This window comes from Periophthalmus magnuspinnatus, chromosome 6 (assembly GCF_009829125.3).
Source record: "Periophthalmus magnuspinnatus isolate fPerMag1 chromosome 6, fPerMag1.2.pri, whole genome shotgun sequence".
NCBI lineage: Eukaryota > Metazoa > Chordata > Actinopteri > Gobiiformes > Gobiidae > Periophthalmus > Periophthalmus magnuspinnatus.
In genome coordinates this window covers 9,429,361-9,501,449 of record NC_047131.1, presented here as the reverse complement: position 1 = coordinate 9,501,449, position 72,089 = coordinate 9,429,361, and the positions used below count along the sequence as shown (strand labels likewise).

The following is a 72,089-nucleotide window of genomic DNA, read 5'->3' as shown; positions in this document are numbered from 1 at the left end:
CACCAGGCGCTCTGTTAAAATACAGAACAAAACAAACAAAAACAAACCAATAGGTCAATTTAAAAGGTCTGATTATAAATGTTTATCACCAGCTTATTAAAGGGCCCATATTAACACACAAACCCTGCATATTTAGGCTGAGTTCTTTTCTCAAACAGAAAACACTCAGTTCCACCTTGTGATGTCATCATGTGGTAATACAGGAAGTGCTCCACTGTGTTTTTAAACTCCATACACCTTCACTAGAATCATTTAGGTAATTTCAGCCCTGGAATTGCCAATCTTTACTGAAATTAAAGTAAAATGAAGCTTTTTAACTTGAACACTAAAACTTCATGACATCACAAGGTGGAACAGAGCATTTTGAGCTTTGGAGATGTTACAGACTAATAATAAAGTGTTACTCAAACATGTGTGAATGAAACAAAACACAACTCCAGGTCTGTTTTTGAGGAGGTAACAACATTATAACATGACTTAAAGCTCAGAAAAGATCATGTTGTGTAATACAGAACTTTTAAAGTGTAATAGTGGCACCAATGTATACAGTTTTGCATGTGTTTGAAATTTATTCCATTTTTCGGAAACAAAATAACCAAAAGTTAATTTTCCTCCCCATTTCAGACATAGAGAAACACTATCCATGCTCTAACCCATAGATTGGCGGTTTGATTCCATCTTCCTCAGAAAAATAATGCTGCTGTGTCCTTGGGCAAGACACTTAACCCTCTTGCCCCCATTGTTTTCAAACCCTGGAGTGTGAATATGCGAGTGGTTTCTTGATTGATTGAAGTGCTTCGAGTGCTTAGAAAAAAAAATATAGAAATTACTCAGATCAGGATAATAGTTTAAATGAACAAAATTAAAGACCAGCCCTGCATAATCACACTATATTTGACTTATAACACAGAGCGAAACAAAACTCATAGACATACATGGGTTTCAGAATGGTGAGAACTTTGGACAGTTGCCATAGCGATTACAAAAGCAACATATATATCTTTTGAATGGGAAAAAGCTCTTAAACCGAGTATCATGAAGCATCCTCAGGTTTCACGGACTTCTTCTCTTTGTTATTCAGTGATTTATGGCCAGACGCTCTGAGCATTTAACCCACAAACATAAAAGTGTCCATCTGATCCGTCTTACACCTGTGCATGTGCCATTGTTTCTTTGGGCAACGCACTTACCCTCCTCACCTTCTCCTGTCTGTGTACACGCCGCATTGATGTATGGGTTTGTCAAGAACTTTTTAGGTCATCATTTAAAGGTGTACTGTGAAATATTTTCTGTCACTGGTCTGTCATCTGCCTGCCCGTCTCCATGGAGATGTTATTGGTTTGTCTAGTGTTCCATGGCAGGCCAAGTTACAGCTCAGATTTGTGGAAAGGCGAGTCCGCTTACAATTAGAATGTGTGTTTTTGAGCACGGGAAAACCCCTGTAGTGACTTGTGTGTATGTGTGTGAGTATGTCTGTGTGTGTGTGTGTGCACGCGTGTGTGCATCTGCGTGTATGTGTGCATGTGCCTGTGTGTGTGCATTTATATGTGTGTGCATGTGCCTGTGCATTTATATGTGTGTGTGCGTGTGTGTGCCTGTGTGTGCATATGTGCCTGTGTGTGTGTGCGTATGTGCCTGTGTGCGTATGTGCCTGTGTATGTGCGTGTGTGTGCGTGAGTGTGTGTGCGTGCCTGTATGTGTGTATGCGTGTGTCCGTGTGATTATTTAAATATGTGCTAAATCAGATTAGTTTTTGCATTTTCAGTTCATCACCATGGTTACATTGGAACATGTGACTGACGACAGGATGTGATGTCACTGGATCATTTCATATTGTCAGTGTGTGTGTGAAAACTCCTCTCATAAGTACAGTGTCATTTCAGTACTACCCACCTCTGTTAAAAGCTCAACACATCTCCATTAAAGGAACAGTATGTAGCTTTTTAGCCCGCAAAAGGTTGTTTCTTTCTTCTTCTTTTTTTTTTTTTTATCACAATGAAATACATGCGTTCTTACTCTGAGCGAGCTTGCATCTCCACAAACATGACTCTCGTTTGGCCTGGAGGATGGTTAATTCCTGCTTGTTTCCATGAAAATGTCGTTCCTTTGGCCATAATCACAGTACGGCATGAAACACATCTCTCTCCATACAGAATGTTCCAGAATGGCTTTAACTTTCTGTTTCCATGGAATCATGCAGGACCTGATTTTTACTGTAAAAGGTAAAAAAACAGAACCAGTTCATTTTAAACAGTTTGCAGTGGAGTTATTCCTCATTTACCTTATGGATTCAGAACATCCTAATTATTCACCCTGATGAGTTTATAAGCACTTTTCACAATTCACAGAGACCAGAGCCGAGTTATTGGGACAGTAATGCTAACAACAACAACTAGCATGCTAACAGTGCACTCCTGATTCTGTGATAAAAAACAGTTTATACTGAGATGCAGACAGTTATACAATAGATCTGTACAGGGGTGAGACACATTTTGCTCAAATACATGGGGAAAAATGAGCTACCGGCTCTTTAAATAAGTAACAAAATGTTGAGTTGTTTAAAAAAAGAAAACAATTTGTAGTTGCAGCTGGTCGTTCACAGTCGCCTCGTTGCTGTAGTTGGTCTGATGTAAATACATTGTTAAAAAAACTGTTTTTATGAGCTTTTCCAGGCGTTTCCTTTGGCATTTTTCACTAGAACAATGAACAAACTTTACCTTGGACTTAAACCTCTGGACACACAGAAACAAAGAGCCCACGAGGGGAATCGGGTTCAGAAAGCAGCCCTAAATCAAAACACATGAGCTTAATGACAATGTTATCAGTCGGGCCAATGTCCAGGGGTCAGAGGTACAGGGGGAGGACACAAAGAATACAGAGAGAACTTTTAAATACAACAAATTAAAACTAAAGAATTATGATCAGAGGAGTTCACATGTTTCAGATATTTATGTTTAAAATGTTTTATTCTCAAAAAAATGTATTTAGAAAAGTGAGTCCTGGGTTAGTCCTGGTTTAGTCCTAGTTTATTCCTGGTCTAGTCCTGGTCTAGTCCTGGTCTAGTCCTGGTTTAGTCCTGGTGTAGTTCTGGTCTAGTCCTGGTCTAGTCCTGGTCTAGTCCTGGTTTAGTCCTGGTCTAGTCCTGGTCTAGTCCTGGTTTAGTCCTGGTCTAGTCCTGGTCTAGTCATGGTTTAGTCCTGGTCTAGTCCTGGTTTAGTCCTGGTCTAGTCCTGGTTTAGTCCTGGTCTAGTCCTGGTCTAGTCGTGGTTTAGTCCTGGTCTAGTCCTGGTCTAGTCCTGGTTTAGTCGTGGTTTAGTCCTGGTCTAGTCCTAGTTTATTCCTGGTCTAGTCCTGGTCTAGTCCTGGTTTATTCCTGGTCTAGTCCTGGTCTAGTCCTGGTTTAGTCCTGGTCTAGTCCTGGTTTAGTCCTGGTCTAGTCCTGGTTTAGTCCTGGTTTAGTCCTGGTCTAGTCCTGGTTTAGTCCTGGTCTAGTCCTGGTTTAGTCCTGGTTTAGTCCTGGTCTAGTCCTGGTCTAGTCCTGGTTTAGTCCTGGTTTAGTCCTGGTTTAGACCTGGTTTAGTCCTGGTTTAATCCTGGTTTAGTCCTGGTTTAGTCCTGGTTCCATGGCGACAAGCTTTTCTACCCACTTGAAGGAAAGTTACATAGCGTGCCTTTATGTACAAAACTAAACTACTAAAGTTACAAGTCATTTTTTCAGCTGAAACTAAAAACAATAAGAAATGTTTGAATAAATATACTAAAACTGAAGAATTTGTCACGAAAGACACTTGAATTTTCGTCTCCATGACAATTTGATTTGTTGAGAATTTGAGCCATGTCTCCTGCAAAAGACACGGACCAAACACATCACCCTGTATCATCACAATCACTCCATCATACAAACTTTTAAAATCAAACACGTCTGTATTGTTCATTGAAGGACAAACACTTTTAAGTATTTTCATAATGACGCCCCTCGGTGGTCATTTCAGTCCCTGCGCCTGACATGTGCTCGCTCTCTTTTGTTTCCCCTCTTTTTAAACGCCCCATTAGCGTTGTTGTGTTATCGCCACGGTAACAGTGTGGCGTGGTAAACATGCGTCAGTGCGTTTTGTTTTGATTCGCGCGTAAATATTTCAGATTTGGGGGTCGACGGGGGGATGAGAGTGAGGCTTTGACTTTTATAATTACAGAGTGCAGAGAGTAAACAGCCATTAGAGCAGACCACAGCACACTAATGCAACCTCCAAGTGTTTATCAAGTTTATCAGACGACTCGGAGGTATTTGAACACACCACGGGGCCACGATTACAAGTTCTAAGAAATAAGTTCTTAAAATGGTTCCAGATAAAATTAAATTAAAGGTCCTAGATTACACAAAACTGACTCTTGTGAGCTTTAAACCATGTGATAATGCTGTTACCTCCTCAAAAACAGACCTGGAGTTGTGTTTTGTTTCATTCACATGTTTGAGTAACACTTTATTATTAGTCTGTTACATCTCCAAAGCTCAAAATGCTCTGTTCCACCTTGTGATGTCATGAAGTGGTAGTTTTCATGTTAACAGCTCCTTTTACCTTTGGTTCAGTAGAGATTGACAATTTTAGGGCTGAAATCATCCAAATGATTCTAGCGAATGTGTATAGAGTTTAAAAACACAGTGGAGTATTACCACTTGATGACATCACAAGGTGGAACAGAGTGTTTTCTGTTTGAGAGCAAAACTCTAAATATACAGGGTGTGTTAAACATGTGTGAGTGAAACAAAACACAACTCCAGGTAGGTTTCTAATGGGGAAACTACATTATAACATTCAATTCAATTAATTTTATTTTTGTAACGCCCAAAATCACAACAACAGTTGTCTCGAAGGGCGTTCATGTTTTGGTTGATGGGGGAAACCGGAGTACCCGGAGGAAACCCATCCAGACACGGGGAGAAACATGAAAAACTCCACACAGAAAGGCCTGGTGACCCGGGGATCGAACCAAACCTTCTGCTGTGAGGCATGAGCCACTCAGCCACCGTGCTGCCTACACACAAAAACAAACAGGAAAATCAAACAACAGGAAAAATCAGACAAAACAAGAAAAATCGGACAAGCGAGGAGGAGGGAGGGGGGCGGAGGAGGGCCAGGCGAGGAGCAGGAGAGCCGGGCAAGGAGGATGAGAGCCAGGTGAGGAGGAGAGGGAGGCAGGTGAGGAGGAGAGGGAGGCGGGTGGAGGAGGGCCAGGCGGGGAGGAGGAGAGGGTCCAGTTGTCATCGGGGCATCTGAAAGAGTTACACTCCACAGGGGGAGTGGGACAGGGGACAACATGTGAATAGCATTGCTGATGAGAAAATAGGAGGAAGCAGAGGATAGTGCTCAGGTTGCCATACTTCCCCCAGCTAGTTATCTCCTACTGCAGCCTGTCTTATCCCGGGTTTTAATGTCACTCCCTAACTCCCTCACTAAGTAACCTGGTCATAAGCTATACCGAAGAGGAAGGTTTTAAGCCTGATTAAAAACAGTGTACGGGCCCTTTAAAGAACACATGTGATTCATTCTTGTGGCTTTAATTCCATTTTAAACATGCTCTGTTGCTGTGGTGATAATATGACTTTGAGAAAGTATTTCACACTTTCTGAGGACAATTTGACCGTAGAATGATTCAGGTGATGGTTAAAACTGCACAGGAAAAGTCCGGAGATTTACCTGTGACGCAACGATCCAGGCAAAACACAAACAGAGCATTTAAGAGGCTCAGAGAAGACGGCTTTGGATTAGTGAATTAATGAAACAAGCGTGAATGAGACAAAACACAACTCTAGGGATGTTTTTGACTTCTGGTGGGTCTGAAAGGTCTGCTACCTGCTTGTCTCCATGGAGAAGTTATTGGAATGTTCCACAGTATGGCATTTAAACATATCTTACATGTATTCAATTACAAGCGTTTTATTGCTTTAAAAAAAACATTGAAAAACATGCATTCTTATTGTGAGAACGCTCGGCTCTCCTGCTTATTTCCATAGAGATAGATAGTTAAATGAAGAGTCTGTGGAGCATTCCTGGCAAAGCAATAACATCTCCATAGAAACATGTGACAGATCTTCCGGTGGAAAAGTTACTCAGTGCATCTTTAATGTCTCTGCTCCACTCTGGTCTCCTGAAGTCACTGGTCCATCTCCTTTGTTTACGCTCTAATGCCACTGGTCCTGTTATAGTTTCACTTTGGTCTGATTTGAGGTAAACGGTTCAGTGTAAACCCGACTCTGTTAATCCTGTGATCAAACTGGTTTATGACACAAACCTCGCTTTAAAAACAGATGTAGAGGGAGCTGTTCATGTGGGTTTGTGTGAGCGTCTCCTGGACTCCGAAAACGCCTGCATAGTGCTTCAGGAAATGAAACTCAATCCTGTTCCTCACTAGCACTTTGTCGTAGACCTGGTTTAGACCTGTTTTTCCTTGGCTTTTTCTAGGTTTAGTCCAAGTCTAGTCCTGGTTCAGTCCTGGTTTAGTCCTGGTCTAGTCTCTGCATGTATATTTATGGTAGAATGTTCAGAGTTTCAACAAAAAGGTGAGAGTGACTGATTAACTGTTGGCTAACGCTTGCTAGCTTGTGACTGTCATGTTATCTGAGAGGGACTTTTTAACAGCAGAAATCAGCCGTTGTAGTTCAGCTAAATCAGTTCTTTCTGGTCAGACTGTGTTAAAACAAAGCTCAGATTACAGTCTAACTTGAGGAATAGAGCTTCAGACAGAGCAGTGCCTCCAGCTAACAGAAAAAAACAGAAAAAAAACCCAAAACTTTTTTCCTTGTTAAATAGATTTACACCAGTCAAAAGTTTAGTGTTTTTTAATTTATTTTTTTATTTATATTTTTATTTTTACTACTTTCTACATTTTACATACAAACACAAGACATTAAATATATAGAGTAAGATTTATGGAAGTATGTAGTAAATAAAATACAAATGTTAAATATTGATCGTATTTTATATTCAAACCCTTTTTTTACCCTCTACTTTGTCAAAAAATATTAGTTATTTCACTTTTTTCTTTACTACATAATTCCGTATATCTTGTTTGATGTTATTTGATGTCTTCCGTGTGTATATAAAGTGTAGAAAGTAGTAAAAATAAAGATAATAAAAACACGAGGGGGCGTGTCCAAACTTTTGACAGGTGGTGTTTAGTAAATGGATCATGTTACTGTTTGCATTGGTTAAACATTCAATAGAAACGATAAACTTAATATATTTATTTAAGGTGTATATTGTGAGTGTGAGGGATTGTCGCTCTGATGGGCCCTCAGAGTCAGGGGCCGTCAGAATCAGGGGCCCTTGTTAGACCCGGGGCCTCTCACACACAGATATAACCATATATAACAGTCATGTTCAGTGTCTCAGGAAACAGAGGAAACTCAACCAGGAGCCACAGGAAACGACTCCATTGTTTTATACACAGCCCCACCCACTCAGCAGACTATATACACACATATACACTGTACTGTACTACTAATGATACTACTGCGACTACTGCACTGATGTATACACAGCCCCACCCACAACACACACCTATACAGTACTGCTGCTACTACTGCAGTTACTTTTACTTTACTACCAACTTATTACAACCAATGTCTTACTCGAGTATTTCCACCACTGAACCACAGAGAGTGAGGAAGAGCCACAGAGAGCGAGGAAGAGCCACAGAGAGCGAGGAAGAGCCACGGAGAGCGAGGAAGAGCCACAGAGAGCGAGGAAGAGCCACAGAGAGCGAGGAAGAGCCACGGAGAGCGAGGAAGAGCCACGGAGAGCGAGGAAGAGCCACAGAGAGCGAGGAAGAGACACAGCGAGTGAGGATGAGCCACAGAGAGTGAGGAAGACCCATAGAGAGTGAGGAAGAGCCACAGAGAGTGAGGAAGAGCCACAGAGAGCGAGGAAGAGCCACAGAGAGCGAGGAAGAGCCACAGGGAGAGAGGAAGAGCCACAGAGAGTGAAGAAGAGCCACAGAGAGTGAGGAAGAACCACAGAGAGCCAGGAAGAGCCACAGAGAGTGAGGAAGAGACATAGAGACATCACTCATAGCATTTGGCTCCATTCAAATGAAGCTCATCGAGGCTGCACTTATAGGGTGAATTTGGAGCCAAGTTCCATATTTGGAATTCTGACTGTGAGTATCATAGCAACCAAAGAGCCAATGAGGAGTGAGGCTGTTGAAAGTAACGTCTATTAGCAACACTGTCAATCAAACCTGTTCTTAACACTAGTTGGAGCCTGATTTGTTTGTTATTAATGCTCATATCTTGAATTACAGACACAATAGTGAAATAAAAAGCAGGATCATTTAGAGCGAGTTAATACAAACATTTAAGACCAAAATGACTTTTTTTTAAAGTCATTTTGGTCTTAAAGACCAAAACTTTTTTCAATGAAAAGTGAATAAATGTGATTTAGCCTCTAAGGTTATATTTGGAGTGATTCATGTTTGAGTATCTTTAATCGCTTATTTTCAAGATGCCATTTTGCTGATCAACCCACGTTTTCCCCTCCGCTGGTACACCCCCACTGTGACGAACTCCCTTCCTTCTCAATTATATTTTCTTAATCGGTGATACTTGGAGGATTCGGCAGCGTTGCGTAATCATTTTGCTACAAATGACTTGCTTTGTTGTGATGGCGTTTACGCTGACGTCAGCTCCCATAGGACGCCGCAGTTTTCAAAAGAGGAAGTCAGCGGATTTGCTTCTTTTATTGTGAATTAAAATGTGCAAATTATACCGTAATGATCCACGGGTATTATAGATTATAACTATAGAGCGCACACAAGCACAACAGGGCTAATTTAATACCTCAGGAAGGAAACTGATTCTCTCCACTTGATTCATTCTTCAGGAGCTGTGGGACCATCTCCAGATCTTGACTTAACTTGGTCAGGACTAACTTAGCTGGAGGATTTGACCTATTAAAACCATAGAAAGGCCCATTATATTAACCTGAATAAAACAGCACTGCGGCACTTTAGGCCAGTGTCTGTTCTTTCTTTGTAAAGTCTCCCACTGCGTCATGAGTGATATGTTGCCAGATGAGTCGTTTTGCTGCGTTCTGCCTTCAACAAACACATTGACTTAAACAGGGTCTCACTGACTCACTCTGGCACTTTAAAGAGATTCTTCTGTTTGTGTCAGTTGAATGGAATGATACTGTTTCTGACGTCTTTACCTCTCCTCCTCCTCCTTTTCTCTTCTTTCCCTCCTGCTTCTGCACCATTTTTCCACTGTACCTCGCTGTCCTCTCTCCTTCTCTACTTTGTCTCGCATCCTCCTCCTCTCTCCCTCCTCTCTCCCTCTTCTCTCCCTCCTCTCCCCTTCCTTCTCTTCTCCTCTCCATCCTCGCTACCTCCTCTATCCCTCTCCTCCTCCTCCTCCTCTCTCCCTTCTCTCTTCCTCCTCTCCCCTTCCTTCTCTTCTCCTCTGTATCCTCGCTACCTCCTCCTCCTCTCTCCCTCCTCTCCCCCTCCTCTCCCCCTCCTCTCCCCTTCCTTCTCTCCATCCTTGCTACCTCCTCTATCCCTCTCCTCCCCCTCCATTCTCCCTCCTCTCTCCCTCTTCTCTCCCTCCTCTCCCCTTCCTTCTCTTGTCCTCTTCATCCTGGGTACCTCCTCTATCCCTTTCCTCCTCCTCCTCTCTACCTCCTTGTCCCTTCCTTTTCTCCTTCTCTTCACCCTCCTCTCCTCACCAGCCTCCCTCCTTTCTTTCCTCCTTTCGCTCATCTCTTCTCTCCACTTTCTGCTACGCTCCCCTGCTCTCTTCTTCCTCCTCGTCTCTCCTCCTTCCATTTTTCTAATCCTTTTGTTCTGTTTGTGTTTTTACACCTCTCCATAAGTCTCTCTCCCGCTGTGTGAGACGTGAATGAACGTGATTTAAACCTTCTACAGTTTGAGCCAAAGCCTAAGTTTTTATGTAACTAACACTGAGCTGATTTCTGCTCATTTACATTTCAATCCTCTGTAGCAATCTCTCCCAGGCCCTGTTTGAACCCTTCTTACGGTTAGCTGTAAGATTCTGTACGAAGCTCCGCCCACAAACCTACGTCACTCATGCTCCCCCACGACAATTCCCCACAAATATACAAAAACATGATACAAAACTGTACACATCAGATCTCTTTTGCTAAGCAGGGCTGGTGATCTAAATATGCTATGTGTTACAGTTAATACCCTATAGAAGTAAAATACCCCCTCTAAACCTCAGATATTAGTGTAAATAGTCCTGTTAAAATGTCTGTAAAACATACTGCCCAAACATTACACTGCTGCCATGGAGATGTGGAGGTCTGCTGAAAATTGAGATTTCTTCTGGACATTTATTGGATTTTCCCAGGAGCACTGCAGCACTTTGCACCAAACAAACCGTAAACGTGTGTGTTTCGTGAGTGTGCTCAGTGTGTGTGACGAGGCCTGAAGGAGTCCTGTTATCTGTGTGTCGCATTCCTGAGCCCAGCGCTGACCTTTGAACTCCGCCTCTGACAGGAAGTGAACAGGAAGTGCCACCCATCTTGCATCAGGAGCAGAGGGGCTTGTCATTGCCCAGTTTTAGTCAGTTGCAGAATTTGCATCAGTCATGCTAGTTGTTAGCCTGACTGTATTTTCATTATTTTACTCAACAGAAATAGTTAAAAATCGGTTGAAACTTTTGTTCACCTTTCACTGAAATGAAATGGAATTCACAAAGAAAGTTTCATAATGTTTATTTATAGAAAAGCACATACAATCTTGAATCATATTCACAAAACACATTAAATAGCTTAAAACAATCAAATCAGTTAGCCTTGAGTTTTCTCTGGTTTATTTAATCAAATATTGTGTTTTTAAGAACTTTTGGCTCATATTTAACTGAAACATATTTCAAGAGTAAATCTAACTGACAGCATATTAGCTGTAGCAGCCAACCTTTGTGCATAGATCATAGACTGTATATATAAATGGATATAGCTAACCCACTAGCCGCCAAATAGGAAGTGATCATGGGTGCGCTTCTGGCGCCATCAATTCTGGCTCCAATTCACTTTCTATTAAAAAACTGTGGCCCCTCTCTCTGAAACGGCTGCTGTCAGACTCATTATTTTGGTCTTAAAATGTTCATATTAACTCCCTCTACACAATCCAGGTGTTTTCATTTCACTTTTGTGTCCATAAATCAAGATATGAACATTAATAACACAAATCAGGTGCCTTCTATCCCCGAGGTTGCTCCCGTGAATGTTAGCAACAGGTTTGATTGACAGCGTTGCAAAATGCCTGTTCCCTGCTAAACCAGTGATGTCAGCAGGAAGAGCCGTTGCCTTCAACAACCTCACTCTGGATTGGCTCTTTAGTTGCTATGACAGTCGGAATTCCAAATATGGAACTTGACTTCAAATTGGCCCCTATAACTGCTGGCCTCGATGATTTTCATTTGACAGGAGCTGAATACTATGGGTGATGTCACACTCTACTTCTTTAAACAGTTTGTGCCAGCTCCAGTCAAATTAAGCTCATCGGTTTGGAGCCAACATCCATGTTTGGCGAATATCATAGCAACCAAAGAGCCAATCAGGAGCAAGGGTGTTGAGGCTGTCGCCCCCTATGTACTCCTCCAATAGAGCGGGTTAAAAAGACTACTTTCGTCCTCTCCCACCCTCTCCCTCCTCCTCTGTATACCCCCTCCCTCTCTCTCTCTCTCTCTTTCTCATATGGGCACTTAACTTTTACTGCTTCTGCCAAAAAGTGCACTCCCCGTTCCCCATGACAACCTGAGGAAACATTAGGATGTAGCTTGAAGACATTAGGAACGTTCCCCTAATGGTAGCATAAAAGGTTTCAGAGGTTGCCATCTCAAAAATGCATAGTGGTAATAGTAGCAGTAGTAGTAGTAGTTGTTGTTGTAGCAGTGATGGTAGTAGTAATAGTAGCAGTAGTAGTAGTGGTAGTAGTACACATAAAAATAGTCTTATTTGAACAGCTGTCACTAATGAGGGGTCTCAGAGGAAATGGACCCACTCGCACTAATCTGTCTCACCACAGGGGGCTCCACAGGCCCTTCACTACTTCAGAGTATACAAGTGAAGTATAAATACACAGGAAACTACTGCAGTCATCAAAGTACTAGGATCTGAGGGAGGATTACCCCCCTCCTCCTCTATACTATATGCCCTCCCATCCTCCTGTATCCATGTGTGTCAGATGCCCTTCCGGAAGTAAATTTCCTATTAATTTTTCCCATAGAATTTTAGTCCAAATATGTTTCTGAACAGCAAACACACAGCTCAAAAAGTCATAGAACCTTCAGACAACCTGTTCATCTTCAAAATGTATTAAAAATCAGTACAAAGCAGTCTGTGTTTTTGAAGTTATAATTTACTAAACGAATGCTTCTTCTCTTGACACTCAAATCAGAACTTTCATTTGTGCTCGTGCTAATGTGGCTAATGCTAATCCTCTGCTTCATTTGTGTCTGCGTTAAAGTGGCTAATGCTAATCCTAAAAGCTAACTTGTCTCTTCTGTCATGGTTCTGTTTAAACAGAGTTGTAATCCTGGTTTTGTTGCTTGGTTTTGTTCAAGATTTAATTATGAGGATTAATCTGGTTTAGGACAGGTCCCAAATGAATCCCGTCTTTTGATGAGAAAAGTAGGTCTTTTATTGGAGGGTTCCAGAAGTCAATTTCTCATTCACTTTCACTATCAACTACTAAAGGGCCAATATTACACTATTCTACTGTTGTTTCCTCATCACAAACAGACCAGGAGTTGTGTTTTGTTTCATTCACACATGTTTAACACAAACTCTGCATATTTAGGCTGAGTTCTTCTCTCAAACAGAAAACACTCTGTTGCACCTTGTGATGTCATGTGGTAATACAGGAAGTGCTCCACTGTGTTAAACTCCACACACCTTCACTTGAATCACCTGGGTCATTTCGACCCTGGAATTGTGAATCTCTACTGAACTAAAGGTAAAAGGAGCTGTTAACTTGAAAACTACCACTTTATGACATCACAAGGTGGATCAGAGCATTTTGAGCTTTGGAGATGTAACAGACTAATAATAAAGTGTTATTCAAACATTTGTGAATGAAACAAAGCACAACTCCAGGTCTTATTTTTGAGAAGGTAATGACATTATAACATGGATTAAAGCTCATGAGAGTCAGTTTTGTCTAATAGAGGACCTTTAAATGAATAAATAAACAAACAGACATTAAGTAACTCAACTGACAATGTGGTAACTGAGCTGAAGATTTCATCATTTAATCACAATATATTTCTGTAACTTACAACAGTTGCCACCAGGCAATGTTACAGGTTAGATCTATGGAGAGGCGAGCCCACTGTCAGTAAACATGCATAAAAACACGTATAACAAACACACTACACACGGTGAAGTGTGTTGCCCAAGGAAACAACAATAGTGTAGAATATTGTAGGAACGACTACTCCTGGTCTAGTCTTGGTCTAGTCCTGGTCTAGTCCCGGTCTAGTTCTATTATCATCCTGGTCTAGCCCTGGTCTAGTCCTGGTCTAGTCCTGGTCTAACCCTGATTTAATCCTCCTAATTTAGTCCTAGTTTAGTCCTGGTCCAGTCCTGGTCTAGCCTTGGTCTAACCCTGGTCTAGTCCTGGTCCAGCCCTGGTTTAGACCTGGTCCAGGCCTGGTCTAGTCCTGGTCTAGTTCTGGTCTAACCCTAGTCTAGCCCTTGTCTATCCCTGGTTTAGTTCTGGTTTAGTTCTGGTCTAGTTCCGGTCTAGCCTTGGTCTAACCCTGGTCTAGCCATGGTGTAGCCCTGGTATAGGCCTGGTCTAGTTCTGGTCCTCATTTAGGCCCAGACTGAGGGTTCAAATCCGGTGCTCAGCTGCTGTTTACGTCTGTGAGTGGATCTGACAAAAACAGTAATTATACATGAAAGAGTAACCATTACACCACACAGGAGTCCTGGTGTAGACCTAGTGTGGACCTGGTTTAGTCCTTGTTAGTCCAGGTTTAGCCCTAGTTTAAATCCTGGTTTAGTGCAGGTTTAGTCCTGGTTCAGACCTGATTTTGTCTTGGTTTATTCCCAGTTTAGTCCTGGTTTAATCCCTGTTTAGTCCTGGTTTAATCCTGGATTAATCCAGATTTAGTCCAGATTTAGTACAGGTTTAGTACAGGTTTAGTACAGGTTTAGTACAGGTTTAGTACAGGTTTAGTACAGGGTTAGTCCTGGTTCAGCTAAATCTCTTTCCACATTAAAGTGTGTGTGATGATGATTTTCTCATTTTGACTTAATCTGAAGGATACTCTTGTAAATATGAATTCCAGTTTTACACAAATCAAGGCACAGTTTGTAAAGAAAAGTTTAAAACTTGCTGAAAGTGACAGGAAGTAAAGAGTTTTCTTTTAATTTTATCTGTCAGATCTGCGTGTCCATAGAGCAGTGTTGGCTTAGTGTACTACTTGTTGCTAGGTAACACTTATGGAATTCCCAGGTGTGATTTCATCATTTCCAAACAGGAAGTCAAATCTTAAACCTAAAAGATGGCCATATTGGACAAAGATTTTAAAGCTTTTTTTTTTTTTTTTTTCAGCAAAATCTGAAATCTAAAGATGTTAAATATGTTTTAGTAAAGTGGGTCATCCAACATGTCATCACTTTTAAATGTTTTTTTTCCTCTTTGTAAAAATGTAAACAGGAAATTTACCGATTAGACGTTGAGATTTTGAGGCCTTTTCCGCTGCGTAAATAAACATGATTTAAATAGGGAGGTTGTGGGTTAGACTCCTGACCTCTCTGAATGGAGGTTGTGGGTTAGACTCCTGACCTCTTGTGTTAAACAGGATTGCAGAAGGCGTTTCTTGGCATGTTTTATTTGTACGTTTGTCTGGTGCCAAATAAAAACTTCCCACAACGCACTTGTGAATAAATGAAACAGCCCCGAGGCCAACACGATCTTATCAGCTCAACACAGTCAATATTACACAGGTTTAAAACAGTGCTGGTGGTCTGATGTCTGTTAGAGCCAATGAAATTAATACATGTATCTGTCACATAGACTGGGTGTATAAATGGACATAGCTAACCTGCTAGCCACAGCGTTCCAAACAGGAAGTGATCATGGGCACACTTCCAGTTCGACTGACTCTGGCTCCAAGTCACTTTATACTGTACTGGAAAACTGTCACTCCTCTCTCTGTAACTGCTGCTGTGAGGCTCATCATTTTGGTCTTAACATGTTCGTATTAACCCGCTCTACATGATCCTCAGGTTTATATTTCACTATTGTGTCTAACTCAAGCTGTGAACATTAATAACTGACAAATCAGGTGGCTTCTTTTCCTGTGGTCCTTCCCGCTGAAATTAGTAAAAGGTTTGATTGACAGCGTTGCTAAGCTACCAGAACCATTTACAGTCTCGCTCCGGATTGGCTCTTTGGTTGCTATGATACTCATGGTTGGAAATCCATATATGGAATTCGGCTTCAAATTGGCCCCTATAACTGCTCTAACCTCGATGAGCTTCATTTGACTGGAGCTGGACACTGTGGGTGACGTCACACTCACTTAGTCCACTTCTTTATACAGTCTGTGGTCTGTCATGTGCTTTTTCTTCTATTTAGTGATAAATGTTCTGCTCATTGTAAAAAAAACAAAAAAACAATGTTGGTATTTCACCTTTATAAGCTGAGGGTTTTTTGTTTTGATGTGCTTTCACTTTTGAAAATGGCAACACAATATTTTGGAATATTTGTGTAGGACAAAGTTAGAATTTTTCAAATAATCAGAGTAAGTACAGAGAAGTGGGCGGGGATATGGGGTATGTGACAACAGGCATTTTCTGAGTGTTCAGGTCTCAAATGCAGGATAATACTTTCCATGTATATAAGCAAAATTAAACTTGCTCCATACAGATATATTCTATAAACATTATTATTGAAGTAAAACATGTAAGTTGTGCAGCAGACCCCAATAAAGGGTTTTCAGCAAGTGCACGTTAGCGTTCTAAATGATAAATTGGACCGCTGCAAACTGTTTAAAATGAACTACTTCTGTTTTTCTTATTTTTAAGACACAAAAAATTCAGGTACAGCGCCTTTAAACGTGGCCACACTGGTGCAGAGTTGAAAATAAGCGACTGTTTGTGCCGTACAAGTTACGACCTGATTTATTCAAATGTTATTATTATCATTGTAAACTGCATTCCACGTTTTTGCTGTAAACTCATGCCCCACTTTGTTCATTTGTTCATTACGTAGTTTGATTCTGGAGCTAATAAACGTTACCAAATTTCTGTCGATGTATAATTTAGTGTTTGGCCTCTCCTCCGTCGGCCTGCAGACTCTGAACAGGTCCACACTTGTGAGCTCACTTCAACAAAGCCTGACTTTAATTGGTTCAAATCAAAGGTGTACGACTCCACAAGCCGCAAACCCACAGTCTAATCAAACATGTGAAAGATACGAGGGGAAACCCGACTTTTCAGAGGCAACAATGACTTCTGACTCCAAATAAAGATGCAAGCGGAGACGGAGGGACTGTGGAGGATAAGGGGCTGTTGACAGAAAGAAAGCCACAAATTTCTGGCTGTGGTTTGAACAAGGAATTTAACCTGGCACAACTAGAAAACATTATTAATATGCTAATCATGTTTTGTGTTTCCTTTATTTTGGTTAGATTAGATTAGATTAGATTATTAAATACTGTCAGGACTTGGCAAGAGACAACGTTACATTATAATCTTGATTTATGTCACTCACAACATTTGAAGATAAATAAAAGATAAAACATGCCCATCAAAGCGTGCATTATAAATAGGCCTGTACAAAGTGATACATGGGGAATTGTCTTTTTAGCTTGAGGATTCAAACTGTTTTGAAACGATCACACGCACAGGGAATAATTTATTAATATTTTAATAAATGTCCTATATTAGACTCTCATGAGCTTTAAGGCATGTTATAATGTTGTTACCTCCTCAAAAACATACTGGAGTTGTGTTTTGTTTCATTCACACATGTTTGAGTAACACTTTATTATTAGTCTGTTACATCGCCAAAGCTCAAAATGCTCTGTTCAACCTTGTGATGTCATGAAGTGGTAGTTTTCATGTTAACAGCTCCTTTTGCCTGTATTTTAGTAAAGATTGGAAATTCTAGAGCGGAAATAATCGAAATGATTCTAGTGAAGGTGTATGGAGTTTAAAAACACAGTGGAGCACTTCCTGTATTACCACATGATGACATCACAAGGAGGAACAGAGTGTTTTCTGTTTGAGAGAAGAACTCAGCCCAAATATGCAGGGTTTGTGTGTTAAACATGTGAATGAAACAAAACACAACTCCAGGTCTGTCTGTGATGAGGAAACAACATTACAACATAGATCAGAAAACAGTGTATTATGGGGCTTTTAAAGAAAGAAAGAAATATGACAAAAAAAAAAAAAAAAAAAAAAAACAAGAAAAAAAAAAAAAGAATAAGAAATATTAGAAGTTCAGCTGGTGTTTGTCCACTGATCCGAAGGTTGGTGGTTCTCGACATAAACATCATTAGTTCAGATCCATTGTCCCACAGGTTGACGGTGTGATTCCAGCTCCACAGATGAATACTGACGTTGTGTCCTTGGGCAAGTCACTTAACCCACCTCACCCCCAGTGTCTGTTTACACTGGTGTGTGAATGTGTGTGAATGGGTGACTGGTTCCATTCATCATTTAAGAAGTAGTTTTAAAGGTGAAATATGTAACATTTCTGGTGGAGGTGGCAAATGCTCGTTTCCATGGAGATCTTAATGCTTTGCCTCACAGGTTCCATAGTATGGTATTACATTTATCTATCTCCACAGAGACAAGCAGGTGATGCCACAAGGCCAAGTTACAGGTCAGATCAGTGGAGAGGCGGCATGTGCACAGCAAGATTGGATGTTTTTCAAGGTCCACCTGTAATTGAGGGAGGGAATGTATGGAAGAGAAAAGGATATATAGCGTTTAATGCCATACTGTGGAACATTCCAAAGAAAGTAATAACATCTCTTTGGAAAAAATTTATACTAGAGTGCAGTCTACAAATGCAATGGTCTGATAACTTGCCAAAGATAAAACAAAGCCAACAACATCAGTGCTGTTTGTGAAATTATTGTGTAAAAAGGTTGAGGGATCACCTGCTGATCTTTTAATCTGACTTTACATGTTCTCCCTGTGTCTGGGTGGGATTCCTCTGCTCTGAGTTCTCCTTTTTATTGGCTGATTGATTGATTTTATTACATTTGAACTTGACAAAACACATAATAAATTGATACTTTGCAGCTGATTTCATCCACATTCCCTGGGTGGCGAAGCTAACTAGAGATGTTGCTCTGTCTGAAGCTCTGTTACTCAAGTTAGACTTCTGAACTGAACTTTATTTTAACTGACCAGACCAGAAAAAAGTGAAAGAACTGACTTGGCTGAACTCCAACAAGTGAGCTGATTGGTCTTTCTCAAATAACATTAACATTATACACTCTCACCTTTTTGTTGAAAACCTAACTCCTAAACAGGACCATGAGCACGTGCATTATGTCACCATGGTAACTACTGAACATTCAACCATAGAGATACCTGTAGAACACCCCCAATGTGATGTTACTGTAAATATCAATAGAGCTAATGATTGAGACGTCACACAACATAGAATTTACAGTGAGCCTAATATTAAACCAATGGAGATTTTCAGATGCTAAACACTAGCCTTAGCGTTCATTCAAATATTTTCTGACACTATAGAGCGATAGATGTATTTACCAGCAATGACCATAGACTGTATAAAGAAGTGGACTAAGTAAGTGTGATGTCACCTATAGCATTCAACTCCAGCCAAATGAGGCTAGCGGTTATAGCGGCGAAATTGGAGCCATATTCCAAAGATGGAATTCGACTGCATGTATCATAGCAACCAAAGAGCCAATCTGGAGCGAGGCTGTTGAAGGTAACGTCCCTTTCCGCCTGCACTGCTGGTTTAGCAGGGAGTGGGCGCTTAGCAACTCTATCAATCAAACCCATTGCTAACACTAGCAGGAGCAACCTCAGGTAAAGAAGGCGCCTGATTTGTTTGTTATTAATGTTCATATCTTGAGTTATGAACACAATAGCAAAATAAAAACACCAGGATTATGTAGAGCGGGTTAATCCGAACATTTTAAGACCAAAATGATGAGTCTGACAGCAGCAGTTACAGAAAGAGGGGTGACAGTTTTTCCAATAGAAACTCAATTGGAGACAGAGTTGATGGACTCAGATGTGCGCCTATGCCTCCTTCTGATTCTCCATTCATATGTACAGTCTGTGGTAGTGACCCAGCAGTTCATCGAATTGTTCCACCACACGTTCATTTACTTTTGATGTTGTTTGGGCTAATGTATCTCTATGGTCATTTTGCACTATTGCCACAAACATTTGGCGGATTTCTGTTTTTTTATGTTCCATCCTGACCTCTATAGACTATAAAGTACAAATGTAAACAGTGTACTCTTAGCCTTTATGGCCAAACATGACGTCAAAACTGATTCTAAACCTGTTCCTCATTGACACATAAAGAGCCCTGCATTAGGGTCAGACGTTTCCATCATAAACATCAATAGAACATATTGTGTTTATGCAGGTCACACATGTAGGTCACATGATGCACATTAACCTGGTATGGTTTGGTTAATGTTATTGTAAAGAGCTCATTGATTGGTGAGTGTTTCCTATTGTGGGCGGGGCCTTGAAGACTCTGACCCAGAGAATGCAGAATTAGCCTGAGTTTACATGCACCAAAATCTGATATTAAAGGTTCTATATTACACAAAATCTACTCTTGTGAGCTTTAATCCAAGCTATAATGTTGTTACCTCTTCAAAAATATACCTGTAGTTGTGTTTTGTTTCATTCACACATGTTTGAGTAGCCCTCCTTTGGATATTTTTTTGTTCAGAACTACAACTGAAATGATGCTTTTAGACCTGGTTTAGTTCTAGATTAGATTAGACCTGGAATAGTCCTGTTGTAGACCTGGTTTAGATCTGGTGGAAAGCCAAATCTTTTCTTTGGTAGTACTTGATGTGAAAAGTGATCCATTTGTTTGTCTCCCTTCCCCCCCTTCCCTTTGCTCTCTGTGCTAATTCACTCCCCATTCAGAGAGCTATCACAACGTAATCTTGAGTGGTTCCCGCTAATGAAGCTACTGCACATCACATCAGGTTTGTGAAGTTGTAGTGTATTGTTTGTATCCCTCTTTTGCATATTTATGAAACATGGTGGTGGGGGAGCATGGGTGATGTAGGTTTATGGGCGGAGCCTCGTACAGGTGATTGTTTTTTAAACCCGCTCCTGATGTGTGGAGTGTGCTGTCGACACATGTGAGAAGTGGTCCAAAGAGGGGCTTTAAGTGCTCCCTTAAAGCGCCTCCTCCTCCGGTGTTTGGGAGCCATCTTGAAATATGGTGATGTCTTTAAAAGCTCTGGTGTATTTAAGGTGAGATGGACAGCGCTGAGTCCTGCCTCTTTATCACTCCTCTTCCTCTCTCTTCCTCCTCTTCATCACTCCTCCTCCTCCTCTCCTTTTCACCACTTCTCCTCTTCCTCCTCTTCATCACTCCTCCTTCTCTTCCTCCTCTCCTTCAGCCCTCCTCACTCTTCCTCCTTCTCATCATCACTTCTCCTCCTCTTCCTCTTCACTTCTCCTCCTTTACCTCCTCTCATCAGTCCTCCTCCCTGCTCTTCCTCCTTTTCACCTCTACTCCTCGTCTCCATCACTCCTCCTCCTCACCCTTCCCCATTTTCACCTCTTCTCCTTCTCTTCCTCCTCTTCATCACTCCTCTTTCTCCTCTCTATCACTCCTCCTCCTCACCCTTCCTCATTTTCACCTCTTCTCCTCCTCTTCATCACTCCTCTTCCTCCTCTCCATCGCTCCTCCTCCTCACTCTTCCTCCTTTTCACCTCTTCTCCTCCTCTTCATCACTCCTCTTCCTCCTCTCGATCACTCCTCCTCACTCTTCCTCCTTTTCACCTCTTCTCCTCCTCTTCATCACTCCTCTTCCTCCTCTCATCACTCCTCTTCCTCCTCTCCATCACTCCTCCTCACTCTTCCTCCTTTTCACCTCTTCTCCTCCTCTTCATCACTCCTCTTCCTCCTCTCGATCACTCCTCCTCACTCTTCCTCCTTTTCACCTCTTCTCCTCCTCTTCATCACTCCTCTTCCTCCTCTCATCACTCCTCTTCCTCCTCTCCATCACTCCTCCTCACTCTTCCTCCTTTTCACCTCTTCTCCTCCTCTTCATCACTCCTCTTCCTCCTCTCGATCACTCCTCCTCACTCTTCCTCCTTTTCACCTCTTCTCCTCCTCTTCATCACTCCTCTTCATCACTCCTCTTCCTCATTTTCCTCATTCTTCCTCCTCTTCATCAGTCCTCTTCCTCGTCTATCTCAGTCCTCCTCCTCTTCCTCACAAACAACAGGTCCTAACCTGTTGTTGATAATGGGCTCTGTGGGGGAGGTGTGACACTGGGCTGCAGCCTCTCTACCCTCTCGTCTTTCCTCCCTCCCCCCTCCGTCTCTCCTCCACCTCTTCTGCAATCTTCCTTTTTCCTCCCTCTCTCATCTTGCTCTTCTCTCTTTCTCCTCCATCTTCTCACTCTTTTATCTCCCCCCCTTTCCCTTCCACCTTTTTACCCCTCTTCTCCCAGTCCTTTCTCTTCTCTTCCTCCCTGTTTCTTACCCTCTCCTTTCTCAATCTCCTTCCATCATCCATTGTCTCTCTCCCCCTTCATTTTCTCCTCCCGCTCCCTCCCTCTCTCCTTCCTTTCTCTCCTCCCTTCTCCTCTGGATGATTAGCTACTTTGGTAAACATGGGATTGTGTCAGATGCCCTCTCATCTCTGGAACAATCAGACGAGAGCGCTTCAACTTCCCGAGCGGCGCTGAAACCTCATGAGCGATGTGTTTTTTTTTGTTGTTGTTGTATTTAATGTATTTATTCATAATTGGAGTGCGGCGTTTGTGAGCCGAGAGCAGGAACTGAGCGGTGGTCAGGTGACAGGTCAGGGGCACATGACATCACAGCACACGGAGTTACACAAGCCCCTCCCCTCGTCTGAGTCATCCAAGTCTAATGTCTAAAACGTCTTCAGTTTTATATGTTGAAAATTGATCAAACTAATTAATTCACACTTCCCACACATTTAGCACAATGACAAAAAACACTCGGTTCCACCTTGTGATGTCATGTGGTGATCCAGGAAGTGCTCCAGTGTGTTTTTAAGCTCCATACACTTTTACTTTAGTCATTTAGATGAATTCAGCCCTGGAATTACCAATCTCTACTGAACTAAAGGTGAAAGGGCTTGCATGTCCACAAACCTGAAAAATACAATCCTTGTGTGTAAATTGTTGGCTGCTCCTCCACCTCTGCAGACGACTGAGTTCAAAGTAATAAGAGGAACCAGACCACACGCGGTGCAGTCCGGTGGTGTTGGTGGAGATATTGTTGAGTCTTTTCTGAGCCCTGTTATGTCACGGACACGAGGTCTGGCGTGTGCAGCAGTGACACAACAGCACAGGAAATCAATCTCCCAAGACTTTGCTTTTGTAAGAACTAAAAAAAAAAAAAAATCGTGAGAATTTCATTGATTGGCTCAGCGCAGCAGTGTAGGTGACATGTTGTCAAGTGAAACCAAAGCGACTCTCCTCTACAATAATCTACAGAGCCGCTGTTTGTGTCTGAAGACGTGAGAGACTCGGAGGTTTGTGATGGAGACGTTTAATCAGATCCAAGATGGCCACCACCGGGACAGAGACACGTTTGTCCTCCCAGAGTGCACTGGGGTTGGGGGCAGATCAGGTTCACTGTAATGACTTTGACCCAAGTGCTCCTCTCTCTCTGCCCCTTTCTCTTCAACCCCCTCTCACCTCCTTCTCTTCACCTCTCTCTCTCTATTACTACTCTTCTCTCTCCCCCTTTCCACCTCCTCTCTCTCTCCATCTCCTCTCTCTCCATCTTCCTCTCTCTCCCCCGTCTCTCTCTCCTCCCACCCCCCTCTCTTCACCTCCATCTTTCTCCCCCTTCTCTGTCTGCACCTCCCTCTCTCTTCACCCCCTTCACCCCCATCTCTCTTCACCTCCCTCTCTGTCCCCCCATCTCTTTCTCCCATCCCCTCTCTTCACCCCATCTCCCTTCACCTCCCTCTCTCTCTCCTCCTCTCTTCACCTCCCGCTCTCTCTTCACGTCCCTCTCTTTCTCTCCGTCTCTCTCTCCCCTCCCCTCTCTTCACTCCATCTCATCTCTCTACACCTCCCACTCTCTCCTCTCTGTCCTCCCCTCCTCTCTTCACCTCCTTTTCTCTCCCTTCTCTCTCTTCACCTCCCTCTCTCTCCTCCTCTCTTCACCTCCCTCTCTCTCTTCACATCCCTTTCTCCCTTTCTCTATTCACCCCCTCTCTTCACCTCCCTCTCTCTATTCACCCCTCTCTCTCTTCACCCCCTTCTCTCTTCACCTCCCCCTTTCTCCCCTTTCTCTATCCACCCCCTTCTCTTCACCTCCCTCTCTCTTCACCCCCTTCTCTCTTCACCTCCCTCTTTCTCTATTCACCCCCCTCTCTTCACCTCCCTCTCTCTATTCACCCCCTCTCTTCACCTCCCTCTCTCTATTCACCCCCCCTCTCTTCACCTCTCTCTCTCTTCACCCCCTTCTCTCTTCACCTCCCTCTTTCTCCCCTTTCTCTATCCACCCCCTTCTCTTCACCTCCCTCTCTCTTCACCCCCTTCTCTCTTCACCTCCCTCTTTCTCTATTCACCCCCCTCTCTTCACCTCCCTCTCTCTATTCACCCCCCCTCTCTTCACCTCCCTCTCTCTTCACCTCCCTCTCTCTTCACCTCCCTCTTTCTCCCGCCTCTCTCTTCACCCCCCTCTCTTTCTCTCATCTCCTCTCTCTTGTTCCTTCTTCTCTCTTCTGACCTGTTGATAGTACTACCTTAACCTGATGTTACCTTTACAGTGACATAAGGTAAACAAGAGCTAAAGTCCAACTGCATTTGACCTGAACTAAACCAGGATTAAATAAGGATTAAACCAGGACTAAACCAGGATTAAACCTGAACTAAACCAGGATTAAACAAGGATTAGACCAGGACTAAAACTGGACTAAACCAGGACTAAACCAGGATTAAACCAGGTCTAAACCAGGACTAAAACGGGATTAAACCAAGACTAAACCCCTGAAAATAAGAGACTGAAATCGTGTCGGACTAAACCAGGGCTTAGAAACATTTCAAATTGAGTTAGTTTAAATAAATCCAAACAGAATAATAATTACATCTTGTGTTTATTAAATGTTAGCAAAAATACAGTGTTTTTTGTATATCAAAACTCCAAACAGTCAGAATAAATATACAGTAATTCTTTCTGTTTATCTTTTGTGCAATAATCGTCATGTTTTTGTTCAGTAGCAAAGCTTTTTGTACAGTGTCGGACCCGAGTCAATGTGTTTTAATATAAAACATGTTACACAAGTGCAGGCTATACATATACAGAGGTAAAGGTGCACTGCGGAACTTTTCTGGAGGAGGGTCTGCCACGTTCTTGTTTCCATGGAGATGTTATTGCTTTGCCTGGAATGTTCCACGGAGACTTATGTATCTCATTATTGCTATACTCTTCACAGATATGCTTGTCTCCATGGAGATACGTAAGTTTAATGCCTTACTGTGGAAAATTCCAAGCAAAGCAAAAACATCTCCATGGAAACAAGCAGGTGGCAGGCAATCCGCTGGACATGTTACATAGTGCATCATTAATTGGAGAGTGTGTTTAACGTATGTAGTGACTGAAACGTCTGGAGCATTTTCACAAAATTCACCAAAAAGGTTGAATTGGTCAAGAGTTAGAGCCAAAACAAAATAGAGTTTGGCTAAAATAACAGAGCGCTAACGGCTAAGCAAAAGGTTTAATCAAACATTTAAATAAGTGCTGTTTGATGCCAGATTTTTGAGCATGACAGAGAATTACAGCACGGTGGAAGGGCATCTGGAGTAACGAGATTTTGAAGGTTTAAATCAGTTTTTTTATGATGTTTTTACTCATTAACAGATCTTTTTAAATGTGCTGTACCTGATTTTTACCGTCTTAAAAACATTTTGCTGTGATGGTAAAGCTAACAATGACTGCTAGCATGCTAACAGTGCACTTCCTGATTATCAGACAATACACGGTGGACTTGATTTGACCTCAAAAGCTGCGCATGCAATATTTCTGTGGTGAAGTTGATTTTGTTCTAAATATTAAATGACCAATGAGCTCGTCCGTTACACACGCGTCACTGAAATAGACAAACCTGATTGAACGATCGGCAGAGACGAGGGGGAGGAGCTACACTATATCTACCCAGTGTATGGTTAAATTTATAACAAATCAATATTATTTTTTTTAACTCATCGCAACAAATCCTCTGACAATTTAGACCAGATGCCCTCCCTGACGCAGACTGAAATGATAAATTATTATTAAATGTGTAAGAGTAAATACAAAAAAAATCTTCAACCTTATTATAATGTGGAAATATGAAATAAACAAAACGGCCTCCTTCTCTCAAAATGAAATATATATATAATTGAAGTACACGTTACACAATAAATGAATATTAATTTAAATAAGAATGTACAAAAATGAATTTACAAATAAGACGTTAAATTGTTCTTTTTTTTTTTTTTTACAATACAAAACTAGCCATAACATTCTGACCATAAAAGTCAATAGAACAAATTTAATAATGACAGGAACCAGTCCCAAAGTTTTTTCAGTTTTTTCAAAGTTTTTGCAGATTTTCAGTTTGGGTCATTCTGTCCCAGACCCCAAAGAACAGGAGTGTCCAAACTGTTTTTATCCAGGTCCAGATATTGATCAGAGGTCAGAGCTTTGACTCTTTACTCTCAGAACTTCAGTATTAGGGCTGCACATATGGCTAAAAATTATCATCTTGTTTTTTTTTCACACACTGGACCATCACGATTTTAATAGATTTTAATCAAAGTCTGAGCAGGACCTTTCAAACAGGGGAGGCTCTTTACATTTACATTCTTATGGTATTTAAGATCATTTAAGTGAATTGTGAAGTGTCTTCAGTTACATTTGCAAAGGTAAGTAATAATAATAGTTTCAGTTAGAATGACTATGTCTCTCGGCTGGCCTGGGAACGCCTTAGGGTCCCACCGGAGGAATTGGAGGAAGTGTCCGGGCGTGTGGGAAGTCTAAGAGTCCCTGCTTAGACTGCTGCCCATGCGACCCGCCCCGGATAAGAGGAAGAAAATAGATGGATAGATAAATTTGAATGAGTAAACCTGTTTTACAAGTACAAACATCAGGAGTAAACTTGTTTCTTAATAATCCACGATTTCATGATTTGGGAATTTTTCAAAATTCCGATTTCTCCAACTAATGATTATTTTAGCAGTGAACTAGTCAACGATTCATTTTTGGACCTTAAAATAAAGACATCTGAAGATTCCTAAAACAGAGAACATTTACCAAGTGTGTTAATGATTTAAATATGAATTTTGATTTAATAATGCCGCTGTCTTTGTTCTAAAAGGTCTTTTCAAATGTATAGTCTGTATAGATTATCAGGATACAGAGGCGGCACCGCACATTTTTGGTTGGAGAAGCTGAAGTGTAGCTAAGATTTTCAATGTGGGTGCTCACGTAACATGTAAATATTTCCTTACCAAACCAGTTTAAATGTTGTCAGCCCCTGTAGTGATTTATAAAAGCTAATATGGGATTATTTTTTTATTGGAGTCTCATTTTGAAGAACGATTTTAGTCAAGATTGGATGTGCTATGAAAGTGGGGCAAACATCTTTGGCAGAGCTATGGGGGTGCATTGACCATTCAAGAGGAGGCTAGTGCCCCCTCAAGCCCCCCCGTTGGTGCAGCCCCTGTCAGAATATGATTGCGGTGATGCTGACTGATCGTAGCCCTTCTAAACATAAATCTGTGTTGTTTCAGTCATTTGTTACTGGGGTAAATATGGTGGAGCTTTCATAAACTTGTACTACTTATGCTTATGTTAATTTCAGCTAATTCATCTGGAAGCCTGAGGTCCAGCAAAGGCTAGTCTGAGGACCGCATTTAGCCCCCGGGCCACAGTTTGGACACCCCTGCTCTACAATCTTAAAAACAACATATTTGGTTTGTGATTAATACATTTGTCACTTTAAAACCTCGCAGCAACTTGCCCCAAATCCCTCACGTCTTGTTTATCTTTGACACGTTAAGCCCATGAATCACCCATTGTAATCCATCTTTGCGACAAGCTAACTCCGCTAAACGCTAGCATGACAAACGAGGTCAAAGAGAAACCATTTTAAAAACAAATTCCTGTTGTTTTTGTCTAGACGTCTGTGTCCAAAGGCGGTGGAAAGTCAAAACCAGGAGAGAGGGAATCTTGGCTATGTGTGGAGCTTATTCCCGTATCCGAGTCCGTGTCTGTTAGCTCCAATGGATGCAAGCTATCTTTAAGTTTAACCTTCTGCAAAACGCTACAAGACGTTACGCTGGGCTGGGACATTTCTTCAGCAAAGTCTGTCATTTGTAGCGAGTTTAGCTGCGATGCTAACTCCCAACACTCTTCGTCTTTCATAATTAGCGCTGCGTCAAAGTATTTTAGCTGTTTGTCCAAATCGCTAGCTTGGTTTTGCAAAGAAACTCCGGCGAAAAGGGTGCGCTTGATTTCAGATTGGAGTCGCTCGAGTTCAGCTCCGTACACTTCCTCGTTTATCCGTGGACTGTTGGCTCCTTCTTTTTCAGTTTCTTTCCTAAGTTCCTCGTCAATTTCCTCAGACAGCTTAAGGATTAGTTTGTGATGTTTCTGGACCTGCGATTCCAGCTGCTCAACACCATCGCTGGTGTACAAAAACTGGTTTAGCTGCTCCTCAATATCAAAATTCCAACCTCCGCAAGCTTGTACTTCCAATTCATCCCGTTGAAAATTTACTTCAATTCTTTCAATTTCTGAATCTAAATCTCTCATTCTTCGGATCTGCTCGCGGATTGTATGATCTTGGTTTAAAATGAGCTGCACCATTTTGTCCACCTCCTCTGATCCAAGCGAACTTTTATTTTCCTTATGCAATTTTTCCAATTTCCGGAACGCTTTCCTGACTACGCGTTTTTGCTTTTCTGATGGCAGCGATTGCGGAGTGCGGTTTTGCTCATATCTTTTGGGTCTCGCCCCTTTCGGTTTTGTAGATTTCTTTGTCGGTTGTGCAACAAAATCCGACGTTTTCACCAAGATGAATTGCACAAAAGGACGCTGGTCGCCCCACGCGTACCACAGTCGTAGAATCCTGGTCAGTGGAGGTATCGCTCGTTCGAAGCCCTTCCAGCGTTCAACCAGGCAGAATTCCTTGGCTTCTCCGTGGAGTTGCCGTTTGCTCTCGGGAATGGTTTTGTGATCGTCTAAAAGGGCCTGGATCATATCGAGACATGTGGTGTGTTTGGTGACGCCGCACACGACCTTGTCCTCCCCACAAACGCTCACCTGGATCTCCTTCCCCGGTGATGGCTCGACATCTTTGGATCTGTGAAAGACAAATGGAAGATGCTAAACACCAGGACCACAGATGGAAATCAGCTATGAACTAAAATCTGGTATAGACATATCTGCCACTGTGCTTAATGTAACTGTACACGGTCCTAATAAAACAATAAATGAAATGACCTAAACTCCACCAAAAAAACAGATTTAAAAGGTCTAAGCCAGGTCTGAACCAGGTCTAAACCAGGTCTGAACCAGGTCTAAACCAGGATCTAAACCAGGTCTAAACCAGGTCAAGTCTAAACCAGGTTTGAACCAAGTCTGAACCAGGTCTGAACCAGATCTAAACCAGGTCTAAACCAGGTCTGAACCAGATCTAAACCAGGTCTAAACCAGGATCTAAACCAGGTCTAAACCAGGTCAAGTCTAAACCAGGCTTGAACCAAGTCTGAACCAGGTCTGAACCAGATCTAAACCAGGTCTAAACCAGGTCTGAACCAGATCTAAACCAGGTCTAAACCAGGTCTAAACCAGGTCTAAACAAGGTCTAAACAAGGTCTAAACCAGGCTTGAACCAAGTCTGAACCAGGTCTAAACCAGGTCTGAACCAGGTCAAACTCAGGTCATAGGTGTTTGTAATGTTATGGTGCTGTAGTGTTAAACTCCACAGATACAGACACAGATTCTATCAGAGTTTACAGTGGGCCAAATGTAAACATGTGATTCTGATCTACGCTCTGTTTTTAGACTCAAAATATGTGAGAGGGACAGAGGCAGAGGATCCTGCTCTACTCCCCCTGTATTTAGACCATATGTACAGGGATGAATGATGGACAACACAACGTTTATGGAGTAATATCTGGTACTGTTGGAAAAATGGTTTGAAATAATGTTACATTTTATGATTGGTGACAGCAAGTTGTGTCAGCAGTTCTTAAAGAGGGGTATTTTACTTCTATGGGGTATTAGCTGTAAGACATAACATATTTAGATCACCTTGTTTCCTTTTTTCTTTTGAAAAAGTTTACATTCCCTTAACATGTTTTATAAGTTTCACTTTTGTTTTTGATACTCTGTGATGCCCCTCCCTTTGCTCTGAAGGGGCGTCACTCCCCCTTCAGAGCGCTATCACAATCAGTGTGCATCCCGCTAATGAAACTACTGCACATCACATCAGGTTTGTGAAGTTGTAGTGTACAGTTTTGTATCATGTTTTTGTGTATTTATGGAGAATTGTCGTGTGAAAGCATAGATGATGTAGACTTATGGATAGAATCTTACAGCTAACCGTAAGGGCCCAGGAGAGATCACTAGATTATTCAAACATGCATGGATGACATCTAAACCCTCTACAGGCATGTTTTTGATGAGGAAACAATGTTATAACATGGTAGAAAGCGCCAAAAAGTTTGCAGAATACCCCCTCTTTATTTAAACAGTAGTTTAAACAGTAGTAGTGGGGGCAGCAGTATTGTATTAGCTGTAGAAAATACTTATTTTTTGGAGTAGGGTTTCATATCTCTTGGTTTACGTTTTACAGTACCGTTTCTATTACTATCATTTTGTTATTTGCGTAAGTGACCCCGTAGCCTGTACTTTAACATTACATAGTCAGTTCGTAACCTGCTCTTTAGCCTTCATTTGAAGCTAGTCTGATGCATAGAGCCTTATCACAAATCAAATAAAAATGAAATGTCAAATATGAAGTGATCATATTAGCCGTCTGCATTTAATGACCATGTGGTGATTAGCATTAGCGACGTTAGCTCCTCAGACTCCAGACAACAGGTTTAATGGAGCACAGAGCAGTAGCATGTCATCAGGAAGGCATTAGCTTAATGCGAGGCATGAATCAGGCCTGTTTAATGAGACTTTAGCTTCATGACGGAGTCCAGGTTAGCGCACAAAGTTATGACATAAGATCAAAAGATGTTACTCCATTTTGTGACTTTATGAGGATGTTATTGCATTGCTTTAAATGTAACGCAGTGTGGCATTAAAGAAGTCTATCTTGCTTTTATTTGGTTTCAGTTTAATGTTCTGTAACATGACCTGGCAACGTGACCTACCTGGCTGTGTCCATGGTCTAAACCAGATCTGAACCAGGACTAAACCAGGACTAAACTAGGTCTGAACCAAGTCTGAACCAGGTCTCCATGGTGCTAAATAAATACCTTGAAAAACACATTATTATTGAGAGTGGGTTAGCATCTCCACAGATCTGCCCTGTAACTTGTTCTCATTGATATACATAAGTTTAATGCCATACTGTGGAATATTCTTGGGAAGTATTGTACAAAATATGAACAGAATGAAAACCTGCCACAAAAAGCAGAACTACACCATTTTGTGCCTTTATGGAGACGTTATTGCATTGGCTAGAATGTTCCTTAGTATTGCCTTAAACGTGCGCATATTGCATTAATTTGGTTTCCGTTTTCATTGCTCTTTAACTTTACCTGGCTGTCTCCATGGAGATAAATAAGCTTAACTCCATACGTGAAATATTCCTGGCAAAGCAGAATCATCTTCAAACTGGTGTAGAGTTGTTAAAAGTATCGAAAATCAGATACTAATTGATACTAAAACTTTATTATCATTGTGGTATCAGAATCGCTATTGAGTATAGAGTTTATTCCTTATTATCGAAATGGAGTTGGAAGTTTAAGTAACGTGACAACAGGCCTCTTTAAAGGTCCTGTAAAAGCCATAGTGGGACCACGGGCTTGTTCTGTGTGTGTGAGTCTGTTCTGAGCATCTCGAGTTTCAGAGTCTTTAGAAAATGAGCCGTCTCTGCTCACACACAGATTAAATGACATGTCTCCTGCATTTAACCAAGGCACAAACTCCAGAAAAACATCACCAGGATTCAACATCAGTGGGACGGCATCAGGGATAGAAAATCGAAATGGGACATAAGAAAAGAACGACAGCAGTCATTGTTATTATGGCAATTTAAGACTTGAGCGATATGGCAAAAATGTGTTATGATTTATCCCCTGATATGGACTGATCACAGTTTAGTCTTATTAAATGTGTCTCTCTGTAGCTATAATCTCTGGCACCTGAGGATCATTATGTTATAATTTGGACATTTTAAATCATAATATTCATCTAAAACGACTTAATAAAAGAGATAAGCCAGCTGACTTCCGTGTTAGAAAACTGCAATGTCCAATGTGAGCTGACATCGCCATAAACATCATCACAACAAAGCGCCGCATGCTGTCGGTCCCTCCTATGGACAGCTGCACATCACACTAGCGAGCAGCAAACTTGTACCAAAGTGACAACACGACACTGCCAAATTATGCGAGTATCACTGATAAAGAAAATAAAACTGTTGAAGGAAGTGCAGATGTCACAAACAACTAGAACGTGGTTAAAAAGTCTCTGAAAAGTCAATTTTGCAGAATCGGTCTGATTTAAAACATATACAAATGTCTTTCAAAATGGCTGAACATAAATAATACAGACAGTGCCATTAAAAGTCAACACTGAACCTTGCTCCAGACCACATGATTTTACTGACAGAGGATTGGCTGTGGACCTGTCCATTAAAAACACCCAAGCTCATCACTGACCATTAGACTGGATCTCAATCTTGATTAAAAGTACCGGTACATTCATTTCACAGCCCCAGTAGAATGAATGATGTAAGATGTCAAAGTGGATATGTGTTCTAATGTTGTTCCTTCATCAAAAACCTGCCTGAAGAGGTTTTAGATGTCATCCATGCAGGTTTCAATAATCTAGCAATCTCTCCCGGGCTTTATTTAAACCCTCCTCACGGTTATCTGTAAGATTCTGTACAAAGCTCCGCCCACAAGCCTACGACACCCATGCTCCTATGTGACAATTCTCCATAAATATACAAAAACTTGATAAAAAACTGTACGCAACAACTTGACAAACCTAATGTGATGTGCAGTAGTGACACATGAGCTCTTTCGTTTCACTTTTGTCACTGAAAAAACAAACAAAAAACAAATCACGTTTGACTGGGCTTCAGAGGCAACAGAGGGCGTGGGGACCAGACTGATATCAATCTGTATAAAAAGTACAGAGATGTGAGTCTGGATTTGCCAGGCAACCGTGACAGGCCTCGGGGTTAGAGTGGGTCCCGCACAGAGCAGAGAGGAGACTGTGTTTAAGGTTTATGTGAATCAGACTCCAGGAATGCTGCGACTGCTTCAAGACACAGGGCAGAGAGTCTAAAGTGAAGCATATAGACACTCCTCGGCCGTCCTCACAGTTATATAGAGCTGTTAAGTGTGATGTCACTTCCGGGTTTGTGACAGGCAGCATTGTTAAAAAAGCAAACCAAAAAACAAAACAAAACCAAAGGTAGAACAGCTGTGAAGTTACCAGTTGGACACAAAAGTAAATGACATCATCACTTAACTACTCTATACTTTACGGCTGATGTCATCTACTTTCCCTGGGGGGCTGAAGCTAACTAGAGGCATTGCTGTGTCTGAAGCTCTGTTACTCACGTTAGGCTTTAATCTGAGTTTTGGTTTAACAAAAGCTGACCAGAAAGAGCTGACTAAGCTGGAACTACAACAGATGAGTGGATTTGTGCAGTTAAACAAGTCCCATTCAAGATAACATTACAATCACGAGCTAGCTAGCATTAGCCAACGGTTTTTCAGTTAGTCACTCTCGCTTTTTGTTGAAAATCAAGCTCCTAAACAGGACCATGAATGCTCGGATTGATCACAGGCTCCTGAAAATGTACAGTTTAAATCAATTTTGTATTTTTTTCATAAGTTTTAAGACTTTTTTTGGCCGTGTTTGCTAAAAATGCGCATAGTGTCACCATGGTAACTGCTGAACATCAATTGGCCCATGCTCTTCACCTGAAATCACTACATAATCTAATCCTAGAACGTGAACGCCACCTATTAAAATACACAAATTGTTTTCTGTCAGGATGCAGCCATGGGCACCCAAGAGTGTCATAGATAAACGGTAATATTCTAACAGTTATTGCGAAAGGCCCCCATACCCATATATTCTCTGGACTTAAATAACTCAAAATGACACGCTGTAAAGAAACACCCAGAAGACGTGAGGTCAGAGGTGAAACTGCAGGCTCTGACATGATAGAGTACACCTTCTACTGTAACAGCCCTCTGCTTCTGAAGAACCCAGAAACACTCACAAAAAAACGATAAAACTTTTGTAAAGATGGGAAGGGAGTTAGTGACTAGTATAGATGGGATCAAATCTCGTACCACAAGATCTCAGGAGATACAAATGACGTGAGATTGCGCACAAAAGGTCACTGAAGGATGGGTCAAATTCCGGTTTCTGTTTGTCTCGTTCTCGTGGACCCAATCGCTGCCCAAAAGCTTCAAGAACAACAGCAGTAGTAGCATAATAATTGAAGTAAATATCCATTTTTAGTCTTGTTTTTAAAATGTTTTTCCATGTCTGACTCAAAAGAATAAAAAAAAAAAAAAAAAAAAAGGCTTCGTGTACAGTGGCTCCAGACAGACTTAACCCTACCAGAGCTGCTGTTTATCAGACGCATTTTAATCTGAAAACACCTCACTTCCTGCCAAACATTCTACTTCCTGTCTGCGCCCCTCAAACAGGACATCAGTCCAGATTCAAGCGCAGATGTTTCCGCCTGATCCGTGTCACTTCCTCATCGCTCTGCTCCTGGTTTAGTCCAAAATAAACGATTGTGTTTTTGCACCTGTCCATAGCGTCCCCAGTGTCCCGTGTCGTTAGCCTAGCGTTGCAACAGGTGTATTTGAAGACGTGTGTCGTGATCCTAGATTCATCAGATTATGTCATCTTCAGGAAACACAGACACAATGAGACAATTATCAAACAGAAATTGAAAATATTTTATATGGTTCACATGTGGCAAACAGAGCTGACAGTGTAGACAGCATTAACTATTAAAGCCCCAATGTGTCACTTTTTAGCCCAAAACCTGGCAATACATGAATCACGTTTTCCATTTTTGTTGCTCTGAAATACATGTGTCCTTACTGTGAATGGGCTTGCATCTCCACAAACCTGACTCTGATTTGGCGTGGAGGAGAGGCTTGACCTGCTTGTTTCCATGGAAATGTCGTTATTTTAACTATAATATTCCACAGCATAAAGTATAAAACTTATCTATCTCCATGGAGAATGTTCCAAAGTATGGTTTTAACTTTATCTTTCCATATGCTGGTGACGTGAAACCTCCAGAAAGTTACACAGTGCTGCTTTAACTACTTTTCGAACAATCAGAACTAATCAAAAACTATTGATAATTGATAAGTTAAACTCCACACTGTGGAACATTCAAGGCAAAGGATCCATGGAAACATACAAGTTACGCAGTATAGTTCAAAATAATCAATTCATTTAAAAAGTTCTGTCAAGAACAAGAATTTATGTACTTTCGAAGTAAGTTCTACCAAATGTTTTTTTTTTTTTTTTTTTTTTTTTTTTTTTTTCTCAAATCACAAATCTACCTGTATCTGATTCTCATATTTCACATTTTCACGTTTGTGTCTGGAGCTGCCTCATCTCAGTGTGACAAAAACCAGGGAAATGGATTCACACTTTAGGATATGCAACAGAGGAGCCAAATTACACTCAGAGACCAGGAGTTTAACCCACAACCTCCTCACTGAAGGGCGGAGACAGGACAACCATTCTGCCACAATTGTTATCGATGTTCTAATTGTCATCGTGGAAACAAAATGGCGTCCGTGTGGAAAGCAGAGGTCAGATTCCGATCGCATCTGGTCATTCCTGTTATTTCAGATGAGTGTGATGTCATTTCCTCTTTGTCTGTGTCTCTGATCAGAAACAGGAAGTCCCGCCCCACCTCCACCTACTGTATCTGCAACATTTGGATCAACAACCACAGGCAATGTTTTTCAGATCTAACAAGGACTAGATTTTATACAACGATTTGAACTTTAAGACCAGAACTTTGTCGGCAAGTCTTAAAAAGGGGCTATTTTACTTTTTTGGGGTATTAAAGCGGGGGTATTTTACTTCTATGGTGTATTAAAACTAATGAAGCTACTGCACATCACATCAGGTTTGTGAAGTTGTAGTCTACAGTTTTGTATCATGTTTTTGCACATTTATGGAGAATTGTCCTGTCGGAGCATGGGTGACGTAGGCTTATGGGCGGAGCCTTGTACATGTTCATACTGCTAATCACAAGGAGGGTTCGGATAAGGCCCAGGAGAGATCAACGGAACATTATAACATGGTAGAAAGCTGTGTTATCTGCAGATTACAGTGTACTAGCCAAATAATTAGAGCCTCTGCACTATTGTTAAGTCTATGAGCATCTCTCTGACTGACAAACAGGACGAGACCAAGAAACCACCCACCGCTGTATTAAAGACCTCCATGTGTTTAAAAACAAAGGGTCCTGCCCCGGTTCTGATATATTATAAAAGCAGATCTTGAGGTCAAAATAAGTCCACTGTGTTCTGTCTGTGTCTGATTCTGCAAACTGTTTAAAATGAACTATAAATGAACTGTTCTGTTTCTCACGTTTTTAAGAAAATAAAAATCAGATACAGCACCTTTAATATACAGCCACGCAAATGTATCTGGTTTTATGATTTACACCAGATGCCCTCCCAAACATACCAGGCGAGCTGCATCGGCTGTATCTTTCCCTGTGTTTTCCTCTGTTCCACACAGAGCCGCTCTTTGTTCAGAGCATCAGGAGTTTTCTAATTGTCCCGATTCACTGAAGTGTCCTCAAAATGGAGCCGTGTGGGTTTATTAGATCAGGAAGTCGAGCTGAAGGAGCCTAAAAGCACTCTGGGTAATGCGCTTTATTTGTGAAGTGCTTGTGGCTCGCTGACAAACGCCACTCCAGATCTGGCAACGTATGAGAAAATTAAAAAAAGGCAAACCGAGTTATTTAGAAGAGTTTTGTTCCAAATCAAGAAGCAGCCTTTACTATGAAACGACAGCAGGGGGCGCAAGTATTCCTAAGATGAAAACTATGGTTGCTGTCTTGCTAAAGTTTATTTGCTGCAGCGTTGAGCCCTACAACTTAAAGATGCACTACAGAACTTTTCTGTTTGAGTGTTGGCCACCTGCTTGTTTCCATGGAGATGTTATTGCCCTTCCTTGACTGTTCGACAATATGGCACAAAATTTACTTTTTTGACCTTTTAACCATGTTATACTCAAAAACACACATAGAGTTGTATTATTCTTCATTCAGACTTGTTTCATTATAATCCATTAATCCAAAGTCTCTTCTGTGAGCCTCAAAAATGCTCCGTTCACATTGCGCCAGTTTTGTTGCGTCATAGGCATTTTTTGTTTACACTTTCATAGGCAGACATTATTTTAACTTTGAAAATGTGACATACTTATTTCAAAGGTATGTTTAAAAGAGAATTACAGCCACAAAAATGTCCTTTAACTTTGTCCATGGACACAAGCCTGTGAGGTTACAGGTTAGATCTGTGGAGAGGCGAGCCCACTCACAGTAAGAATACTTGCAAACTGTATTTCTTAGTTATAAAACACCTGTAGTTGAATAAATGCAAGATAGATAAGCACTATGGAACATCAGGCAAAGCAAAAACAACTCCATGGAGACAAACAGGTGGCCGATCCCCCACCACAAAAGTTACACAGTGAAACTTTAACCAATCTAACTCTTTCTCAAGCATCTAAGCTACTATTCTGAAGTACCAAAACAAAGCCTGGAGAAAAAATAGAAATGCTATTTTTTTGAGGTTGATATTATGATAAGATTCAGGATCCATGTAAAAAAAAGTTGAATTTTGTTCAGAGCGCAGGGAGGGAGGGCATCTGACATAAAGGGACATGTTTGTGTAGGTCTAACATTTCACATTGTGTTATCCAAATATATGCAGCTTTTGTGATTTGATTATTGCGCTCTTCAGGTAGTGTTCTCAGTTAGCTTGTTCAGTCCCGGCCTGTACCGACTTAAACTCTCAAACTCCTGATTCATGTTCCAGTGTGATGTCCCGGGACCACATGTTGAGAAGCACTGCTACTCTGATCCTGACTCGTGTTTTTTAAGTCTGGCTCAGTTCCAGCTCCTGTGTCTGAGCCTCACTTGAACCATCTCCTGCACTGTAATGATAAGTGTCGCCGTGGTAATTATACACACCGCAGGAGGCAGGGGGCGCCGTCTGAGCCCATCACATCACAGGTATCCCACTGTTTAAGACGACACACTGGTGCTGTGGTCTTTGGTTTACGGGGAAAAAAACGTGAAAGAGTTTAAAGTTTGTGATACGATCTGAAGAACTGAGGCTTAATAGAGATAATTACATGTTTGGAGCAGACGATCAGACTACAGCAGAGATTCAGAAACTCTAAATGACATAACAATGCACTTTAAAGACGCTGTACCTGACATAACAATGCATTTTAAAGGAGCTGTACCTCATTTTTATGTATAAAAATCAAATTTATCTGGCCCAGTACAGATATATCATGGTCTCTGGTCTCTGAAAGTTGTGAAAAGTGCTTATAAACTCATCATGGTGAATAATTAGGATGTTCTGAATGCATAAGGTAAGTGAAGAATAACTTTGGACCACTGCAACCTGAACTATTGCTGTTTTTCATGTTTTAAGATGGTAAAAATACAGGTACTGCGCCTTTAATTACTATTACTGAATATTTGGAGTGTTTCGAATCCCAAACCAGATGCCCTTCCTGATGCAGTTGTCTCTGTTTGTTTACACTTTGGACGGAACGAGTTTGGAATGTTTGTGGAGCTCTAAACTACAGGGTGAGCGGCTTTTATGGAATAAGACCAGAAAGACAGACGCATGTAGCTCAGAGTGTGTGTCCACTGATCTGAAGGTTGGTGTTTCAAATCCTGCTCTCCACATAAACATCACTGGTAGAGCAGTCAGATCCACTGTTCGCTGGGTTGGCGGTGTGATTCCAGCTCCCACAGATGAATACTGCTGTTGTGTCTTTGGGCAAGACACTTAACCCACCTCACCCCCAGTGTGTGTGTGTGCACTGGTGTATGAATGTGTGTGCAGTTACTTGATGTAAAGTGCTTTGAGTGTCTCGAGGGTGGAAAAGTGCTATATAAATAAGTGAGGGTTTACATAAACATACTACTACTGCTACTACTACTAGTACTACTACTACTTCCACAGTGTGAATACTTTCTGTTGACAGCTAAGATGACAACAAATATACAAAAGTGACTTGTGTCAGACATCCTCCTCCTTTTCTCTCTCTCCTCCCTCTCTCTTTCTCTCTTCTCTCCTCTCCCTCTCTCCCTCTTCTTCTCCTCTCTCTTCACACTCTCTTTCTCTCTTCCCCCTATCTCCTCCCTCTCTCTCTTTCTCTCTCCTCTTTCTCTCTTCTCCCTCTCTGTCTCTCTCTTTCTCTCCTCTTTCTCCTTTCTCTCTTTCTCTACTCTCCTCTTTCTCTCTTCTCACTCTCTCCTCTCTCTCTTTCTTTCTCCTCTTTCTCTCTTCTCCTCTCTCCTCCCTCTCTCTCTTCTGTCTCTCTTTCTCTCTTCTCACTCTGCCTCTCTCTTTCTCTGCATTCTCTCTCTGCACTCTCTTTCTCCTTTCTCTCTTTCTTTACTCTCCTCTCTCTCCTCTTTCTCTCTTCTCACTCTCTCTCTTTCTCTCACTCTTTCTTTCTCGCCTCTCTCATCTCATTTACTCTCCTCTCTCTCCTCTTTCTCTCTTCTCACTCTCTCTCTCTCCTCTTTCTCTTTTTCTCTTCTCTCGGCCGCACAAAAGGCCTGAAGTCTTGACCTGAATTCTCCAGAACAATGGAGCACAGTGGACAAACCTTTAAGAAAGAAAGAGCGGAGAGAGGGAGGGAGCGAAGGAAGGAGAGGAAAGAGGGAGGGAGGGTGGGGGGAGAAATAGATAGAGAGGGTAGAGAGAGAAAAGGAGGGCGATCCTTTCTTGGACTGTTACAGTACTATATAAAAAGTCACTTCCTGTATTACCACCTGGTGACATCATGCCGTGGGACTAATCACTTTGAGCTTTGAAGAGAGAGAGAGAGACAGCCTCGTTGATAACACCAACGTGAATGAAACAACTTTATAACACACTAGATTGAGTTACAACCTGAAATGTGAGCACACTTTAGTCTACACCTGAACCGTGGAGTGTCCTCAGGTAAACACAGGGACGAACTGAGCATGTGCAGAACTCCTGAGGATGGAGTATAACGACACAAACAAACTGGACCTGGGTCTAACTTATAATGTCGTTACCTCCTCAAAAACACACCTGGAATTGTGTTTTGTTTCATTCACACATGTTTGAGTCACACTTTATTATTAGTCTGTTACATCTTTAAGTTTGCAAGAACCAAGAATAAACCAGGACTATACAAGGATAATAGTCCTGTACTGGGATAGAAACAGAATCTGAAAAGGTTTAGCTCTATTTAAACGTGTGTTGTGTTTTATAGTTGACCTAAAATATGGTGGATCATGTGGTTACCAATAGAAACCATTATTTTAAACCAAATTAGAAAAACATGGGACTGGAGTAGGTCTAAACCAGGACAGAGCTAAAAGTGTACAAAACATGATTTAACCTTTCAGGACTAAACAGGGACTAAACCAGGTCCAAATGAACACTTAACCAGGACCTAAACCAGGTCAAAACCAGGTCTAGACCAGGAATAAACCAGGACTAAACCAGGTCCAAATCATGACTTAACCAGGATCTAAACCAAGTCAAAACCAGGTCTATCCCAGGACTAAACCAGGTCCAAATGAACACTTAACCAGGATCTAAACCAGGTCCCAACCAGGTCTAGACCAGGACTAAACCAGACTAACCTCTTCAAAACATGACTTAACTAAAAGACTAAACCAGGACTAAACCAGGTCCAAACGAACACTTAACCAGGACCTAAACCAGGTCTAGACCAGGACTAAACCAGGACTAAACCAGGTCCGAATCATGACTTAACCAGGATCTAAACCAGGTCAAAACCAGGTCTAGACCAGGACTAAACCAGGACTAAACCAGGTCCAAATCATGATTTAACCAGGATCTAAACCAGGTCAAAACCAAGTCTATCCCAGGACTAAACCAGGTCCAAACCAAGACTTAACCAGAATCCAAACCAAACCAGTCCCACCAAATCCAACAAGACTTGTCCTTAAGCGGGATAATAAAACTTCAATATGATGAACATCACGTAAGAACAACTTTTAAATGTATTTTGAGTTTAAAGTTCTTCCCTCTCGTGTGGAGTTTTCCTGAGTTTAAACACGGGACCTGTCATTCTCACGCTCTGCCTCAAAGCGCGGAGCCTCCAGAAACCTGACCCGCGCTCCAACAAAGCGCCTCCAACAGCCCCTCATCAACCCCCCGCGCTCCCCAGTCCTGCTCTGGTCCTGCTCTGGTCCTGCTCTGGTCCCAGCCCGAGTCTCACCTGTTTTTGAGCCGCGCTTTGAGGAAATTCTTCCCAAACGGTGCCATGGCGAGGAGTGAACGCGCAGCCCGGGATCAGCGTCACAGTCCCGGCATGGCAGAGCGCGGAGCCTCGGTGAAACTTCCACAGAGTTTGAGCGCAGTTTGAGCGCAGTTTGAGCGCAGTGTGAGCGGGTGGAGCGGAGTGTCCCGGTAGGAGAGGGCTGTCCCGGCTCAGACCTGCCCCCCTGTCCCGCTGGAGGATGCGGTTTGTGGGGTTAGTGTGCCCCCTTCCACCGGACAGAGCAAAACACAAGTGACTTCAACATTCAGACTTTCACGAATTATAATGATTTGAGTCTCCAGCAGAGGGCGCAAGGAGTGAAGAAGTTTAGCTTTGAATCAAGGCACTATGGAACTTTTCTGCTTGTCTCCATGGAGATGCTATTGCCTTGCATGTTCCACGGGATGACTTTAAACCAGTGTGACTAAACTCTTCTATCCCCATGGAGACCCAGCAGATCCACATCCACATCCATTTTGAAGCAATACAGAAACAAGTCACTGAATAAATGGAAGACAGATCAGTTTAAAGCTCCACTGCGGAACATTTCATCACAGTAGAACAGGGTCAAAAGCTCACAAAAGTAAATAATAAAAGACCTGTGGACAAACAATAGAAATACAAGGCTCCGTAGATTATTATGTTAGCTTTAATAACAGACGAGACAAAGGTGAAAGTGCCCGGTGCCCTTTGACCTTTACCGTTATTATCTTTATCCAACAGATACGGTTCATTTTACACAGTGATGTCAGACAATCAGAGTCCACAACAGTCATGTCCTGTGGTCCTGTAATGTGGACAGAGATGTTCCCAAAAGTAATATGGAAGGTTTGAGCTGGACGGTGACATTCTGGCCTCTATGATATGAGCTTCCACTGTGGGGCAGAGGAATAATGACCATGTTCCACTTTTATGGGAGGAGCAGACTGGAATCAGATCCCACTGGGCTCCGCAATGTCCCAACCCGGAAGTAGGCGGATTTGTTTCTTTTATTAAGTTGAATAAGATGAATATTGATTGAAATTATAACATCCACAGTGTCACAGATTTGAACTAAAGAGCGACACAAACACAAGGGCTGATTTCATGAAACTCATTTAAAACTGCACTGAGATGCTTTTTCTTTAACTATAATCGTCCAAAGTGTGGCATTAAACTTATCCATCTGCATGGAAATACACAGGTCACGCCCACAAGCCAAGCTACAGGTCAGATCTGTGGAGAGGCTACCTTCTGTACAGATTGCATGTCGTTTTTTTTTGGTTGTTTTTTTTGCAGTAAATACACTCGTTATTAAATCAATGCATTTGTTTATTTTATGTTTGAATCAATCTTTAGACAATGTAATGTAAATGCTAGCTAAGTTTAATGCCATACTGTGGAACATTTCAATCACTAGGAGCAGTACTTACGCCAGTCCTAGAGTTTAACCGTGACCTCTGACCTCTCCTCTAGCTCGTGTCAAAGATCATGTGACTTTTGACTAAAATCATCACTATTTATTTTTTATTATTATTTTTTTTGGTTAATTTTAAAACACAACAGTGATGATTGATGCAAATAAACAACAACACCTTTGGTTTTCATCGTCTTTAAGGTAAATCCCATTAAACAAATGACCTCATCTCAAGTCCATAAAATGAACACAAAACACACAGAATCCAGTCAACTCATAAAGATAAAGATTTACAATGTGTACAAAGTGACTCTATCAAAAAGAGAAAACATAAAATAAATGAAATGTTCAAAATGCCATTTCAGATTCAGATTATACTTGTTTGTAATGGGTTTAATTTTTCAAAATAAGTTTAATGAAAAACATTCCCAGATTTGAAACAATTTCCCAAATATTTATTTAAAGGTCCTGTATAACACAAAAGTGACTCTACCTCTCCTCCTCCTCCCTCCTCCTTTTTCTCCCTCCCCCTCCTCCCACCTCCTTCTTTTCTCTCTCCTCCTTCTCCTCCTCCTCCGCCCACCTCCTCCTTTTCTCTCTCCTCCTCCTCATCCTTTTCTCTCTCCTCCTCCTCATCCTTTTCTCTCTCCTCCTCCTTTCTCCTCCTCCTCCCTCCTCCTTCCGCCTCCTTTTCTCTCTCCTCCTCCTCCCTCCCCTCCTTTTCTCTCTCTTCCTCCTCTCTCCTCCTCCTTTTCTCTCTCCTCCTCCCTCCTCCTCCTTTTCTCTCTCCTCCTCCTCTCTTCTCCTCCCCCTCTTTTTCTCTCTCCTCCTCCTCCCTCCTCCTCCTTTTCTCTCTCCTCCTCCTCCTTTTCTCTCTCCTCCTCCTCTCTCCTCCTCCTCCTCCTTTTCTCTCTCATCCTCCTTTTCTCTCTCCTTCTCCTTTTCTCTCTCCTCCTCCTCCCTCCTCCTCCTTTTCTCTCTCCTCCTCCTCCTTCTTTTCTCTCTCCTCCTCCTCCCTCCTCCTCCTTCCTCCTCCTTTTCTCTCTCCTCCTCCTCTCTTCTCCTCCCCCTCTTTTTCTCTCTCCTCCTCCTCCCTCCTCCTCCTTTTCTCTCTCCTCCTCCTCCTTTTCTCTCTCCTCCTCCTCTCTCCTCCCTCCTCCTCCCTCCTCCTCCTTTTCTCTCTCCTCCTCCTCCCTCCTCCTCCTTTTCTCTTTCTTCCTCCTCTCCTTCTCCTCTTCTCTCTCCTCCTCCTCTTTTCTCTCCTCCTCATCTCTCCTCCTCCTGTCTTCTCCTCTTCTCACTGCTCCTCCTCTTCTCTCTGCTCTTCCTCCTCTCTTCTCCTCTCTAGACCAGGATTGTCAAAATCACATTTATAAACACCAAATCCTCTCTCTCTCTTCTCCTCTTCCCTCTTCTCCTCATCCTCTCTCTCCTCTTCTTTCTCCTCCTCTCTCTTCTCATCCCTCCTCTTCTCTTTGCTCCTCCTCCCTAGTCCTATATTACACTAAACTGACTCTCATGAGCTTTAAACCCTGTTATAATGCTGTTACCTCCTCACAAACAGACCTGGAGTTGTGTTTTATTTCATTCACACATATTTGAGTAACACTTTATTATTAGTCTGTTACATCTCCAAAGCTCAAAATGATCTGATCCACCTTGTGATGTCATGAAGTGGTAGTTTTCAAGTTAACAGCTCCTTTTACCTTTCGTTCAGTAGAGATCGGCAATTCCAGGTCTGAAATGATCCAGATGATTCTCGTGAAGGTGTGTGGAGTGGAGCACTTCCTGTATGACATCACAAGGTGGAACAGAGTGTTTTCAGTTTGAGAGAAGAACACTTTAACTATGAACAGTCTCACATTTAACCCTGAGCTCCAAACGCGTCACCCGCTCACCTCAGACGTCTTAAGCCACGTCCCGCTCTTCCTTATAAGGACTCGCGCCTTTTTAAAGTCACTTCAGATTCGGTGACGCAGATGTAACGTGGATATCGTGACGCCATTTTGAGGACTGGAGGTGTAAAGGGGGCGGAGCTATGACATCAAACCCCGCCTTTAAAAAGAAGGACCTCTGCTCGTCTCTCTTCACAAACGCAGCAGCCACAGACCAGAGAGGAGCTGAGATCTGGGAATAAAACAAAACAAAACAAAAACGACTGGACTGGAGCGAGAACAGAGACCGACACCTGGAGTTTTAGATTTGAGATTGTTTTAATTTGAAATCTTTTTGTGATTTTTGGGTGAATTCTGAAGATGCAGGTGCAGTTGGCGTGCGTGCTGTTCCTGTGCGTCACTTGTGGAGGGATCTGTTCAGGTGAGACCGAGCGACAGGTTTAAAAAAAAGCAAAATAAATAAGAAAAATTATACAAAATTTGATGTAAAAATGTATTGTACAAAATAGTATTGAAATTGCAGACTTCTGTCGCCTAATTGTCTCCATGGAGATGCCATTTATTTGCTGGGAATGTTACACAGTATGGCATTAAACATATCTTAGAGGAGAGAAGTGGGTTACACCACCGGGTTAGATCTGTGGAGAGGTGAACCTGCTAATAGTAAGAATGTTCATCAAGGTACTTTTTTTTTTTTTGTATGAATAAGTACTATATGGATACGTTTAATGCCATACTGTGGAATAATTCTGGTAAAGCAATAGCATCTCCATGGAGACAAGCAGGTGGTAGACACTTAAACAGAAAGGTTACATAGTGCACCTTTAAGGGTATGGGCAATGTTGATACAAAAATATATATTCACATTTTTTATTTTTATTTTTTTTAATTAATTCAATGACATTTTTTGTTATCTGCAAAAAAATAAAATAAAAATAAATAAATAAAAAAAATATATATTGATCTTAATTTTAGATGTGAGATTATAGATTTAATTAACTTAATTAATTTCAATGATCACAGTCAGAAATGCACTTAAAGAGGGGCTATTTGATTACGATGGGGTATTAAAGAGGGAGTGTTTTACTTCTAAACTACTGCACATCACATCAGGTTTGTTAAGTTGTAGTGTAAAGTTGTGTGTCATGTTTTTGTATATTTATGGAGAGTTGTTGTGTGGGAGCATGGGTGACACATGGGTGATAACATTATAACAGGTTAGAAAGCTCCCAGAAATGTGCATAGTCTTCGCTCTTTAAAGAAGTGAGATCATCTTCAAGTCCAAACAGACTCAGATGTGTGTAACGTGTGTGTTGAACTTACACGAGGACTTGTTTTAGAAGGAGCTGGAGACACTTCAGTCATGTGTCAGTGATGTGGCTGTAGATTATATTTAAAATTGAAAAAGGAGCAAATTTTGTTCTGAAAAAAATGACGTTAATTGGATAAAAGATATTGAAACTTTGATGAGCTATTTCAAATATATATATTTAAATTCTGTATGTTTGCGGTATGTATTTACAGATTAAAAAAAACACAACTATATATATATATATATATATATATATATATATATATATATATATATATATATATATATATATATATATATATATATATATATATATATATATATATATATATATATATATATATATATATATATATATATATAAATAAATAAAAAAAATCACCTGGACTTAAAATGTTCAATATGAGGAATGTGACTGGCTCTATTGTGCTTGTGTCTCTGTAATTATAATCTCTGACACTGGGATCATTATGTTATAATTTGCACATTTCAAATCACACTATTCATCTAAAACGACGCTGCCGAATCCTATGAGCATCACCAATTAAGAAAATAAAAGTGGAGAAGTGCGTTCGTCACAGTGGGCGTGTACCAATGGAAGTAAAAACAGGGGTTGAGCTACAAAATGGCGTCTTACAAATAAGAGAATCAAACATGCACAATAAATCTGTAGCATTTATTTTAGTTATGCGACTGTTTGAACAAATTACAGTCATTTTGAATATAATGAAATAATCCTGACATATAACGGAATTTTAGTGTAGCTTCAAGTTCATTCATATCACACTGTGATACTTAAAGGACGTACACAAAACTGACTCTTGTAGCTTTAAATCATGTTATAATGCTCTTAAAAACACATCTGGAGTTGTGTTTTGTTTCATTCACACATGTTTGAGTAACTTTTTATTATTAGTCTGTAACATTTCCAAAGCTCAAAATGCTCTGTTCCACATTGTGATGTCATGAAGTGGTAGTTTTCAAGTTAACAGCTCCTTTTAGCTTCAGTTCAGTCGAGATCAGCAACTCCAAGTTTGAAATGATCCAAATGATTTTAGTGAAAGTGTGTGGAGTTTAACCCTTTAAAGACTGAACACACTATAAACCAGTATATCTCACCTAGACTTTTATTCTTTCTTTAGTCATAAAAATAATGTTAATGGAAGTATCAGAGTGTACTGCATTTTTTCACACAACTACCTCTATTTTACAAAGCCATCTGTATTTTTTCTTTGAGGCACTGAATAAGTGACTGTGAAAATCCTCGTGGCACCTGCGCTGTGATTCATCATCGAGGGACAGAGAGGCAGATTACAGTAATGATAGAGCCCCATGTCTCTGCTTTGAGACGCCATTTCAATTTACATGAAGCACGATTGGTTGCAGAGTTATAGTAATGGAAAATCCACACCTGTGCTCTATCGGCGACGACAGCATCCGAAACAATGGGGTTAAACACACAGTGGAGCACTTCCTGTATTACCACATGACATCACAAGGTGGAACAGAGTGTTTTCTGTTTGAGAGAAGAACTCAGCCAAAATATGCAGGGTTTGTGTGTTAAACATGTGCGAATGAAACAAAACACAACTCCAGGTCTGTTTGTGATGAGGAAACAACATTATAACATAGATCAGAGAATAATATAATATGGACCTTTAAACATTATTTTATTTTTTGTATTTTTTATCCATGTCATCTGAACCGGGCTTTTGCTCATATGAAATCCTACTTTGTGTGTATTTCCCTGCTCTCCAGTCGCTCCCTGCTCCTCGAGGGTCTCTTCTGATTGTCCAGTTTAAATGTATGGACTCCTCCATGACCCTTCTGTGATCACATGCATTATTCAAGACTGTTCACACATACACATACTGTTCACACATACACATACTGTTCACACATACACATACTGTTCACACACATACACATACTGTTCACACACATACACATACTGTTCACACATACACATACTGTTCACACATACACATACTGTTCACACATACACATACTGTTCACACATACACATACTGTTCACACATACACATACTGTTCACACATACACATACTGTTCACACACATACACATACTGTTCACACATACACATACTGTTCACACACATACACACACTGTTCACACATACACATACTGTTCACACATACACATACTGTTCACACATACACATACTGTTCACACACATACACATACTGTTCACACATACACATACTGTTCACACACATACACACACTGTTCACATACTTACACATACACACACTGTTCACATACTTACACATACACATACTGTTCACACACTTATAAACACTACAGTGACAGGCAGAGCGTCTCTTTTTAAAGAATCAGCTCTTTTGGATCATCTACAAGATGAATCACAATCGAACTGAGATTGTGATTTCAACAGACTCAATTCCACAAAAAGCAAGATCTCCTGTTTTATTCTGTCAGAATTTGGCAAATCGATTAATTGGCCCATGATTCTGATTCAGTTGTTCTGATTGCAAAAGGTTTGTTGATGTGACTTAATACAAAATTCTACCAAGATAAACTTAAAGACACCACGTGAGTGTTTAAATGATCCACTTTAAAAACACAGAGGAGCTTTTCTGGGTTCATCACCTGATGATGTCACGAGGTGGAATGTGGCGTTTTGACCTCTGGAAAGAATTGTATATGTGAATGAAACAAAATATGACTCTTGGGATGTTTTTGAGGAGGAGAGAGACTCAAAAGTGGATTTGGCAAACTTGAGTTAAAGCCCTACTGCAGGACATTTCAGCCAATGAAAAGACAAAAAAAAGGAGTAATTTCACAGGTCAGTATTTTGATTTCAGTAAAGACCTTGAACAGTGCAGTCCAGTGTGTGGCCTTCTCATTCTAGGTGAAATGTTCCACAGTGGGGCTTTAATACTCATTCTAATAAGTCCCAGTTTAATCATAGTTTTAATGTTGTTTTTGTTTGTGTTTTTTCCAGAGCTGGACTCAGACCAGAGGACGCTCACACAGGAGATCCTCAGCAGCCTGTTCTCAAAGGTAACACACACTCCTCCTCCTCTCTCTCCTCCTCTCCTCCTCTCCACCCTCTTCTCTGCAAAGGTAACATACACTTCTCTCTCTGTCTATCTCTGTCTCTCTCTCTCTCTCTCCTCTCCTCTTCTCTGCAAAGGTAACATACACTTCTCTCTCTGTCTATCTCTGTCTCTCTCTCTCTCTCCTCTCCTCTTCTCTGCAAAGGTAACATACACTTCTCTCTCTGTCTATCTCTGTCTCTCTCTCTCTCTCCTCTCCTCTTCTCTGCAAAGGTAACATACACTCCTACGTCTCTCTCTGTCTCTGTCTTTCTCTCTCTATCTCTCTCTCTCTCTCTCTCCTCTCTTCTACTCCTCTCCCTCTTCTCTGCAAAGGTAACATACACTCTTCCCCCTCTCCCTCCTGTCTCTCCTCCCTCGCTCCCCCACTCTCTGTCCATCCCTCTATCACTCTATCATCTCTGTTTTTTAGTAACGATGCTCAAATGAGTCTCTAGTTTTGATATTAGTTTTAGTATCGATTTGTGTCTGATACTTTTGACCATGGACTTATAATTAGCAGACGCAGCGCTCGATGCTAATGCTATCATCCACTTAGCTACTCGGCGAGTCCAGGAAGAATCTGAAACACCGGAGCCAGTCCCCGGTATTTCCCCCCATAACCGTCAGCATTAACATTAGTCATTTTTGAGCCTGTAATCGACTGTTTTAAACTCCACACACCTCCACTAGAATCATCTGGATCATTTCAACCTTGGAACTGCCCATCTCCACTGAACTAAAGGTAAAAGAAGCTGCTAAACTGACTTGAACTGAAAACTACCACTTCATGACATCACAAAGTACAAAGAACAGAGCATTTTGAGCTTTGGAGATGTAACAGATTAATAATAAAGTGTTATGTGAATGAAACAAAACACAACTCCAGGTCTGTTTTTGAGGAGGAAACAACATTATAACATGGTTTAAAACTCACAAGAGTCAGTTTAGTGAAATGTAAGACTAGGGAGGAGAAGCAGAGAGAAGAGAAGAAGAGAGGAGGAACACCCATTATCTAGAGATGAGGAGAGAAGAGGAAAGGGAAAGGGAGGAGGAGAGGGAGGAGTGTGCTTTGGCATTGCTTTCGCAGAAATGTTACACAATGGTTATGCTGTTTTCATCTCCATGGTGACAAGCAGGTGGTGGACCCTCCACCGGGAAAGTTACACAGAGCATCTTTAAACAGTGTATCACTTTAAAACAGACATGTCAGACGATATCATTATATTTGGCCCGTGACATCATATCAAATATGTATTAGAGCTGGACCGCGCCAGTAAAGTGCATGCACCGCTAATACTACAAATCCCAGAATGCTTTGCAAATGTGCGCCGGCCCCCTCACTTCTGTCATTGGCATCTGCTTCCTGTCGCCTCAGTCAAATTTATTCCACCCCTTCTGAAAAACATGCAGATGTTATTGAAATTTTTCAATAAATATTTAGTTTGGCCCGAGACTTAGTCACAGTTTTTAATTTTGGCCTCTGTGAATTTGAGTTTGACTCTTCTGATTTAAAGTCTTCCTCAAAAGACTGAACATTTAAACAAAAGCAGATAAAACAAACTGAAGTGAAGGGGCGGATCATACTCTGACCTGCTCTCAACAAGAAGAGGAGAGGAGGAGAGGAGGGAGAGGAGGAGAGGAGGGAGAGGAGGAGAGGAGGGAGAGGAGGAGAAGGAGGAGAGGAGGGAGAGAAGGAGAAGGAGGAGAGGAGGAGAAGGAGGAGAGGAGGGAGAGGAGGAGAAGGGGGAGAGGAGGAGAAGGAGGAGAGGAGGGAGAGGAGGAAGAGGAGGGAGAGGAAGAGAGGAAGAGAGGAAGAGAAGGAGGAGAGGAGGAGAGGAAGAGAGGAAGAGAGGAAGAGAGGAGGAGAGGAGGAAGAGGAAGAGAAGAAGGAGAGGAGGAGAGGAAGAGAGGATGGAGAGGAGAGGAAGGGAGGAAGAGAGGAAGAGGAAGAGAAGGAGGAGAGGAGGGAGAGGAGGAGAGGAGGGAGAGGAAGGGAGGAAGAGAAGGAGGGGAGGAAGAGAGGAGGAAGAGGAAGGGAGAGGAGAAGATGGAGAGAGGAGGAAAAGGAGGGGAGGAAGAAGAAGAGCAGAGAGAAGAGGAGGAAGAAGAGAGAGGAGAAGAGGAAGAGAGGAGGAGGAGATGGAAGAGGAGAAAGGAGGAGGAGGATGAAATGTGGAGGAGAAGAGAGGAAAGGGAGAGAGGTAGGGAAGGAGAAGGATGAGGAGGAAGAACAAAATGGTGAGAGAAGGAGAGGAAGGAGAGGAGAGAAAGAGAGAGAGGAGAAGAAGGTAGATGATGGGAGGAGGTGTAGAAGAGAAGGAGTGGAGGAAGTAGAGAACAAGGAGGACAAAAAGTGGAGGAGTATACAGAAAAGAAGAAAGAAAAAGATGAAATGAAGGAGAGGAGGAGGGTAGCCATGTTTTATTCATCATATTTAAACCAGATGCCCTGTATTCACCTTTTGACACTGAGCTGAACCAGAGAGACCTGAGTGGGAGCGTCACATCTTTATACAAGTCTGCAACACACTAATGTGGAAATGTTTCATATCCTTCACTTAAAATTACACATATTTAAATCACCATGGATACCGTATTAAAGGTGCACTATGTAACTTTTCTGCTTGTTTCCATGGCGATTTAATGATGGTGACCAGTAATTTGGCCTGGTCATATCACATGCTTGTCTCCATGGAGATTGATAAGTTTAATGCCATACTGTGGAGCATCCCAGGTAAATCAGCATTATCTCCATGGAGACAAGATGTGGCAGAGTGGTTAGCTTGTCCCCTCCTCTCTTTTAGACACTCCTCAATCTCCTTGTCACTTTATTTTTGCTCAGGGTCGTGTTGTTATGTGTCGGTATGAAACTGGACTGTCCCTAATAAAGTTCCAGAGTGTTTTGGTCTCCATGGTGACAGAGCCAGAGGACATGTGGACTGGAGAAGTGCTCTGGGTCATGATGGTGCTGGTATTAAAACAACATGAGTGATGGAGCTCTCAAACGCCCCAGAGCCTCCGGTGGACATGTGTGGAACTACAGGGAATTTACTTTACATTACAGAATTAGATATATGATCCAGAACTAAACCAGGACTAAACCAGGACTAAACCAGGACTAAGCCAGGACTAAGCCAGGACTAAGCCAGGACTAAACCAGGACTAAGACAGGACTAAACCAGGACTAAGACAGGACTAAACCAGGACTAAAGCAGGACTAAACCAGGACTAAGCCAGGACTAAACCAGGACTAAACCAGGACTAAACCAGGACTAAACCAGGCCTAAGCCAGGACTAAACCAAGGACTAAACCAGGACTAAGCCAGGACTAAACCAGGACTAAACCAGGACTAAACCAGGACTAAACCAGGACTAAGACAGGACTAAACCAGGACTAAACCAGGACTAAGACAGGACTAAACCAGGACTAAACCACGACTAAACCAGGACTAAGCCAGGACTAAACCAGGACTAAACCAGGACTAAACCAGGACTAAGACAGGACTAAACCAGGACTAAGCCAGGACTAAGCCAGGACTAAACCAGGACTAAACCAGGACTAAACCAGGACTAAACCAGGACTAAACCAGGACTAAACTAGGTCTAAACCAGGTCTAATCCAGGACTAAACTACAACTAAACTAGGACTAAACCAGGTCTAATCCAGGACTAAACTACAACTAAACTAGGACTAAACCAATATTAAACCAGGTCTAAACCAGGACTAAACCAGAACTAGTCTAGATGGAAAATTGCGATTTTGATGTCCCCCAAAACCAACTCTTTGAATCAGTTTATTATCAGATTTTAACCAGAGCCAGAGCTAAACAGTCAGATCTGTTCTTCTTCTTCTTCTTTTGGCCTGAGTTCCTGTGTTCTTTTTAGTGCTGCACAGTGCTGCGTTTATGTGAACTTTTCAAATCAGGAAAACATTTTGCAGAGATCCTGAGGAGGACCACATGAACAAAGACATAGATCTTTATTTTAATTATGTTCATTATAAACCACAATATTAATCTAAAACAGCTTAAATATAGAAACAGGTCAGTTCACTTCCTGAGCTCTCACCCCTCTCTCTGTACCTGCTGCTATGAGCCTCGTCATTTTGCTATTGTGCCCATAAGTATCACTGAGCTTCATTTGACCGGAGCCGAACACTGTGGGTGACGTCACACTCCCTTAGTCCACTTCTTTATACAGTCTGTGGTCAAACATGCAGGAATCTAAATGTAACTCTGAGCGAGATCATGATGAGCCTGGATCATTAGAACATGCGTAAAAGTCAGCGGTGCACACATCCCCTTAAACGACACAACAGTGAAGACGTTTGGGAAACAGTATGCCATAATTAAATAAAACTGCAGATGTTTTTTCTACAGCAGATCTGTGTAAATGTTCAGGGCGTGAGGCAGTTACACCCTGAATAATGAACCCTGCCTCGTACGATCACAACTCTGACGCTTTTAGCCAGCACCGAGGAATCATATAGATGTGCGATTTTACTCGAGTAACATCTTAATCAAACTGTACTTCTATTTTCAGTACTTTTCAGAACACACACTTTTACTCCTACTTGAGTAACTTGCAGATTAGGGAGTGCTCACATGTTACATAAAGGTCCTATAGTACACAAAACTGACTATTGTGAGCTCATAATGTTGTTACCTCCTCAAAAACATACCTGGAGTGGTGTTTTGTGATGAGGAAACAATGTTAAAGGCTCTGTACCTGATATTTATTTTCTTAAAAACTAAAAAAAAACAAAAAAAAAAGTTCATTTTAAACAGTTTGCAGTGGTCCAAAGTTATTCCTCACTTCACAGAACATCCTAATTACTCACCAGGATGAATTTATAAGTGCTTTTCACAGCTTTGTTGCGACAGGAATGCTCACGACAACAACAACTAGCATGCTAACAGTGAACTTCCTGTTTATGGGATGATAAAACACACTCCAGGGCTGCTTAATCTGATTGGGAATCTGACTGTCCCTTTAAAAAGCTCAAAAATTCAATTCTCGTATAGGACGCTTTAATTTAACAGGGGAATAGTGTAATAAAGCACAGATTAAACACTGGGATTGGTCATCGCAGCTGTCAATCAAATCCGCTATATTAAAACCACTGGTAGACTCTCTCAGGAGGTGGGTTTAAATGAACTCCTCTCTGTGTAATCAATATGATAAATATGCAGACAGTCTCCTAACCTTTACCAGTGCTGCAGTGTCATTTACCTGTCAGGCTGGGAAGGCATCCGGTTTAAAAGAGTCAATACAGAGTTAATAATACAAGGTCTCCAGGGAGGGCATCCGTAGTAAAGTCATACATTTAATTATATTGGAGATCTGTGGAAGACTTCAGCCCTCTCCTCTGCACCCTCTGCTCTCTCTGCTCATCCTATGTTTTAACCCTTTCCATTCCATGTACAGATATAAGTTGATTTACATAAAAACCTTTTTATATTTGGTACATTATTGCTTCTTGGCTTTCGGCCTCTTCACTCTGTAATCTTTCAGCTCTGAGCAGCGTTTTCAGAATCGTTTAGAGAATCATTTTGAGATTCGTTTTTGAGAATCGTTTATGCAGTGGCTTTAATGTTAAACGTTTTCACAGCAGAGGAGCTGGAGTGGGCCTCGAGTGGTCATCTCCTTTGTTATTATCACCAGAACAGCCTGGAGTCCTGGTTTAGTCCTGGTTTAGTCCTGGTTTAGTCCTGGTTTAGTCCTGGTTTTTAGACCAGGTTTGGTCTTGGTTTAGTACTTAAGTTTCATTTAATATTCAAACCATATTTAAAACAACATCGGCTGGTTCGGCTTTGAGCTCAGTTAAGTTCTAATTTAGATTTGTGTGGTCCTGTTACAGTCTTGATCTAGTCCTGTTTTAGGAAGGTTTAGTTCTGTCTTTGTCCTGTTTTATACCTGGTTTAGTCCTAGTTGAGTACTGTTATTTGTAAAAAAAAAGAAAAATGTTCTTCCCATGTTCTTCGTGTGTATCTCATGTTCTGTTCCTGTAAGCCTGTGGTCCAAATGAAGTTTAATTTCATTTTCTGAGCGTCACTGGACCAAAAAGGTTTAAACAAAATGAGAGTTTGAAGCCAGGGGCTGTTTCATATGTGTGTGTGTCTCTGTGGGCCCCTGGAGCTGTGGCCCTCAGACCTGTTATAACACAGACTGCTGCATTAACACATATGTTTGTGTCTCTGTGGGCCCCTGGTCTGCTGCACTAACACTGAGCTGGAGACAGGTCACAGTGTGTGCTGGACAGTTTAAACCAGTCCTCTGGTTCTGTCTGTGATGGAACATTTATGATCCTTGGCTAAATCTTGAGTCTATCTCAGAGTGAGACCAGGACAAAGACGAGCTGAGACTGAGATCAAGAGTAAACACAAAAACACAAGTGCTCCTTAATAACAGCAGAAGAGAACAGAGACGGGACAAAGGGTTTGTGAGAGACAGAAACTAGAGACATTTAAACACACACATCAAATCAAGTGCCTGAGATTTAAGGCCTTCAATGAGGTTTCTGTGTCGTAGTAAATAAGATTTTTGACCTAGAAAAGCAAACACCAAAAGACTATGTCAAATACTGATACCAGTGGAATGGGAGGGATTAGAGAAACAAGCCACAAGTTTCACTGAAATGTTTTGTCCCCAAGAACGATCCAGTGTGTTACTCTTTTGATTCCAAGGAAAAGAAAATCTTACATAAATACTATTATTATATATATATATATATATATATATATATATATATATATATATATATATATATATATATATATATATATATATATATATATATATATATATATATATATATATATATATATATATATATATATATATATATATATATATATATATATATATATATATATATATATATATACACATATACATATATATTTGTTTTTTTTAAGAGTTATGTAGAGGAGAGGGTCAGATGGGGCACAGGAGGAGTCTTTGAGGTGATAGTTCATTATGAGGTGGAATAGTTCATTATAAACAGACTCTGGGGGTTGGGGTCAATTGACACTTGGACTGAACAGAAAATGAGACTGAGTCTTCAGAGACTCAGAGGAGGTCACATCAGAACAGTGACATTCTCGTTGCGTAACACCAGCTCACTGTAGATTCCTTCTAGTTGAACCTGAGACAGATCAGAGCTCTATGATGGAATTACCTGGTTTAGTCCTGATTTTTGTTTTGACCTGGTTTAGTTCTGGTTTAGTCTTAGTCCAGACCTGTTTGATTTCTGGTTCAGTCCTTGTTGAGTCCTGGTTTAGTCTGGCCTGGTCTTAGTTGGTCTTAGTCTTGTTTTTGGACCTGATTCAGTCATGGTTTAGACCTGGTTTATTTCTTTTATTTGTTTATTCCTGCTTAAATCGTGGTTGAGTCCTGGATTTGTCTTGGATTGTCCTTGTTTTGAGCTGGTTGGGACCATGTTAAATCCTAGCTAAGTTCTGGTTTGGTTTTGGTTTAAATTCGGTTGAGTTCAGATGGTGGGCGGGGCCTAGCTCCATGGGCGGTTCACTGTTTTTAAATAAATCTCCAAACTTCTGCTCCACAAATATTGATCCTTCTCATTCTCTGTTTTGGGATCAGCTCCACAAACTCATCATATTAATCTTATGTCTTGACAACACTCTGACAACACTGACAATAATGAATAATTTCACTTTAATTTAGCACAGGTTTGATATCACCAAACATGTTTATGGTCACGGTCAGTCATAATGAGAAAAAAACATAAAAATTAAAAAGGGGGTAAAATCGATTTAGAGCTTTTTTCCATGTTACAAAGTTGTTCCCTCATCAAAAACCTGCCTGAAGGGGGTAAAGATGTTATCCATGCATGTCTGAGTAATCTAGAGATCTCTCCTGGGCACTATTCAAACCCTCCTCACAGTTAGTAGTAAGATTCTGTAAAATGCTCCGCCCACAAACCTACGTCACTCATGCTCCCACTCGACAATTCTCCATAAATACACAAAAACATGATACAAAACTGTACACTACAACTTCACAAACCTGATGTGATGTGCAGTAGTTTCATTAGTGGGACGCACACTGGTTGTGTTGTGATAGCGCTCTGAAGGGGGAGTGAGTTAGCACAGAGAGCAAAGGGAGTTGATGTCCCCACATCTCCTTAGACCCTGTACTTACCGGTCCTGTCCTGTGTGTGCAGATGAGACAGAGTAAGCAGAGCGCCCCCTTCTGGAGGGTGTCTTTATCCACACTGTGCCGTCTGGTGACCAGTGTGGACGACGAGGGGTGGAGCCAGGAGCGGGCAGACCAGGAAGTGGAGCAGGAGGAGGCGGAGCTGAGCGAGGCAGGCCCCGTCCCTCTGACTGAAGAGCTGTACGGACTCAGACTGCTGTGCCGAATGCTGCAGAACAGAGAACAGAGGGTGAGAGATGCTCCTGTATGATGCTATATGTACTATATATACTATATATACTATATATTCTATATATGCTTTATATACTATATATACTATATATGCTATATATGCTATATATACTATATATGCTATATATGCTGTACATCCAATCACACACTTCAGCCACCTGGATGGGGCCAGTGCAGTGGTTCAGGGTTGCAGCAACAGTCTATGCTCAAAGAATGAGGTCAGCTGACATCTGAATATACTGAATGACCAGGTTATTCCATCAGTGGATTTTTTCTTCCCTGATGACACGGGCATATTCCAAGATGCCAATACCAGGATTCATCGGGCACAAATTGTGAAAGAGTGGATCAGGAGCATGAGACATCATTTTCACACATGGATTGTCCACCACAGAGTCCAGACCTTAACCCCAATCCTGTGACACTGCAGAAGCGAAATTGAAACAATGCCACAGCGAATGCATTCAACTTTTTTTGGCTGGGCAGTGTATATACACACACATATACAGAGACATATACACACAAATATACACACACATACACACAAATATACACACACATATACAGAGACATATACAGAGACATATACACACAAATATACACACACATATACACACAAATACACACACATATACACACAAATATACACACACATATACACACAAAGACACACACATATACACACATTGTGGGGAAGCTGGCCCGTAGTGATCAAATAGGAGGCAGACTCAAAAGAAGTCCCATTAGACAAAATTTATTATCTGCATAGTGGTCCCCCGTGAACACAAAAAATAATACATATTTACAAAAATTAACGGTGCTCAATGAAAACTAAGCAACAAAACTTAAACAACTAAGGAAACCGCCACATGTACCCTGGCTATACTGATGTCTCTCATCTGTCTAATTAGCCCTGCTAAAATACTCTCCTGCACCTGAAGCTCCTCCCCTGGTTTACTCCATCTTTTCTCCAGGTGCTGTGGGTGTAACATTTGCATTTCCTTCAATATAAAACCATATCTCAGGGCCCAAGTCCCTTTACTAAAGTGTTTAACAAAATAAACTATAAACACTTATATCATTGAAACAAAAATACATAAGACATTAACACAAAGAAATAAACAAACTTAAACCAGTTTTCCCCTCCACATGGTCCGGTCCACGACCCCTCTCAAGCCTATAAAATGGCTGACATAGGACACGCCCCCTCTTCATTTGGACCATGTGGAGATGCAGGTAAGTGGCTTGCTGTATTGAACTGAATTGATGCACAATATACACACAAATATACACACACGCGTATACACAGACATATACACACAAATATACACAGACATGTATACACAGACATATACACACAAATATACACACGCATATACACAGACATATACACACAAATATACACAGACATGTATACACAGACATGTATACACAGACATGTATACACAGACATGTATACACAAATATACACAGACATATACACACAAATATACACACAAATATACACAGACATGTATACACACATATACACAGACATATACACACAAATATACACAGACATATACACACAAATATACACAGACATATACACAGACATATACACAGACATATACACAGACATATACACAGACATATACACAGACATATACACAGACATATACACAGACATATACACAGACATATACACAGACATATACACACATATACACACATATACACACATATACACACATATACATACATAGACATACACACACAGACGTATACACAGACGTATACACAGACGTATACACAGACGTATACACAGACGTATACACAGACGTATACACATACACACACACCCCCACACACACCCCTACACACAGACATATACACAGACATACACACATATAATAACAGAGGTGGGTAGTACTCAGTTACAACTACAAATTAATTGAGTACTTTCATAGAAACAGTTTTACTTCTACTTGAGTAATATACTGTACGACTAAAACCCGTCTGTACTAAATCCAAAATGGCTGAGGTGTCCTCATAATGTCACAAAATGTTTTCATAAAGTCAAATGAAATAACTAACTCACTATTATAACTATCCACACAAACATAACTAGTGATACAAGCTAACACAGTGGTTACACACCAGGGGGAAGGCTCTGGGCTTTGGGGCTCTTTGTGGAGTTTACATGTTCTCCTCATGTCCTCTGTGGCCCAGAGTCCCCTGAGAGCCAGAGTCCAGATCTCTGGGACAGTCCTGCTTAATTAACTGTAATGAAATATTATTATAATTGTTTTCATGCTCTTCTGTGTCAGCTACAATCTAAATGTCCCCTCTCCCTCTCCCCCTCGCTCCTCTTCATCCCCCCTCTTTGTCTCTCCCCAACTCTCCTCCTGTCCCCTCTCTCCCCCTCCCCCCTGTGCCAGTTACAGTCTGACTCAATGGAGTTTCAGGAGGAGAGCCCTGAGGTTCCTCTGAAGAGAAAGTATCCGTACATCTTAAAGAGACAGACGCAGAGACCCAAGTCCAGACGGCCGTACATCCTGAAGAGGAGTCCTGTTTACTGAGTGTCCCTGAACGCACGGCGACGCTCCCAACATAAGGGCGACGCTCCTAAAGACACCACGATGATCTTAAAGGCATGACAACGCATTTAAAGGCACCACGATGCCCCTGAACGCACCACTGTCTGTCTGTGTGGCCTGTGTCTGCAATGCACTGTCATAAACAACATCTGCTTCAGTTACAAGGACTTACAATCACACTGAGGTCATACACACACACACACACACACCCCCACACACTCTGATAAAATCTATAATCCCCCCAAGAGCTAGTCGTTTGTGTCATTCATAATTCAAGTGTTCTGCTTGATTAAGTCACAAACTCTAAATGGATATATACATGGTAACATAAGGTGGGTGAAGTGTGTTGCTTAAGGACACAACAACAGACCCACTGCTGCCTCACTGTGGCATCTGCTATTCCCAGCATTCTCCCATCCAAAATTCCAAGATCTGACGAGATTGGGCATTGACCAGGAGGTGCTGAACAGTAGAGTGAAGTGTCTTGCTCAAGGACACAACAGCAGTGTCAAACGGGTTAGACTGGGATTTGAACCTCCTCCCCCCCAACTAGCCACAATAACAGAATCATAGTGAGATTACGAGTTTGGCGTCCTTGTTCGTGCGGTAGATGTTGTTTCTGCAGCGTCTCATGGCTTTTCTTTGGTTTGATGTTTGAACCGTTTTGTGTCGAACAAATGTGAAAAACTTATTTCAGAAATATATTTGCTGCTGTTTGGTTTGGGAAAGAGTAAAGTCTAAATGATTAAAGCATGTGTCACATCTGTTTATTTACATTATAAATTGGGTTAACGTGACATCGCAATATTGTAGAATGCCCGGGGGGAGGGTTCTACATGCATATCTGTGATGGAATGTTCAGCGGTTTCCATGGTGACACAATGCACACATTAGCAAACACTGCCAAAAAAAGCTTTAAGTCAGTGTGAAAACTCAAGAAAAAATACAAAATGGATTTAAACGGCACATTTTCAGTTCAATCAGTTGTTTATTCTCAGATTAAAGTCTAATTTGAGTAACAGAGCTTCAGACAGAGCAGTGCATACAGTTAGCATCACACGTCCAGGGAGTGCTGATGACATCAGCTGCAAAGTTTCAGAAGAGTTGTCAATTGTGATGTCTTTTCCGGGTCCATCTTGATTGAAAACAATTTCCTCTTCTTTTAGTGACAATAAATCTCACGTTAAACAGAGATCACAGTGATTTAAAGCTAACAAGACTATTAGCATGAATCTGTGGTTCTAACTCTGACAAAGTGCATGAGGGACGCTGAGGTAAGACGCTAGGCTAGGTTTAACTAGCATTAGCGGTGAGCAGCAGTTAGTGAGATATACGCACTGGTAATCCTATATTATGATAGATTATTACTACATTCATTTTCAATTCAATTCATTTTATTTTTGTAACGCCCAAAATCACAACAACAGTTGTCTCAAAGGGCGTTCATGTTTTGGTTGATGAGGGAAACCGGAGTACCTGGAGGAAACCCATCCAGACACGGGGAGAAACATGAAAAACTCCACACAGAAAGGCCTGGGCGACCCAGGGATTGAACCAAACCTTCTACTGTGAGACATGAGCCACTCAGCCACCGTGATATACACACAAAACAAACAGGAAAATCAAAACAACAGGAAAATCAGACAAAACAAGAAAAATCGACCAGGCGAGAAGGAGAGCCGGGCGAGGAGGAGAGGGAGGCGGGTGGAGGAGGGCCAGGCGGGGAGGAGGAGAGGGTCCAGCTGTCATCGGGGCATCTGAAAGAGTTACACTCCACAGGGGGAGTGGGACAGGGGACATTATTTACATATTTGATACAGTTTGTGGTTAAAGATAAGCTTTTTTGAAAGGAACAAAATCCTTCAGTGTCTCTGGGTTAAACATCTCCAGATCTTGGTCTAGTCTTGATTTGACCTGTTGAGCATGCTTTGGGTTGTGATGGCCTTATTCTTAACCCACAACAGTCCAGATTGAAGAAGACATCATAATAAACGTCAAGACGGGGAAGAAAGCTACTTACAAAAACATTTAAATTAGAAAACTTAATTATTCTCTAATACTTTCTGAAGATGTGAGTCTGGTCACCGGTGAATCTCCCAGAGTTCAGATGGGTGTGATTGACAGATGGATTAGAGAATCAGGGACAAAAATATCACAGTGGACTGAAAAACATGGCGGATTTCTGCAGAATCAATGAGCGAAGAACTAAACTCTGTCAATTGCAGTGACACTTTCTTGCCATTGGATGTCAGTGTTGCTCAGGTTTCATATTTCACAAAAAGACAGACATGTTTAAAATATGAACCATATACCTATCATATTGTGTAGACTATCCAAAACAATAACATAACATTTAATTTTGCAGAAACATTATAATAATCAATCAGTAATCATTTCAGTTTTTGCAGGAAGAGACTGGAGCCACCTTTAAACTTTAGACTTTAAAACTTCTCTCTATACTGATTCTGATACCACAATGATAATAAAAAATACTCTTTATTTAGACAATAGAATGTGATTTTTTATTACTTTCTTTTCTATCCCCATGTGTCCTTATATCTGTGTAATCCCTCAGTGTCCAGTAGATTCTGATAAATGCTCCTCCACATTCCAACTGAGGCAGAGGTAAGAGCACAACGAAAGAAAAAATGGTGTTTCTTTGACTTATTTTTGCCCAGGGAGCTGTTTTTCTTTCTCTCACAATAATCATTTTCCACACACAGACTCAGAGTCAAGTGATTTAAGGAGAGAGAGGTTCAATTCAGCTGAGTCTGATAAACGTGTGTGTGCAGTGACCTGTGGTGTAGCCATTCTCTACGTTTCTACTGTTTACTCCATTTTCTTGTTTTAGTTGCCGGGTACAAACTAAATATTTCTCAGAGTTGTAGACTTTCATATTTGCTCTTTAACTGGTTATGATGTCATCTGTATAACCTCGATAGAAAACAGCCTCACACTGTGCTCACTGCTGTAGAGGCTATGAACCACCAGAGGGCAGTGTTTCTCCATAAATCAACTGCATTTCTGCTTTTGCTCTGAAAAATTGAGCAAAATCCAAACAATAATGACAACTACAGACATTATGAAAGACAAAAAATATGAAATAATGCTACTGTCTCACTTTAAAGGTCCTATATTACACAAAACTGAGCTTTTAGTCATGTTATAATGCTGTTCCCTCCTCCAAAACACACCAGGAGTTGTGTTTTGTTTCATTCACACATGTTTGAGTAACACTTTATTATTAGTCTGTTATATCTCCAAAGCTCAAAATGCTCTGTTCCACCTTGTGATGTCATGAAGTGGTAGTAGAAACAAAACACAACTCCAGGTGTTTTTGAGGAGGTAACAACATTATAACATGACTTAAAGAGTCAGTTTTGTGTAATATAGAACAGAAAAGTTGCACAGTCAAAAGGGCTCGTGAGGTCGTGTTAACAGGGGACACACAACAGAACCAGCACCTCCAAACTTCATTCTCACTGTGTGATTACTGCGAGAAAGAAACCAAACTGTGAATGAGTTTTTCACACCAGAGGAAGACGAGACTGGAGCAGTCTGTTTATCATCTCTCTAAATGTGTGAGTTTACAGGGTCCTTAATGGTTTGTTTTAATGAGAGGAGAGGGTCAGAGGAGCAGAGGAGAGGGTTGGAGGAGCAGAGGAGAGGAGCAGAGGAGCAGAGGAGAGGGTCAGAGGAGCAGAGGAGAGGGTCAGAGGAGCAGAGGAGCGGGTCAGAGGGAACAGAGGATGGATAGGATAGGGTGAGAGGAGAGGATGAAGACAAGAGGGTCAGAGGAGCAGAGGAGAGGGTCAGATGGATCCGAGGATGATGAGGGAGCTTAAGGTCCTGATAGGCTGTAAGATTCTGTCCAAGGCTCCGCCCACAAGTGTAAATATACAAAAACACGATACAAAACTGTACACTACAACTTCACAAACCTGGTGTGATGTGCAGTAGTTTCATTAGTATGGTGAATGCTGATTGTGTTGGGATAGTGTTCTGAAGGGGGAGTGACTTAGGGGGGGAGACTCAGAGCATCTAAAATGAAATTGAAACTTATACAACATGGTAATATGTTGTTTTGGGCGAATATTTTCAAAACAATAAAAGGAAACACAGTGATCTAAATATGTGATGTGGTACAGTTAATACCACATAGAAGTAAAAAAAAAACACAGTGACTTTGAGAATTCCTTGAAACGCCTCAAACGCTGATGGAGCGGCCTTGAGCAGCTCACATCACACACATTAATATTCATATAGTGGTAACAGTGGAGTTAATGAACGAAGAACAGGAGGAAGGAGAGGAGGAGGGGAAAAAGAAGGAAGAAGCAGAGGAAAAGGAGGAGGAAGAAGCAGAGGAAAAGGAGAAGGAAGAACCAGACGAAAAGGAGAAGGAAGAGGAGAAGTGGGAGGAGAGAGGAGGAAGAAGAGGAGGAAGAAGAGGAGGAAGAGAGGGGGAGGAGGAGGAGGAAAAGGAAGAGGAAGAAAAAGCAGAGGAAAAGAGAAGGACAAGGAAGGAGAATGAGGGGGAGGAAGAGGAAGAAAAGGAAAAAGCAGAGAAAGAAAGGAGGAGGAAAAGGGGAGGAGAGAGGAGGAAGAAGAGGAGGAGGAAGAGAGGGGGAGGAAGAGGAAAAAAAGGAAAAGGAAGAAAAGGAAAAAGCAGAGGAAGAAAGGAGGAAAGGAGAAGAAAGAGGAGAAGGGGGAGGAGAGAGGAGGAAGAAGAGGAGAAGGAAGAGAGGGGGAAAAGGAAGGAGAATGAGGGGGAGGAGAGAGGGGAAAGAAGAGGAGGAGGAAGAAACAGAGGGGAAAAAAGGAGGAAGGGGGAGGCAGAGGAGGAGGAAAAAGAGGAGGAGGATGAGAATCGTCACTGTTTTAAAGATTTGATCCATTTTAGAGTTTGTGGAAAAGGTCAAATGTACTTTTTAAAATACAAATGTTTAACCTGCTGTGTCCAAAGACAGACTGAGCAGACAGCAAGCACATGTCTGAGGTTTAAAGCTGCACCGTGTAACATTTCTGCTCGTCTCCATGGAGATGTGATCGCTTTGCCTGGACTGTTCAGCTGTATGGCCTTAACTTATCCATTACTTATATGATAGAGAGAGAGGAGGAAGGGGAGGGAAAAGGAGGAGAGGAGAGAGAGAAGACAGGAGAGGAGTGAGAGAGGAGAGAGGGATGAGAGAGGGAGGACAGAGGGAGAAAGAGAAGACAGACACATTTGCTGATGGGTAAAAGCCTGATATTGTTAAAGTTGAGTAAGTTAATCTCATCTGTGCGTTTAATGAGATTAGACTCAGATCATTGTTGTTGCTGATAAATAAAACTTTTAAATATTTGAATAAAACTCCTGAAACAACAAACTAAAGAGTCATTGTTCATTTAGACCAAAAACACAACTGAACAGAGCTACAGCAGAGCAGGACTTTACAGGAAGAAAACAGCCAGGGTTCAGGGTTTAGGGTTTATAGTTTAGGGTTCAGGGTTTAGGGGGGACAGAGAAAGAGACAAAGAGAGGGGGGGATAAAGAGAAGCTGAATAGAAGGAGAGGGAGGTAAGAGAAGAGAGAGTGATATAACAGAGGTGAACTGTCAGAGCGACCAGAACACAAACAAGAGGTAAACAGACCGGGACAAGCAGCAGAACAAGAGAGCGAACAAAAGAGGAGGAAGAGAGGAGAGAGGCTGAAAAAGAGAGGGAGGGAGGAGAGGAGAAGGGGGAATGAGAGAGAAATACAGAGACAAGGAGCAGAGGAGAGAGAGAGGGAGGGAGTGAGAGAGAGAGAGAGCAGAAGAGGGGAGAGAAGGAGCGGAGCAGGACAACAGATGACAACATGTGCTACTGCGACTCTGCATCTGTTAATAATGTACAACAAACAAAAGACACAATAATAAGTCCCAGGCAAAGCAATTAAATCTCCAGGAAGACGGGTAAAGTCACACACTGCAGCTTTAATTTTGATGAAATGTCAGTGGGATAAATGGTTTCCTTGTGGATCCAGGTGGGCGGGACTGTTGAGCTCCACTCACTGCACAAAAACACTACAATCACAAAACGGCATTAAGAAAAAAAACCCACGAGCGCAGTTTGGGGCAATCAGAGTTTTTATTTATTTAATTACTAAACACTTTTCACGTTCGTAAACAAAGACATCTGGGACAGAGTTTTGGCATTTCAAAATATGTGACGGATTTTGCGCTAACGACCAAACAGCTAGCAACATCTGCCGTCGGACTCAAACGTTAGCTGAAGGTTTGATCATGCAAAAACAAGTCTCCACATTAGCTCCACTTTAAACTGACTCAAACGTTTGGACAGTTTGGATTTGTTATGCTTCTTCTCGAGTTATTTCAGGTTTTAGAGATCACATTTTATTATCGGCACAACAACGGCATGGTAAGTAAGAAGTACAGACATTTCATAGCCCTGTTTCCATCATAGACCCAAGCCGTACACTCTTAAAGCCACAGTATGACGCTTTTGACTAAAAATAAAACAAAATAGATCAAACAAACACTGTGAGCGGGCTTGCATCTCCACAAACATGACTCTTTGTTGGTCTGGAGAAGGGCCTTCTGCTTGTTTCCATGGAAATGTGTCTAATCTATACCCAAGGAGAATGTTTTTTTTTTACTTTCTGTTTCCATAGAATCATGCAGGGGACATACTTATCACTTTAAAGCAGAACTAAGTAACACTTTTACCTCATTAAATGTCTTTGTAAGTCTGTGATGATTAATGTGGGAGTAAACACATAAACTCTGCCCACAAACACAGTTCAAGTAGAGCTGCTAAACTGGGCAGTACCTGGAGGACTAAAGGGGAGAGTGAGGGGGGAGGAGGGGCGGGGCCTGTGGGTATAAGGAACGGTGTGATTGGTCTAACAGATACCCACACTTCAAACTCATCTCCCTCTGTTGTCTCTGTGTGGAAAATGTTCGACTCTGACTTAAAAAGAGTTTTGTACTGACTCTTTTCAATATAAAAATTCTCACAAGGGAGCTGCAGGGGGCGCTCCATCACTTAAGTTCTGCTTTAATATTGGGTCTGACTTAAAGTGCACATGGTTTTAATGTTTTTCTACTTCTGTGTGATAGTACCTGTGGTAAATATGTATCATAGCAGAGGCAGGCATATAATTAGTGAAATACAGCTGTTGAAAATCTGACATAAAACAAAAGAATCCCATTATCTATGTCACTGATATGTTTATGAAATGAGTCCAATACTCTGACCTGACTGGGTAAAACATCACGATTATGTTTAAAGGTCTGACCTGTTACCACGCTGTTACTGTGCTAGTGTTGGGTCCATGGTTTCACCTATATGAAGAAAAACTGAACAGAAACCAGTTCATGTACATCAAGTAAATGATCCTGATCGAAACAAACTCAGACTGATTCAGAGTTGAGTAATTCTGTGATTCTGACCTCCTTTTGAGATCACAACGGCTACATATCATCTTTGTCTAATTTGAGACATTGACTGTATATATCAATGAACATAGCTAACCTGCTAGCCGCCGCGTTCCAAATAGGAAGTGATCGTGGACCTGAGTTGGCTCTATTGACTCAATTCACTTTCTATTGCAAAACTGTCACCTCTCTCTGTAACTGCTGCTGTCAGACTCGTCATTTTGGTCTTAAAATGTTTGTATTAACCTGCTCTACATGATCCTGGGGTTTTTATTTCACTATTTTGTCCGTCAAGATGTGAACATTAATAACAGACAAATGAGGCGCCTTCTTTCCTCGAGGTCGCTCCCACTAGCATTAGTAACAGGTTTGATTGACAGTGTTGCCAAGCACCCACCTCCTGCCAAACCAGTGATGCAGGGATCAAGGTGCTTTACCTTCAACAACCTCGCTCTTGATTAATTCTTTGGTTGCGCACCCAGATTTCCAAATAGGGTCTCCGGTTGCAGATTAGCCGCTCTAACTGCTAGCTTCTAACTGCAGAGCTTCATTTGACTGGAGCTGAACGCTGTGGATGACGTCACACTCACTTAGTCCTCTTCTTTATACAGTCTGTGGTTGGAGATAGCAAAGTTAGCCTTACACTTTTAACTGGGAATAACTTCAACTTCAACATTATTTTCCGATTTGGAATTTCTACAGCTCAAAACATGACATTTAAAGGATATTTTTTTTTTATAGAATTGCTTTCAGAAAACCCCAAAACATTTAGAAAAAACATGCCCTACACAAGTCCAACCACGCCCCTCATAAAGACAGAACATTCAGGTAGAAAAACTGCTGCTCCTCTGGCAAAAACAGGATCAATAAATACATACAAAATAAATAAATAGGAAATTATAACAACTCATTATTATTATTATTATTATTATTAAAGGTGCATTACGTAACATTTCTGGCTGAGAGTATGCCGCCTGCTCGTCTCCGTTCAATTCGTGTGCATCGTTCAGTATATTTATCTTGTATTTATTTCATTAGTGGTGATTTTATTGCTCATAAAAAAGTGTGAGTGTGGTCGCCTCTCCACAGATCTGGCTTAGTAGCCTGGCCTAGTAGTGGCGCCACCTACTTGTCTGCATGGAGAGGTTTATTAGTGCTATACTGTGAAACATTCAAGGCAAATCAAAAACATCTCCATGGAGACAGAAAGGTGGCACATTTTACCTTACGCCAGAAAAGTTCCGCAGTGCAGCTTTAGGTGATATAAACGGGTGCAGTCATTGGCTCGGAGGTTGTGTCGTCCATATACTAATACTTCGAATTATAATCCATTCTTTTTGATTCGCCGTGACAACAATCCTCACGCATTCAATATCGAACGCGATTTTCCGGTCCACGTCCTGCACCTCAACGTTCCCGTTTTTAAATTCTCCGATTGTAATAAAACTGGAGCATTGTTTTCCCTTTTTAGTCCCAACCAATTTCTCGCCAACTTCCAACGCTCCGTGATGCAAGATGTCGCTCTGTCTGTCATCCGATCCTGTGGCGATTTTTATTTTACTGATTTTGATCGATTTGTTGAAAACGATCATAAAAAAATCACCCGTTGCTGGCGGTTTTCCCCAAAAATACTCGTCCACGGTGCTGTACGCTTTCGTGGCATCGTAATTCTCGAAAACGTTAATATTCGTGAATAAATTCGCTGGGGGGTTGTCAGGAATGTCGAGCGAATCCTCTTCAAAATCGTCGTCTTTTAACTTGTTTTCTGCTCCTTTGTATGATGAGTAGTATCCCATGTGTTGAAACAGCGACGGTTTGAATCGGATCACGTCTTTTTGAGCTAGCAAACCACGGAAATGTATTAGCAACCAGTCGCATGGCATTTCCTGGTAGAACATTAGCAAAAAGTGCGCTAGCCGAGGCAAATCCCGTGAGTGGTACAGTTTTCCGATGTATCCCAGTTTTGAAAATTCCAGCGTTACCCAATAGGAATTTTCTCGAGATGTGATGACCTTTTTGAGCGCTGTAAGGAAATTTCTAGAACAGCGCACGTCGTCTTCCAACATCATGTAAAAGTCAGATAAGTTTGTGCAAAAGTTGAGCAGAAAAGCATAGTCAACATTTTGCTTTGAGCGGAATCGGACTCGGTCTTCCGGATCGTTGTAGTTCCGCTTGAGTCCGTCCAGGGATGGGTAGTATTCCTCGGGAGCTTGGATCACCAGTAAACGCCCGGCGATGATGTGATGAGCGAATTTCCGAGTGATTTCCTGGACCAGATATTCGCACCACACCAAATCGAAATCGGCCAAATGCACCACCACGATGATCTCCTTCAGCTCCTCGTAGCTGGACTGGTCGAAGATGGATTTGATTGTTTCGAGAAGGTAGTTCCCGCGTTTTCGTTTGACAGAGGAGAGGCCAATCGTCAGGTATTCTGGGAATAACAAATGAAAATAGTTAGATACACAAAAACATAGAATTGTACAAAAATTACACTAAAAGATGATGCAGCCTCTGTCAATGTGAAATTAATACGAGCCCTTACACTTCCATGGGGTATTTATTGCTAACACATCACATATTTAGATCACTAGATTACTCAAACATGCATAGATGTGTTATGGAAATCTATCTACAGTGTGTTACCTGTGTTGTACTTTGTCATACAGGCTGTTGTAAGAGATGGGTGCTGGTGTGTAGCATCACCATTGAACTCTTGGTCCCATTTTCTTAACTCATCAGCTGTGTCTGAATGTCCCCCCCAGCTCTTAACCCCTCATTCGCTCCACAGCCCCGCACGCTTTAGTGGACTCTATAGAGCCTCATTCACAGAGAGATACAGACACACAGATCACTACTTTCTACTGTCTGGTTGAAAAAAGTCTAAAGGCTAAACTTGATTTGTGTTGTAAATAATGATCAGATTGGACCGGCACAAGTCTTTATGGACTAATAATAATCATACAAGTTTTTTCAAGCTGGATATCATGTAAACGGACGAGATTTTTAAATTTTTTTGTCTGACATGGCTCACAACTTTATAGAGCAACAGTTTACATAAGATCAATCATAATCAGGACTAACAGTGCGATAAACCAGCGCGTCTCTCTACTACATTCATTCATACCGTGTCCAGTTAAAGACCTGTCTCTCTCCACTGTTGTTTTTCCGAGTCTCACATGTGGTCTATATTGATCACTAATGACCTTTGATGCCCACTACTTTTCAAGGTGCATTGTGGGAAAGTTTTGCACTACTTTTTCAACTGGTCATTTGGACACCACGAAATATGGCATGAGCACACAGCCTTAGTCTCAATATCTTAATGGCTGGACCACATTTTAACCATTTGACGTCAGGGTCCAGCTCCTTTGTCCACTGTCTGATGAACATTACACACCAGCTGTTTATCCTGTCAAAGGAATAAACTGTACACTAAACTGGTTCTGTGGTTCATGTCGTTCTTATCTGTGTGGTATAAATATACTGTATGAACTGACACTGACACAAACACTCAGGGACAGGTGGCTCTTTACAATTATGTGCTCCAATAAATCAGACTCTTTGATTCAAGACTTCTCAGTTCATTTTATTCTTTAATTGTTTGCTCGTACAAATTCCAGGACAGATGATGTAAAACCTCCTCAGGCATGTTTTTGATGAGAGAACACTAAAACATGGTAGAAAGCTCCAAAAAGGTGATTGTGCAGAATACCCCCACTTTAAATGAAAAATGTCAAAATGGTGACACATGTGACACTGTCCTGTTCATATAACTAACAATTTGTTCCACATTCAGAGCAACTTAAGTTACTATTGTATCCTCAGGTGTCCTGGGACAGACCGATGGAACTGTACTGCTACTACTACTACTGCTACTACTACTACTAGTATACTGCTACTACTGTAACTACAGCTACTACTACTACTCCTGCTACTATACTGCTATTCCTGCTATTATACTGCTACTACTACTACTATACTGCTACTACTGCTACTCCTGCTACTATACTGCTGCTACTACTACTACTGCTACTACTACTACTACTATACTGCTACTACTGCTACTACTACTACTACTGCTGCTACTACTACTAGTATACTGCTACTACTGTAACTACAGCTACTACTACTACTCCTGCTACTATACTGCTATTCCTGCTATTATACTGCTACTACTACTACTATACTGCTACTACTGCTACTCCTGCTACTATACTGCTACTACTACTACTACTATACTGCTACTACTGCTACTACTACTACTACTGCTGCTACTACTACTAGTATACTGCTACTACTGTAACTACAGCTACTACTACTGCTACTACTACTACTACTGCTACTACTGCTGCTACTACTGCTACGACTACTGCTACTACTACTGCTACTACTGCTGCTACTACTACTACTACTACTACTACTACTACTACTACTACTATTATACTGCTACTACTGCTACTAAGGCTACTGCTACTACTACTACACTATGTACTGACAGAGTGAATGATGACCACCAACACTCATAATGCTTTTACTACTACTACTACCTTCTACATTTGAGTCTTAGACCTGGTGTGACAATAGTAAGTATGGTGTAGTTTAAAAAGTACTTGTACTACTACACAAAGCTTAAATCGGGTGCAGTATTTGCGGTGTAGGTTGCAGCAGATGGATGGCTGTGTTTACCGTAATGTTTGTCATAAAGGCGCACCGAGGAGCACTTTGTTTTTACGGCTCACTTTGAATCCACATGTTTCTGTCTCTGAAGAGCCTTAAACTCTTCTACAGAGCAGGCTCAAAACGCTGTGAGAGGAGCCGGAATACTCACCGTGAGAGCAGGTACCACAATTCAAAGTTTTTAAATGTACTTTTATATTGAGCTAGTGAATCCAGAAGGACTCTCCTCAGAGCAACTGTGAGCTCCATAAAAACTACAGCCTGGAAATGTGTCGTCACATCTCACAGAATGTTCAGCGAGTTAAACCAATGGAGATTTTCAGATGC

At 41.4% G+C, this 72,089-nt stretch overlaps 3 protein-coding genes across 3 annotated transcripts in view; 1 reads left to right on the top strand and 2 right to left on the bottom strand.

The window, feature by feature from the left end:
* Window positions 1-25,709: 25,709 nt before the first annotated feature.
* On the bottom strand, window positions 25,710-41,134 carry rassf9 (Ras association domain family member 9). The gene is made up of 2 exons (XM_033968752.2): window positions 40,950-41,134; window positions 25,710-28,575 (listed from the first exon to the last, which is right to left on the bottom strand). The coding sequence occupies exons 1-2, from the start codon at window positions 40,994-40,996 to the stop codon at window positions 27,387-27,389; spliced, it is 1,236 nt and encodes a 411-aa protein (XP_033824643.1). The 5' UTR covers window positions 40,997-41,134; the 3' UTR covers window positions 25,710-27,386.
* A 3,476-nt stretch (window positions 41,135-44,610) lies between these two features.
* Window positions 44,611-59,827, top strand: nts (neurotensin). The gene is made up of 4 exons (XM_033968325.2): window positions 44,611-44,703; window positions 48,581-48,639; window positions 56,862-57,083; window positions 59,506-59,827. The coding sequence occupies exons 1-4, from the start codon at window positions 44,643-44,645 to the stop codon at window positions 59,644-59,646; spliced, it is 483 nt and encodes a 160-aa protein (XP_033824216.1). The 5' UTR covers window positions 44,611-44,642; the 3' UTR covers window positions 59,647-59,827.
* An 8,428-nt stretch (window positions 59,828-68,255) lies between these two features.
* The window catches only part of mgat4c (mgat4 family member C), a 10,718-nt gene continuing 6,884 nt past the window's right edge, over window positions 68,256-72,089 (bottom strand). The window contains exon 3 of the mRNA XM_033968749.2: window positions 68,256-69,516. Coding sequence (XP_033824640.1) covers window positions 68,360-69,516 — 1,157 coding nt within the window. The 3' untranslated portion in view covers window positions 68,256-68,359. The remainder of the gene's footprint in view (window positions 69,517-72,089) is intronic.

What these genes read in the sequence shown, in the direction of transcription:
- nts (XM_033968325.2), top strand. Translation starts at nt 44,643, where the DNA reads ATGCAGGTGCAGTTGGCGTGCGTGCTGTTCCTGTGCGTCACTTGTGGA. An exon ending in TTGTGGAGGGATCTGTTCAG is followed by an intron (nt 44,704 to 48,580) that starts GTGAGACCGAGC and finishes TGTTTTTTCCAG; the next exon opens with AGCTGGACTCAGACCAGAGG. An exon ending in TGCAGAACAGAGAACAGAGG is followed by an intron (nt 57,084 to 59,505) that starts GTGAGAGATGCT and finishes CCCCTGTGCCAG; the next exon opens with TTACAGTCTGACTCAATGGA.
- rassf9 (XM_033968752.2), bottom strand. Translation starts at nt 40,996, where the DNA reads ATGGCACCGTTTGGGAAGAATTTCCTCAAAGCGCGGCTCAAAAACAG. An exon ending in AAAGCGCGGCTCAAAAACAG is followed by an intron (nt 28,576 to 40,949) that starts GTGAGACTCGGG and finishes TGTCTTTCACAG; the next exon opens with ATCCAAAGATGTCGAGCCAT.